Source organism: Strix aluco, chromosome 1, assembly GCF_031877795.1.
Source record: "Strix aluco isolate bStrAlu1 chromosome 1, bStrAlu1.hap1, whole genome shotgun sequence".
In the NCBI taxonomy this organism is placed as follows: domain Eukaryota; kingdom Metazoa; phylum Chordata; class Aves; order Strigiformes; family Strigidae; genus Strix; species Strix aluco.
This window is the reverse complement of record NC_133931.1, coordinates 15872920-15945008: the sequence shown is the minus strand read 5'-3', so window position 1 is coordinate 15945008 and position 72089 is coordinate 15872920. Positions and strand designations below refer to the sequence as shown.

Genomic DNA, 72089 nt, shown 5'->3' with positions numbered 1-72089 from the left:
GCTGATTTACTTCCATATTATCTTAACTTCAAAGAATTATTGTTAATTTAAGATTATCTTTATTTTCAATCTGTCATTTCCTTGGAAAAATTACAAAGAAGCACCTGTATTTTTGGCAGTTCCATGCTATATGAACCACACATAAATCATTCATTCTGAAAGAGGCTCTAACACATCCAGATGTGAACTCAAAGTTATATCCTATCTTGGTAATCCTCAAACTGTGTTCAGTGGTCCACATGTATTTCATAAGGCCACAGTAAATCCTAAACCATTGACCTGCAAAATTACATGAAAAAATATTTTCTATTTTCAGTTGACAATTCAGAGAATACACAAAAACTGCAAAGGACAGTTTACCCAAAGGCGTTTCAGCCCACTGACCTATTTGTTGAAAGATGGAAGGCCAAACTGCAGTTTTTTATGTTGATCTGTGTACATCTAGAAATGTGTATCTAATAATCACAGACATTGGTAAGCTGTATATATGTATAAGGACTGATTCCATTTACAGTTGTGCAATGTCATTAACTCAAATGGATTAGTATAGCTTTAACTGGGGGCAGAATCTGTCCTAGATAATATTATTGAAATGTTTGGAAACATCTTCACATAATGTTTATTTTTATTTTACAAAGAACAATGTGGTTCTCTGTTCCAGTTTCAAATCAAAAGTAGTAGGGTGCAACTCTACAGACATCAATGGAATTGCAATTACTTACAGCAGGTCTGAATTTATCCCTGTGCATCTATATTCATTTAGCCTTTCTCCCCTGGGGAGAGGAAGAGGGAACTAAAATGTGACAGATATTTGTCATATTGCCTAATGCACTACTGGAAGAAGATCAGATGCTATGCTGATGAGTACGGTATAAATGAACCTTTAAAGAAACCAAAACGTTCACCAACAAACATGAAGAGACATGCAGGGACTCTTCAGACTACTTTTTCTTCTTCACTGAAGGACTGTCACTGTCAAAGCTATCAAGAAGCGCATGGTGTTTTATAACCAGACACCTGATCTGTGTTGCGATCTACATGAAGTCAGCAACACAGCTTACCCTGAATGGAGATTTGTATTCCAGAGTGAATAGTAATTAGTTCTTTTTACATGTAGTGTCTTTTTTAAGACAATTCAGTAGGTGTCTTGTTAATTTGCTCGTTACTAGGTGGATGAAAATGTTCATCTCATCTGTGAATACAAATTATTCTTCATCTTAAATGAGGTAATGTCAGTAAGATGGAGACTCATCTTTATTTATATTTGCTTCTGTAGCAAGTTTGGTATATATGATGCAATATTTTCAAATGCATTTCTAAAGTGGGTGCTACTTTTTTTCTACTTCTCCAAATCAGTCTTTATTTCTCTGTTTAGGAAAATTCTAGGAAACAATTTGTGTAAGAAAGTGAAAGAGAAATGAAACACAAAAGTTTGGAGGTTCTTTCTGATCTAATGTCATTTACAATCAGGAAAGAGCTATTGTGAACTGTGGACTGCCTCAGTGCCTACTGCAGCTAGGAAAACTGGTTAAATTATTGATAACAGCTGAAATAAACTACTTGCATTGTTCCTTTCTGTTCTGACTTTATTTTCATTCTCTCATTATTTTTGCAAATAGATCTTGTCTCTGTAAAAGTGAACAAAAGTAGGGTACTGCCTCAGTGTGAGGATGTAAAGATCCTAGGGGATGTGAGGTGACCTTAATCTTCCTGCTTAATCTCAGCATCTAACAGTCACAATGGAAAAAAGGAGATCAACCAGATTATGTTTATTATTTATAATTGTAGTCCAAAAATTTTGATTGTGGGAATTAAATGACACAGATTGAGATAGTCTGAAGCCAGCTCTTCACATCTAAACAGTATTAAATTTGAGAAGAAATTCCAATATATATCTGAGAGGTATTTCATTTACACAATCTCACCAACACAACCAAAACATTTCAAAAGATAACACTTAACATTGTCATCTGACAGAAACAAACTCAAAAACTCTTTATTCTAATTTAAGAGTCATTCTTATACAAGCTAAGTCCTACACCTTTGTCTGATAGGATTCAAAGATATTTAAAGCATTTGATTTTATGAAAACCCATTATCTCTACAATACCGCCTTGTTTACTGCCTTCTTCCATCCCACCCCAAAATGAACAAACAAAAAACTTAAGACTTATGAAATTTTCCATTAACGCATCTTCCCAGCATGGTGTTCCACATGGCCCACTGTTATTAATTGTCTCCATGTGAGTAGACACAATCATTAGAATAACACAGGAATTATAAGGTGGCTTTTATTCTTGTGATCTGTTGAAAATTTGCATCACTGTGTATATCAGTTAGGTGACTAACTAACATGTCAAAAGAAAGAATGTAGTTGAGCAGGCAAAGGACAGACTCTTCTGCAATTATACAGAACACACCAATGATTCTACAGCATTTATCAAATAAATTGTTTTTCTTCAATATTTCATTAATCTTCTGTTTAATTTTAAACCCAGAAGTTTTGTAATAACAGAATTGGCTCATAGTGCTTTATAGGAGGGGAAAAAATACCCAACTGCATTTGACCAAAATTTCAGTATGAACTTAAGTAAATCAAATGCAGTTAGTTACACAGAAGTCCACCTGAATTGGCTTCACTGCATCCCAACTTTTGGTGTTAGTGGTCATGCATACATAAATGGTACAAGTATAAAGATGGTAACACCATATTACCTTAATTGCCTTTGCATGGCAGAAGTTCAATACTCACTTAAAGAGATGATTATTATTGACCAAGACACCAATCTCGCTTTAATACCCAAGCCTCCCTTGAAAATCTTCCTGCCCAAAATTGATCTCTCTAGATAATTCTTATGAACTCTAGCAAGACCACACTGTAATTAAAAATGCAGAAAACTAATTAAGTTCAACTGGAAGGTCTGAAATAGTTGAGAGAAGTAGAGAAGATTCAGCATTCTGTTCAACTGACTGATCTGTGAGTTCTCCCTTCAATATTGTTTGTATTACCTCTCTCAAATAAGTTTTAAAAGATAATGAGCTAGACCATAAATTATCACTCAGCATTAACAGACAGAAAAGAGGACAAATTAGGAATTATTATACAGGTTGTTTCAACTCTGAGTGAATATGCATCCACAAATATTTAACCTCAGATCTAAAGTAAACATGAAGGCATTGAAACATAAGAAACTGGTGATCTGCCTCATGCCTGGACATCAGTTTGCCAATATTCTTGGGTGTGAACATGATCTTTAGCCTAGAAAATGAACATGTCTTTATTCAGGAGTCAAATTGTAGGTTGACTATAATCTTTGATGTCTTATCTTGGGAGGACACTCACCAAAGACATCAATGCAATAAATAAAAGGAAGGATATCAACAGGGAGATTATAGACTGTATAAAGCCATTTGTGGTTATCCCAAGTTAATAGGTGAATTTAAGAGAAGAATAGTCTCTTCCTGATTTATATAGCTGGTAGCTTTGTGGAAACTAGAATTTGGGTTAGGTGGAGACTTCTTTTGCCTTGCATATCAGGTCTGTCTTGTTTCTTCCCATTAGTCAATTTGCTCTTTGGAAGGATCTAATGTTTTACAGTTGCGTCTTTGAAATGTGTTTTGAATAAAGCTCCAGCCAAGAATGTTGTGTATGTCATTTGTGGGGAAAAGCTAAAGACTGCAGGAGACTGCCACGGTTATGTAACTTGCTTATTTTTATATCTGTTAACTACTGCTTTTGTTAATAAAGTTTCTAACAAAAAGTTTTATAGATTTATAAAAAACTAATAATTTTAAAAACATTCACATATTTTGGCATTTTATATGAAGGTTCAATTGTACAAATTTTGCAAATAAAAAACAAAATCCCAGATGATTAACAAAATATGTGTTTATTTAAACATACAAATAAATACATTTTAAGGGGGTTTTACTTAGAAAAATCTGAATTCAATATTTGTATTACAGACTTAGAAATCTGAGCCATGCCTTTGGAACTCTTAATGCACAGCAAAACAAAGAGAATGGAGTTTCCAAAACTGGAAGGCATATAGGATGACACTTGAGACAATAGGGATATTTACCAGAAGAAACATGAAAAGGTATAAACTGAGCTAAGACAGACCGTACCCTTTTTGTTCCATGGCATTAATCTCATACTGTAATCTGTGAAAGTCTAAAGATAGATCAGAAATGATAAATCTAGTCAATGTCCCACACAGTATTTGTATTGACAGAGAAACGTGACTGTATTAAGAAAACATAAAGCCTCATCTACCCAACATGAAGCAAACATTTAGTTATCACTAACTCTACAAGTCTAATTAAAATCAAGGAATTTGCAGGCACCAGTGAACTCATTTTTATTCCTAAAATGTGAGAACCATGACTCAAAATACCATTTCTGGAACATGTTTCTTTATCTCAGCACATTAAGACACTTAGAGCTGCTTCACACCTACTCCAGAAAGGAATATGCACAGTCATGACATAAAAAATACATGCTAAAATAAGAAAAAAGGCAAAACCAGTGTGCCTAAAAGCCAATGTTGTCATTATCACAAGACCACAAGGTTTTCGGTATGTCACTACTTAAATCAGAGACAACCAGGCTTAGTTTATTGGCAGGACACCATGATGAAATCTAAAGAACAATATCTAATTTAGAGAAAATGGAGTACCTCTCAGTTACCATAATTTTTCTTATCTAGACATGACTAACTTGCCCCAGTGTGTGATATTCAGCATGACACAAAAGTCAGCCTGTTTGCATCAGTGCTGGAGGACTCTATACTCAAGAATCCATCATGCTCTAAATTACAAGTCACAGTTACGTTGTAGAGCATTATGGACATTTTTCCAATGGTTGAGTTTTTAATAGCCATATAGATACACTCAAACTATCCTGAATTCATAAATAATCTTAATTTCTTAAAGCACTTTAAGTCCCAAGACATAACTCAATTTTCATTGTTAAAAATATGTCTGGTTTTCTATGAAATAGTTAAAAACTCATGATAAATTTAGATAAGAAGTTAAAGATTTTCTTCAGATTTGCAGTAGCTGTGTGGAAATTCTTTCTAATATAACTTTAGACAGAATAAAAAAAACCCAAAACCTTTAAAAAAGTTTCTGTAAATAGCAAACGTATGATTTGCTTGACTCATTTCTATTTTAAACACCAAAGTATATATTACCCATTTCAAACAAAAGCAGACTACTCTAGAAACTGGGTTTCACAGGCATCTTCAACCTTCCAAAGACTGATCAGAAGTGACCTCAATGTACTCACAGTAGAAAACCAAGCAAAATAAACATCACCACCACCAAAGTCCCAAGTTACTTGAATAACACTAAAATTATCACACAGCTAATAATAAGGAATCATTTATTAAGTATGAAAAATCATTCTTTATTGAGGTAACCTCAACTAAAACCCATCTAAATGTCTCTGTTTTTTCTGTGTTCAGATAAGGGTTTGGATTCAAACTCTGTGGGAAGGAGGAGAGGCACGTTTGTCCCTATGCCAATTATAACCTGAGAAGCTTAGACAGGCAAATCCATGGACGGTTTCTTTTGTCTTCATTTGTATTACCTTTCCATTTTCCTTTCTACTTTGCAGATTATATCAGTCTTGATATTCTATTAATTACCGCCTCCCCAGATCTCTTTCACCTCCAGCCTGTACTGTTAATTCTATTCTCTCAGAATCTGACTTTCTTCAAATCCTTCACCAAAACCCATCTTAGCTGAAACATCAGAAGATCTCTCCCAATTACAATGTTTTATTTACCAAGAAGTATCAACACATGCACATGATTAGAATGAGTCATCATATGATCAGATTCTTGACAACTCCTCTAAAGATTTCCCTATACCCCATCTGTCTAATCCCTTGTCCCATCCAATCATCGTGTATGTCTAATAGTAAGCTGCAAAATCTTCAGGTCAGGTATCTTGTCCTTTTATCCATTTCTGTACAGAGTTAATCAATATTCACTGAATAATGAGGCCTCCTAAGCTTATTTGTGCAGACGTTGTACTGAAATGCAGTACAAGCTTCTTAACACAGAGGTTGAATAATAATCAATGTATATCATCATGTAAACAACACAACCAATGCGTAATTCTACAACTTTGAGAATTTGGATGAACCCTTAGCTTCCTCTATAAAATCTCTTGATAACTTCATTTCAGTTTCAAGTAATATAAATTACATAAACTGCCCTAATGACTCACTTCAAGGTATGATAGAGGATGATGTTCTATAAGCAGCTTGCAAGAGAAGGATCTAGTCTGAGAAGCTTGCAATGTATCTTGGATTTAGCACAGCAAAGAATGACAAAGCGAGGCTGTATTAGAGGCCAATGCCTTTAATTATAAAATGTACCTTGAATTAAGGGGATGTCTTGTTTATTGCCTTAAAGATAATACATAATGGTAGTATATAGAGAATTCACCTAGCCAACATCAACACAGAGAATAGGAGAGGCTAGAGTTGAATGAATATGAGTGGATGTTTTTGAGATATTAAGGGAGATGTTTCTTAAATGTACCATTTATGACCTACCTAGACAAGTTCTTACTGTCCACCTTCCTTCAAATAATTTCTACCTAATACTCACCTATCTGTGACTAATTTAGATGGTGAATTCCTTAGGAGACAGACCATGGTAAATAAATGGTAAATAATAATTATATATACACATAGAAACAGAATAAACCTTCAGTAGAGAGAATTAGATGTTTGAGGCTGCTCCTAGCACAGCCACAGGGTAACATTTCCAGTAATATGCAATATTTATCATTGTTTTCAATCATAAACATGATATTCATGTAATATCTTCAAGCTTATCTTATTCAAGCTAAACCAGTTATCCACAGTATATGGGTTCATCCTGGCTCCTAGGCCTAATTATCGCATCATATATGTAAATCATACCTGACTTCATACTGCAGCTGTACATCAAAAAGGAAAAATATACAGTAACGTGTTCCCTTGGGATAATATGTATGAACTGGAGTTCTGCCTAATTAACCTGATGTCTGAAAGGTTAAAAGGGGGTGGTGTGATTATTCTCACTATAACTTTAAGGGTGTTTATTCATGGTGTACTGAAATAGCGATTAGGTATAGGTGTCATTGCCCTCTACTGGATCGAATCAAAACAGCTCAGTTGTTTATCTCATGGGGTTCGTAGAATCATTTGTAGAAATTTTCCTCAATTTAAAAAAATTAAGTATCATGTTCATGTTGTTAGACAAAAAAGGATATTAATTTTATTCTTGCAACAAATCCTAATGTCTCAGGTGGACTTACAGGAGCACAAAACCCAGAAAAGAATATAGCTGGAAAAAGCTTAAATGACCATATAATTCAATCTTCATGACTCTCCTTGATGTATATAGTAGCATGTATTCCTTTTTCGCTCTCACTTGACTTATATACAAGCTGTGTTCTTCTGTAACCAGCATTCCAGTTAGGTGTTCTTTCATCATTTGTTGCTCGCTTTATTCCATCACTGTTTCAGTCATCAGGTCACTGAATCCTTATGTCTTATACATAGATTCTCCACAGATTGTTATGTTATTTTCATTCTTTCTCCAGCAGCATTTCTGATTTCTGCTCATCTTCAGATTCCATCCACACATCTAGATCAATTATGGTTGTTGTTGCTGTTTGGGTTTTAATTTGCCTTTGGACTTTTGCCCTGTAGGCTTTTGAAACAAGTTTAAAGCTCTTTTTGCTATGTTAATGAGCTTGTGCCCCAAAATGACCTCATTGTGTGAGGGACACCATCTATCTTCCATGCCTTTGACATGAAACACTTTAGAAAAGAAGGAAGCTGAAAACTTTACAGGCAATATATTCAGCTACAATCAAATTCCACAGGTTTAAAAACAGTAAGTTTTGGGCAGAAGATAAGAAAAACTCTTTCTCACTTCTTTCTTGATTTGTTAAAGAAAACGTGAGGTTTATTTAATTTGCATAACCTTTAATTTGCTGTAGTGGGTTGACCCTGGCTGGACTCCAGGTGTCCACCAAACGCTATCACTCCCCTTCTCAGCTGGACAGGGGAGAGAAAATATAATGAAAGGCTTGCGGGTCAAGATAAGGACAGGAGATCATTCTGCAATTACAGTCACGGACAAAACAGACTCAACTTCGGGAAATTAGTATAATTTATTATGAATTAAATCAGAGTATGAATTAAATCAGAGTTTTATAATTAGAAATAGAACCAAATCTAAAAACAACTTCCCCTCACTTCTCCCTTCTTCCTGGGATTAACCTTACCCCTGAGTTCTCTATCTCCTCCCTCTGAGTGACAGGAGGGATGGGGAATGGGGGTTGCAGTCTGTTCATCACATGTTGTCTCTGCTTCTCCTTCCTTCACAGGTGGAGGACTCTTCACACTCTTCTGCTCCAGTATGGGGTCCCTCTTACAGGAGACAGTTGTGCACAAATTTCTCCCATGTGAATCCTTCCCACAGGAGAGAGTCCTTCATGAATTACTCCAGCATGAGTCCCTTCCACAAGGTGCAGTCCTTCAGGAACAGGCTGCACCCCCACGGGGTGACAAGTCCTGCCAGAAGACCTGCTTCACTGCAGGCTCCCCATGGGGTCACAGCCTGGTTTCAGTGCATCCACCTGGTCCTACATGGGGTCCTCCATGGGTTGCAGGTGGATATCTGCTCCACCATTAACCTCCAGCGCCTAGACCACCTTCTGTCCTTCCACCTTCATTGACTTTGGTGTCTGAGGGATTGCTTCTCTCACATATTATCACTTCTCTCTCCAGCTGCAGTTTCCCTTGCACAGTTCTTTTTCCTGCTTCTTAAATATGTTGTCACAGAGGTGTTACCACCATTGCTGATGTGCTCAGCCTTGCCCAGTGGAGGGTCCATCTCAGAGCCAGCTGGCATTGGCTCTACTGGAGGTGGGGAAAGCTTCTAGCAGCTTCTCACAGAAGCCACCCCTGTAGTCCCCCACTACTAGAACCTTGTCATGCAAACCCAGTACATTTGGCCAAGGCATAAAAATTATAAAATTTAAAAAAAACAAACAAACAGAATTTGGGTCAGCATGGAGGAGGTATAGTCACTTCACTAAATGACCATTACTTACAATTTCAAAAAGAAACAAGTCATGTCGGACATGAGTTTTCAGATCCCTTTAAAGTTACAAGAGTATTTTAGAGCTCACATAGTTGAACAGTTAGGTAATAAATACCAGTAGATAGCCCTCAAAAATACATCACATAATTCCTAATTTTTGTAGGATAGTTGTACAGTGAAAATGGTTTCTTCTGACTGTTCTTTATATCAGTATCTATTTGTGAGCTACAAAAGCATAGCTGCGTTCCAGGGTTTTCCTCCTTTTTCTTAATAGGGAAAGTTTATAGACAAATGTGAAGGGCAATCTTGTGTATACTGGTGGCCAGATCCAATAGAATCCTGTGGAAATAGTATGTGTATGTTTTCACACTGAACTGGAAAACCTCTTTGTTTTCTGCATCTGACCTTGATTTCCAGCTTCTGATTAACCTCTTGAAAACTGACTCAAATATTTAGTTATACAGTTACAATAAGGGAGCAATTGTACCTGTATCACTTCCAATATTTTATCATTTATTTGTTGCTGAGTATGATGAAAAGGAATCTTTATCTTCTCAGAAAATATAAGGGTGACAATGAGAAAATCCTCAGTACTTTTCACCCACTTCAGCTCTTTTAGAAACCCTTGTAATTAATTCAGATATGGCACTACCTACTTAGCAGCTCTCTCCAAGTGATAAATTCATGATCAAAATTTTAATATGAAATATTTACAAAAAAATCATGTTCATTTTTCAGGGGGAAATACCAGAAATTGTCTGTCTTATTTCTACTGATAGGAATTACGCTGTCAGTCATCACTTTAAAAAGTAGGGGTGGACGATTTACACAGTAAAGTTCACCCAGATTCAACACAGTTTCCAAAAAAGAGAGAGTTCCAGACTTTTGCCCTGATATAAGTTTCCTCAAAATTTAGAAGTGTTGAGATCCAGAAGTTTGATCCCTGTTTATCCCTAATTGAAAACAGAATGAAAATTTCCCAATATTTCTATTGGGCAAATACGTTTAATCATGAGCATTAAAAAGAATCACAAAATCAGGAAGATGACACACAATAACAGAAAATTAAACTGAAATGGATTAAAAGTTCACTTTGGATAAACATTCGGAGTTTATGAAAACTATACAAACTATTCAGATCAGCAAAATAGGAACTGATGTCTCATGAGCTCAGGCTTTCTGTTTGTTTCTGCCTAATCTGGACTTAGTATGAGAAAGAAAAAAATCAAAACATAGCTAAAGAAATCTAGAAGGAACCTCACAGCTTTATTACTATCCCTATGATGAGATTTATAAAGTTAATATTATTGAGTAATTACTTATTCACTTATGGTTAAGAATTCAGAGAGTAACTTAATGAAGTAGTAGAAGCTACACGGAAAAGTCTGTGAAGCATAGCAGTTTGGAGTTGCCATAAAGATGCTCAGCTTCCCCTTTCCTTCAAAAGATTGACTTCAAGGTCATGCCCTTCTTTATGTTATAGTGGATCAGCAACTTTTCAGCATCAAATTATCAATGTTTTCTTGTATCACATCCTTTCTGCAGTCCCATCATTGTCATGAGTCTAATACAATCATATGGTTATCTTCTGCATTCAGTGGACAGATCACATGTTAGGTGGCAGACATGCATTTTTTCCAAGGGGGAAACTAAAATGTTTACATCAAGATAAAAAGGTGAATCAAGATAGCATGCATACAAACAAGACACAAGTCTACTCTTCCCTACTTTTGTGGACTATCTAAGAAATTGTCCTGTTTACTTTTTTCTCAAGTCATATACATCCCAGTGTGTATCACATAGAAATCTCTGATGGAAATACAAAGACTGGTATGAATGAAGTGTGAATGGAAATATCTGTGGGAAAGCACCAGAAGAAAGCATACTGAATGGCATATATTGATATCCAAGGCTGTGACTGAGATCAGTCAGACCAATAAACCTAGAAGAACATGGTATTTCCATGAAGATCTGAAGGCCTGTACTCCAATGAGGCCATAGTAGAAAAGAGCTACCACCAGTAGACCTGCACAGTGGTAACAAGAGGGAGGACACAAGCTTACAACCCTTTGTCTGTGCCATTTCTTTTCCTGCTGTCCCAGGAAGAAGTCAGGCAGCCATAAATGTACCCAAAACTAGGGAACAAAATAGCAATTTTGATTAAGACATGAACAAACTGAAGTGACTTCAATGAAGGGCCACTAAGATGCTCAGGGTGGGAGCACTTGCCCTGTGGGGAGGAGCTGAGGGAGCTGCTTCAGCCTGGAGAAGGGATGGCTTTGGGATGGGCCTAACAGCAGCCCCCAGTGCTTATGGGGACATTATCAAGAAGATGGAACCAGACTCTTCACAGGGGTGAACAGCTGGATGATGAGACAGCAGGCATAAACTGAAACAAAACAGGTTCAGGCTGGATATAAGGAAAAGCTTTTCCCCCATGAGGACAGCTGGGCATTGCAGCAGGCTGCCCAGGCAACTGCATCCAGAAGGATTTCAAACCATGACTGGACAAAGTCCTGAGCAACCTGGTCTAACTTCAGATCTGTCCCTGCTTGATCAGGAGATTGTGTTTGAGACCTCATGAAGTCTCTTCCAGCCTGAATTATCCTGTGATCCTACGATCTTGTAAGACTTTGGAAGATGGAACAAGTGAGATTCTAAGGCAACATCACCTTAAGGGTGTAGACCTATCCAAAAACCAGTTTGTCACTACCAGTCAAGAGGAACCCAAGAAACAAAGTGAGGAGTGGGTAGCTGATGTTTCTTGTACTCTGTGTCTCTCACAAGAGATCCTTGTCAGACCACTCTGTCTTGGTTCTTCTAAGTATGTAGGTGTGAGAATGTGGGTGAATTAAATCGATGAGAACATGAGGGTGAGTGAATTAAATCAGTTTTGTTATAAATGTTACCTTCCCCTTTCAGAAGCTTACTCACTAACTTCCCACAGATGTCCTGTTCCTAAGAGACATGATGGATCTACAAGTGATAAGGTTTTACAGGGTACAACACTTATGGCAGAATCTCTGTATTCTAAGACCAGTAATTTCAGAGGAAGGTGCATCAGACTCAGGTCTGAGACCTGTTTTCTTTCAAGAGAAACAGGAAGAGAAAAATTTTCTTATTGTGTGACCATTTTCACTCTATATTCTACAGTGGGAAGCACACCTAACTGTCACGTGGGCCTCTGGTACCTTTTGTAGGAGTCATGGCAGTCTTTTGACCAGATCTGTGAGAAGTGACCAACAGACATGCAGAACCCAAACAGGAGCACCTTGGACTATGGCCAGTTTCCTTACCATGTGTAATCCACAGACAGAAGGATAAGGAAATCTTTCTTAAAGATAGTGCTGGATGTAGAGTGTGGATTTCACAAAATATTTATGTTATTTTAAAAACAGCAAAGGTTTGTGAAGGAAAACAGAGGTACCAAACAAAGAGGTTGATTACTTTTCTTGGAATGTCTAAATGAGTCTTCGCAAAAGCTAAGTTAATTTGGTATACCTCTGTAGCCTGCCGTTGTGGTCAGCAGAGAGAGATAAACTCCCTAAGCAAGCCTAAGCCTTGGCCTTTATCTTGATTTTAGCAAAAACCTAGGAAGACAGGTGTTTTATTAACAACCTCTTAGATGGCCTGTTAGTAGCAGTCAGCATGCAGTTAAGGCAGAAGGTCATGATGAACAGAAGAGTTGGAAGCTCTGCCACTGTCTGGGAAAGAAATATCACTATGAAACAAGCTTGAGGAAAGAATCAGGAGGGGGTGTAAGATGGGAAAAGTATCAACAAACATAGGCCAGAAAAATGACTAGCGCTGGTAGAAAACTGACCTGAACTTTTTGATACTCGGTACCTGAATTAACATAAAGATGAAGGTAAGCATATTCTCACATGGTATGTTCCACCTTCTGCCACAATATTGCAAAGTCAAAAACTCGTATTCAGAGGACTGAAGGTTAGGTTCAAGTCTTGTTTGGGTTGGTATGGGTGCTTTGCTACTGCCTGTTAGACCACAGGGAAAATAATGACCACACCACACTAGAGGCCAGGTTCAGGTCTCAGCTCAGACAATTACCTGTCAATATTTAACTGTCTAAACTACCATTAAAGACCGAGCTAATTAACACAGCTACTGAAATCTAGAGCTAGACTTAACAATTTGTAGGTGTATGTAAACATAACCTGCAAGATGAATTCCACCCTGTATATCAGTGAACTGGATGCTACAAGTATTCAGTGAGTCTGTAGTCCATAAAGGATGAATCAAACGTAAAGACATTCAAATTCTTATATAACTTTATCCCATCTGGAAAATTAGCAAACAATACATATGTGCAGTTTTAAAACAAGAGTACTGGATCAAAGAGGAAAAGAATCATCACAGCTTTTCTGAGAAACTGTAAAGGAACATACAAAACAGCCATCCTGTTCCAAACACCTTCTATCTGAAACCAGACGTGAAGAAAAATAAAAGATAAAAGTCAAAATAATTTGCCCAAACATGCCTATGCTTCAATTTACTGAAAACATCTCCATATTTTGGAATTGAGGAGTATGTAAGAACTGTGATGGAACAGAGGTTTGAGAAGATAATGGCTTGGTGAATTGGTTCTGGAAGCATAAGAATACACATGGACCTGATCTGGGAGTGTGAGAAGCATGTAAGACACTATAGCAGGTAACAAACACCAGAGTGCTCATTAGCAAAATTCTTTAAAATGCACTTGCAGACACACCTAACTTTTGAACATGTTTAAACTACCACTGACTAAGGAAACCAAACTTGGGCTTAAACATTTTATGAAATCAAGTCAGTGAAAGATTTGATACCTACATAACTTGAAAATTACATGAATGGACAGAACATAAACGTGCTGGAGGAAAAGTGGGTAAATATCAGAGATGGGCTGAGCTTGGCAGACCAGGTCCTTAAAAAGGGGAGTTGTATTGACAAGATCCTTAACTTCCAAAGTGCCTATATTTTAACATCCTGTGCCTTTCAGTAATATATTCAAGATTCACAACATGAATATCAAACATAAAGTCTACTGATGTTTGATACCTTGGATTGTGAATAAGCATTGTTTTCTGTACTGGTCTAGAAACTCTTAGTAGGTGTTATTTTCTAAAATAAACAGGAAACTAAAAAATATCTCTCTCTACTGAATGATCCTTTTAAAGAGCAGATGAGATTCATAGCAGTGATTTTATCTCCAGTGTAACTTAGTTTATTTCTATTTTTATTTGATTGCATTAACTAAGAGAATGACTTAACCAGAAAAAATGGTGCAAAGAAAATTAAAGCCAAGTTCTAGAAGTGTAATAGCTTGTTTTCCAACAGTCTGTTTTTAAAACAGATCAATTTAGTAAAAGATTTAATATTCTTTGAGAACATAACTGAATATGTTGTCAACACCTTCCATTTCTAGCTGATGGATTTGAGACTGGTGAGAAGTAAAGACCATTCAAATACTGGTGGCAAGAGATAGGAAATATGATGACAAGCTGGAGAACTATATTAAGCAACGCAGGGGAAGTAGACTGTGATAAGACAGCTAATAAAATATAGCTATCTCCACAACAGGTGAGTGAGCTTATCAGAACACATGAACTAGAAATAAAGGAGTAAAAGTGTTGAACTACTGCTGTAAAATAGTGGTAAACCAATCCAGCTATGAAGCAATATCTTTTTGAGTTCTAAAATGCTATGAAAACAGGTAAAATTAATAATATAGAGAAAATAAAGCCTCATCATCAATAACCTATGGGCCTCTTCCTGAGCTGTTTATTCAAGGCTTTACTGCCCCTGCCTATAAAAGGAATTTAAAAAAGGACAGGGGAAAAAAAAAAAACAACCTTATCAAGTCTTTCTGTCTCTGCACAGGCTGCCAGAGAGTTGTATGGGCTTCCAGTTAAAGAGAAGCTGCAATGCTAAAACCCCTGAGAGCCACACAGTCCCTGGGACTGGCAGCAGCACAAGGTCTAGCACAGACAGGGGCTTTTTTCACACTGGGTCTGCAATGCAATTGCTCTTTTCTTATATAGGAGTGGAAGGGTGATCCCTTTTGCCCTCCCAAAATGTGTGCCAGAGTTGAAGATTTGCCCTTTGAACAGAATAATCGTTAGTTTGGTTACCTGCCACTATTTAGTTCTGAGACCAAAAAAATTTATTCACTTTTTCCTGTAATACAGTTGTGATTAAATATGGTCTGCTATAATCCCAATTCTTCAGTAAGGTCTACAAGTGGGTAGATGCAGTAGCCCAGTCAAGAAGGTAAAACTTAAAGGTGAATCACAAAAATGCAGGTGACTGAAGTCAAAGTTCTGGGAGGAAGTGAGGTTTGAAGGTTAAGATGAAGACAGAAGAAGATGAAGAAGAAAAGCAGATGAAGCTTAGAAGAATGGTTCTTTAACAGGGGAACCTAATGTTTCGTTTATTTAAAATTTTAGTTTAAAGGGCTGGCGAAAGAATTATATCAAAAATTTATAGAACTTTTTTATTAGCTGAGACTAATTTTATGTTGCATTTGCATATGTTTGGATATTTGCAAATAAGTGCAGCTATATATAAAAATACATAATAAATATAATTAAAGTGTAAATGTAAATAAAGCACAAACATTAAGAGTCATCTTCAGGAAACAAAAAGTCTATCTGTATGTGTTTTATTGTGATATAGCATAAAATTTGTTGTAAAATAATTGGAAATAAGAATTTATATCTTAGAATCATATTTTTGTACAATAGAATTATAGAACCTTTGAGTCTGTCAAGCACCTCTGGAGATCACCTAGTCTAACACCCCTGCTCAGAGCAGTGTCAGCTAAAGCAGGGTGTTCATGGACCATGTCCAGATGGCTTCTGAATACTTCCACAATCTCTCTGGGCAACCTGTTCCTGTGTTCAACCACTCTCACAGCAAAAAGTTTTTTCTTACATTTAAATGGAATTTCTTGTTTTTTCAGCTGTGCCCAATTACCTCTTGTCCTGTCACTGAGCACCACTGAAAAGTGCTTGGCTCTGTCTTTACCCCACCTCCCACCTCCATCAGTTATTTATACACATTGGTAAGATGCCCTGAGATTTCTTTTCTCAAGGCTGTACAGTCCCAGCTCTCTCAGCTTCTCATGAGACAGATGTTCCCATCCCTTAATTACCCTTGTGTTCCTTTGCTGCACTCGCAATGTCACCTAACAGCACCACAAAGTATAAGTCTTTGACTTTAGCTGGAGAAAAGTTAAACCAAGGTCCCATGCTCTTAAAATCCAGCATCTCTTCCTCAAAGCATGTAAAGAGTATGGCCTTACATTGTCATCAATCACATCTTTTCTGGGAATGAGCCAAAGTTCTTCCCAGTGGAGTGTTTTACTTCAGAGACCACAATCGTATTCTGCTGTCTTCCATCACCTTGTTTCAGATGGCAATGACTAATTTCTAAAAGGAAAATTTTAGTGACGTGAATTGGTTGATGAAATGGAAGGGATCCCTCCATTGTTCAATGCAGATACAACTGGGTTTTTCAGTTTTGATTTTTGTTTTTTTTAATTAATAGTAAAGCAAAAGAATTCAGAGGTAAAGGGACATCTGGGAAGGTTTCCTGATATCTTCGTCATTTGTTTTGTGAAAGCTCATGTTTAATGCATTCTTATGTGGTGGCCCATGTTCAACGGGAAGTGTGAGCTCTACCCCACCCCCACTGAGGGCAGCCTTGCTAGGGGTAGGTAGGTCCATGAGTGGTGTGTCTGGAGGCCTCTTCAGGCCAACCAGACTCCGGGGAACTGCAAGCTCCACAGAGGACTAAAATACAAAGATTTTTTCTTTTCTGAATTTCAAAAAGCCTCTGTCAGGAGGTAAGCAATTACTGCAGTAAAGGTAAGGACCTGACCCAACATGACCAGGAGCAAAGTTTTAGACTCATTATAGCATTTCTACCTGAAACTTTATATGCCAAAGATGTTTGAGATGTTTCCACACATTAAACAGGGTTTCCTAAAAAACACTACTGAATTTAGGCTCCTGAAATGTTGCTTAACAGAACTCTAGGAATGCAAATATTTTATTGAATGCTGGTTCTTAGGGCCCAAAATCCATCTGTAAAACGGGGATAACAGTACATTACCTCCCAGCAACTAAATACAAAATCATTCAATAAATCCTGCTCTCAGAACAAGAATGAATGTCTTTCACAGTGACAGTACAAGGCACAAGCTGCTTCCTAAGTGGAAGTCTACTTAAAGCATTCACAAAACCCTGGCCTGGAACTAAGATCAGCTAATGCCCAAGAGAATTTCTTGGGCCAATCTCTAAATGCTGCAACACTGACCACTTAAATATGTATGGGGAAAACAGCAAATAGACAGCCAAAACAGTGCTCCCAGTCTTCCTCTCCCTTCTCTCCCCAAGACTCTGAGAGACATTTCTCTAAGAAATGTCAACCGTGACACAAAATTTCTTTAATTAAAGATGACAATTCAAGTGAGGCAGGGGGATGTTATATCTCCCAGCTTGCCATTTATAATTGTGAGTAGGTCAGTCACAGAGCTGTGTACTCTAGAATCCTGTTTTCCTTTTCAATATTTAGTATTGAATTGGAGAGTGGGTTTAAAATAATGTTTTCTGTATTAGATTTTGTCTTTCATATTAATTCCCATCAGACGCACTGACACTTGCATGCGAGAGCACATTTGATCAGCTACAGACTTCCTCATTGCTGAGCTAAGCCAGAAAAACCTTCCTGACTGCAGCAGAAATGTTAGCAATAATCCTAGAGAAATCATGTGTTGCCAGCACTTAATGGCTAGCTCTCTGATTAACAACCTGAGGTAAACAGAGGGCAGTTAATAACATAAACCACAGTGGTTTATAATACCAATAATGCCACAAAATGACCAAGTTTCGGAGGACTATTGCTGATATAAAGCATATTCAACAACTTATACCAGCAATGTTATATATTTAAAAGAAGAAGGATGGGCTGGATACAACATCAGTTGTTCCACACCATTAACAACCCTATTTTTCCTTTCAGAATACAGCTCTTTTGGCTATGTTTACAGTTTTACTTTTGTATTGGAACAAACTTTATAGGACAGGATTTTTTCTCTGCTTCTTTCACAACAGTAAGAAATGCCAGCACAGTCAATATACAGAATTGCCTGGCTCAGCACCAGAGGAGATAGTGCTAATCAAACTAACAGCAGCAAAACTTGAACCAGCCCTTAGAAGGAGAAGGTATTACAGACTAATTCATTAATCTGTTAAGCCCCCGTGTCAGCAAGAAGTATTCTCTTTAGTCAAGTGTCCTTAATAGGATATATCAAGCTCTGAACCTGAGGCAGTTCATTTTTAAGTCCAGCAAAAACTACCAGGAGAGGGATCTGAAATGTAATAAAAACATTTGCTATATATATGCATCTGGGCATCATCTAAATGATCTCTACTGCTGAATGAGTTATAATCAAGTTATGTCTGAGCAACTACAAAATATGCCAATTTTTTGCATTTAAATAAACGATCGCTAGAAAAATAACAATTATAAAACAGCAATTGCCTACTATTATTAGCCACACACTAATCCATCGTGCAGTCTCTCCTAATAATTGTGAAGACCGTCTCTCCATATCCATAGCAGGAGTGATGACGGCAAGAAGCAGCATGTTCTCAGAAGTACACTCGGTGGTGGGACACTCCACAAGGTGCGAGTCAGTTAACCCATTCACCAGTGTTCCCAGTTTTATGATAAGATAATATTAAGTAAGCCTCTTCAAACACTAAAAAATTCAAACTAGGTGAAAACAATCAGGTTTCCCTGGGGAGCCAAGAAGGAATAGGTATTTTGTCTCCCAGTCATTGCACTCTGAGATGAAACACAATACAGACTGTATTCTGTAAAGCCAAAGCTTTGCCTCAGTGTCGCATAAAATATGCCTGATGAGAATTTAAAGGAAAAGCTGGGGTAGTTTATTATTTTATTTTTATTCTGCTTGTAAACTCTGAAAGCTTCTACAAAGATAGACAAAATTTTGCTCATGCTTTTAATACAAACCAAAAAAACTGCCTCTGGCTGACACCAGTGATGGAAAGTTTACACAAAAGGATTTTGTTACAGAAAGTTTTCAATTTCCAAAAAAAACCCAAGAATTATCTATTGGAACCTGAAAAACAAACTTGCATATGGCTGAAAGAGGAGAATAACAACTAAAATTCCACACTGCATTCAGTAACTAGAATTACATTGTTTTCCAAAATTTGCTATAGCAGAAAATGGAGAAATTACTTGGGTGGCAGCAACAGGGACAGAGACAGGGAACCATTTTTACAAATAAAAGCTACCATTGATTGATTATTTCATTTCTTTATCTTTTTTTTTTTTTTTTTTTTTTTTTTGCCAAGGCATCTGTATTGAAAAGTGAGGTGAAAGAAAAGAAAAATATTTTTCACTTTGGGACTTTCAAAGAGAAAACTGAACATTTAGGTATTCAGTGAAAACTCTTTTTTAACAAAATTTAAACAAAACATTTCCTTTCATACTGAATTATTCTGAAAGAGGAGGACCTTAATTTCTCAAGCAGCTCTACTGACAATGAAACTCTTCAGGATTTCACAACATTGCTTCCTACTGTGTTTCCTCCAACTCCAGAGAAAAACAAATGCAAAGATTTGCAAAGCATTAAAATAATGGCAGGCGTATGATTTATTGTACTACGCATGATTTAGAGCACCATGTTTACTCCAAGCTGGTAGCACATCTGCAATGGCATTACATGACTTTTCTCAATAAAAGAAAACAGTGGCAGGAAGCAATTATATAGAAAGGCCTACTAATATAAGGCATGTAGCCTTTAAAAATAAGAGGCATTAATTCCTATATAAGAGTTAAATCAAATCATGCAGATCACACTGTAATTATTCTTTTTTCAAATCTTGTTACGTATAAAGATTATTGATACTTCAGAGGCAAACACAGGGACATTAACAGTAGTGGCAGCTTCTCAATGTTTGTCAGACTCAGAAATGAGCCAAATATTAGCCCTGTCCTTTCATTGCAGTTTACCTGATTAATCTGAACCTAACCAGCCCCTCACTCCTTGATGACTACATGAGAACGGCTAAAAGGAAAACAAAAAACCTCCCTCAAAAATGTGCCTTACTGAGCTTCTTGTGGCTCCTGTTGCCAAGGAAACCTAGGCAAATTCCTCTCAGAGAATACCCTGAACTGCTTAAGCCAGCCAGGCTTCAACCTGGTATCGGGAAAGGAAACAAAGACTGAAAACAAACAGGACAACATGGTTGTAAAGCCTATTGGGAAGAGAGAGAAAAATAAACTACAGGATAAAGCATCTGCTAGCAAAGAATATATTTCATTTAGGTCAAATCAAGGCTTTTCAATCTCTGTCTATTGTTCCTTCTCTGAAGTAACCCGTTACTTCAGACAAATGGGAGAGAGAATAGGTCTCTTGTTTCAGTTATTGAGTTGATGGTGTTACAAATCATCTGTCTTTCAGAAAACCATCTATTAGTGTTCTCTGATCCTTCATGAAAAGGAAGCTGATTAAAATTATTAACAAAATTATCTTCCACTTTTTATTTTGAAGTGTGATCCTGGCTCAGAGAAGAACAATATCAGTAATTATCACTGGTTTAATCAGATGTCTTTTGTACAGTTTTCTCTCTTCCTCTTCCCTCCTCCCTTTCATATTTTCTTTTCTGCTTTTTCTGATTATAAATCTCAATGGTTTCATTAAATGTTTAGGGCCAAATTCTGGCACTCTGCAGAGCTGGCACGAAAACAGGCATATGTTAATGTTGCAAAAGCATCTGTATTAGGAGCCCATGTCCTGGCCAGCCCAGACCCTGCACACTTCATATCCCTTCTCTACTGTGTTATTCCCTGAAGGGGTCATTCATTCCAGGAGCAAGAGTCGATGCACGGGTTGGGGTACTTAGAGCCTTGTGTGCATGGCATATAGACTGCGATGATCTTCTGGGCCCACCCTTTCTATCCTCATCATTACTGTATGGGAGCTCTCCACCACCCTGCAATGCACCTCGGTGGACCTGCCGCAGCCATGTGAGACACCACACTTGGGCTGAGCTTTCTCTGCTGCCTCAGTCTGAGGAGCAGGAAGGCCGAAGTGGACAAACACCTGAGATCAGACCACTGGCACTTGAAAGGGGCAGGAGGAAGAGCTCTGACCATCAGAAGTGACTCTCAAGATCTCTCACACCTGGTTAAATAAGGTTTACACTTCAGGTTTCAAAGGACTTTTTCTGACATAAGAGGAAACCACATAAAAGCAATCAAGTTTCAAATCAATAGAAGAAACCTTCTGAACAGATGCTTTTTTCTGCCAGGCTCACAGCAACAGTCCATAAAGCGTGGGGTGATCATAAGATGGAAAGCAGTCAAGGATAATTCACTGCTACTTGGAATAATAATTAAAAATAAATTAACAACTCTATAAAAATATGTTTAAAATATACAGTTAATTAGACCTCTCTCTGATCCTCTGATACTGTGGCAGAGGACTTCTGAGGAGCTAGAAAAAGAGGGGTAAATCACAGTGAGTTTGGGAGGGACACCATAAGAGAGCTGGGAAAAAAATTGAACTGCTGAGTCTTTCCTGGTGGCCTTAAATAGTCATTTGCCTTGCTTATGCTGCAGTCCAGACTTGGCATTTTCCATCCTTGCTTTAATGTTATTTAAATAAATATAGAGGGTTTTTTCCCCTCTGTAAGTTTCCGTAAGGTTTTTTAGATAGCAGATAAGAGGAAAATGAGCAAGAATGTGAAAGAAGCTGTGTCAGAGAAGAGTGTGAGAGTTGGCAAGAAATCTCTGGCACTGTTGTGATTGACCAGCTAAGAATGCAGCAAGAGCCAAACAGCTCTCTCTGTGGATTATTTCTGCACAGGGTATTTGTGAGTTTGTGCTTATGGAATTTCTGCCTGATCCTTCCATTGGGAAGATGGGATTTGCTCTCCACGTGGATTGGGAGGAAAGTTCAACCGCCCAAACCTTCAGTTTCTGGCAAATTTCTGTACAGTCAAAGCCATCTATGCAGCCTGTCTGATACTGGCGGAAAAGCACATTTTTAAATACACGCTAGCTAATGTGAAACTCCATCTGTATGTATGAGAAAGATACATTTTAAACACCCAATAGTCAGGCAGTTTTGAAGTACTGGCAGCAAACTGTACATTTGGCTTATTTTAAAGATTGAGGTGGAAGTGTCCTGTCTATGCAAAAATATCTATTAGGTGCTGGTTAAATACATCTATAACTAAATGTACTCTCTTTTTTAACACAATTTTCTGCATGCAAAACTAAAGTAAAATCCATAAGGGAAAAGTTAGAGTCAAAAAGCTCTGTTTCTAATCCCGCCCATTCAGAACCATATGATAGCTATTCTGATACTCTGGCTGCTGTAGCTTATGAGACATGCCATGGTGTGTTTCATAAGAATGCTCAGAAACCATTCACCATGATATAAACTCATCCTATGTGCTCTGACATTTCTGGAAGCTTTCACTTCTCCAAGCCCTGTGGAAGCTCTAAGTAACCAAAAATCTCCCATGATATCTCTGCCTCCTGTGGCTTTTAGAAAATCCTCCTGGAGAAGGAAAGTAAAAATAGTATTGAAGAAATCATTCTGATCTGAGGGAGAAAGGGGATCAGGGAGACATTGTCCTGGTTTCAGTCAGGATAGAGTTAATGTTCCTTGGGCTGAGAGGGAGCACAGCTGGAGGGCCGGGCCCGGATTGGTCATTGGAGTATTCCATATCATGTGACGTCATGATCAGTATATAAAGGAGGTAGATGCTCTCTCATTTCTGCTTCCAGTTGGCATGGTGGGATCTTTCGGGCTGTCGGGATCGCTGCTGGGGGCGGGCTGTGTACCAGTCACCAGGTGGTGAGAAATCACATTGTGTAGTACCTGTTTGGACTTCCTGTTGTTACTGTTGTTTTGCTGCCATCACTAAACCGTTTTTTTTTTTTTTATTCAGCCTATGAATTCTCCCTTTTCTTTGTCCCTCCCATATTTTACCGGGGAGGGGGGAAATAGTAAGGGACTGGCCACGTGGTGATTGGCTACCGGCTGAGTTCAAACCATGACAGACATACAGCAGCATTAACCTTTGCCATCTACAGTCCTTCATGCCCACAGGATGGGGAGGGCAGAACTGTGCCCCACTGTCTGCCCAAATCCTCTGCTTTTCATTTTCTTTCACTTGTGGACAATGTCACGACCTGCTCAGACAAGAGAGACACTGACTTAGATTTGTAATTCCCCAACAGAATGGACAATGGTGAGACAAGTCTCAAAGTCCAGACATTTCCCACAATATACTAATTAGATACACGAAAATTGGCTAAGTATATAACGAGTTATGGCTAGCAATATAGCATGCCTTGTGTTACTTAATGTTAGTGAGGGAAAAGGGGAAAAAGAAAATGAGGGAGATACAGAGAGAGAACAGAGAAACAAAGATCACAGGTCTGAGTTCCTGCGTTGGTCCCATCCAAGTTCGTCAGGGATGCATCCATCTTCACTTCTTTATGTCTTCTTTTTTCTTTTTCTATATCACTCCTCACACCACCACCACCCCTCAATTTATACCCACTTTCCTTGGGTCCGTCCCCTAGGTCAACCCACATACCTACGTATACCATGTATGGGGAGGGTAAGGTGCTTCATGGGATGATGCAATTAGCATGATCTTGTTAATCTTTATTAGCATATGCAAGGGTGTCAACTTTAATATGCATTTTATGGATAATGAAGCAAAGGTCATTCACTGGACAGATGGCCCTTGAAACTTTACAAGATGCACCAGAGCAGAACCGTCCTGCCTTCACAAGGCTCCCTCCTCCAGCTGCATCCTGTGCTATTCAGGCATCCTTATCAGCTCCAAACTCCACAATATCCACCCCATGACTGTACTTTTGTTACTTGTGAGTGTTTGAGACATTCCTCATCTCAGAGGGCCTCCGCTCCCCTCCATCTCTTATCTCTATCAGGCTGGTTTTTCTCTCAAGCTTGTTTCTCTCAGACCCTGTTTCAGGGAGTTACAAGTTGTCTCTTACAGACAACTCTTCCACTTTTTAACCCCTTGTCTGTTGTTTATCTGATGCTTTGAATAATGTCTCGTACCATTACGTAAGTTTTCCATTTGGAAACAGTCAATTTCTTCCCTAGTGATTATGAAAAAGAATCTTTCTACAACTTGCAATCTTTAGTTTGATAACCTCTGAAATTCTAATCTGCAGCCTGAAGAGGATTCAAGCTACCCAGTTTAAAAAGTAAACTACTCCTTAATGGATTTCACTGGGTGGAAATAGGATGTACTGTACCTGAAGCCACCACTGAATTTCTCATTTAATAACACCTAGAAGGAGAACTCTCAGTAGTTCTCTCCAGCTCTTCTCTCCAGCTCACTTATCTCTACCACACTTTGCTAGTATCAGCAGCTCTTCACAACTCCTTGGCTGCCTTAGAGGCAAGTGGTGCTACTGTATCTGGCCATCACATAGGTCATAATATCTCTCTTCTACCTAATGGGGTCATGTATGGGAAGCTGGAAGCATTGTTGAGGCAGATACTAAAACATTCCTTGTGCATGGTTCAGGGCAGCTAGGGTAGCTCTCCTTTTTGTGACTGTATTTCCCCAGGAGAACTGTTCTAAATTCAGTTTTAGAGGAACAGAAGGAATACCCTGAGTGCTGGAGATGGTCACAGACAAAGGGCCTACTTCCTGTAAGACATGACTGGAGATGCAGTCACTGTGGGATCAAAATGTCAAACTTCTTTTGATGACATGAACTTTTCTGACATGTTTGAGACACACAGCATTTCCACTCCCTCACACGCAGAGTGAAACAGGAACAGAAACAACAAGGGAGTTCTTTGTTGAAAATGAAAGAGGATATGAAGGAAAGGAAACATGAGATCCATTTTAAATCATTGGAAGTGTTCAGCTGTCAAGGGAAAGATACTGTAAAAGGACCACGTAAAACAAACATTATTATCCTACTTACAAAAGCTCACTTAAACCTTCTTATTACTGGTGAACCTCAGAAGCGTGGTTTCTACATGCTTTTAGTATGAGTTGCTTAAAACTTATTTAAAGCTTAAACCCACAAGTCTTTTGGAAAAAAGAACTGATGCACCTTATTCGGTCCAGGTCCTGGACATGTATAGCCTGGAGCAGAGAGCGGAGGTGTCACAGAGCAGGGTGGGCAGTGGCAGGTTTCCTAACCTCCCCAGCAAGTTCTCAAAGCAGCAGGTCTGAAACATTATCTGACATCAGCACATCTCTAGTATCTGCAGTTTTAATATGCTGTTTATATGTATTTATTATTCCAATTGGAAGTCGGAAGCACTGTTATTTAAGTGTTGTTTGTCTTCCTTTTTATTTATTGCTGCAATCAGTAAGATTGATCTTAATTAAAAGTCTAAAGTTCAATGATAGTTTAAAAAGGAGTACCTATGGCTTTGATGGCCTCTTGAAAAGGCTACCTGGATTTTGTTCAAAAACTGAGAATGCTGTATTTTTTGTTTTATTTTGCTTATTAAGTTCTATTTCCATGCCTGGCTTTAAGGGTTACCTTCTTAGTGAAAACAGTTGTGCATGTCTCTGATAGGCTAATGCTGTACTGAAGTCCCAAGTGTATTCTCCTTGGACCCTGTAATGCATTACAATCCAACACCTAATAATAATGATCATTTTTAACTGTATGTGCCAACATGAAATAAAACTGGTACTTTTTAAGTTTACAGCTGTATTGTATGACTACAGATTTATGTAGGATTTTAATGTAGCTTAATGCAGAAAAAAAAAATGTTCCCAAGGTGTTAAGCACAACAGCAAATATAACAAAGGTCTTCATTCCAGGTATGTCTCCATTTTAATTTGCTCCTAAATAATAAAAATTTCACAATGTGTAGAAATGTAGCATTTATTTCAGTCATATTTTCCATTTCTAATACTTATATGTTATATACCCAGTAAATTAAGGAAAATGCACCAAAGATATCAGCCTTACAATGGCTGGACTCAGGCCATTGTATGAATGGCCTGTCCTCATCTCAGAAATTAACCATTTTATAATAAAGGCTAAAATTAATGGAATTCCATGGTACAGATCAGGGAGCTATATTTGTGCACATTTTTCCATAGCTTCCCATCTTTACAAAACACACCAAAGGCAAATTTTAGTAGTCTCATGTGGTCAAGATCCAAGCCTCCACAGCAAGGGATTACCCATTAGCACTACCCATAAATAGTTCTTTAGAGCAGATTGCTCTTGCAATGGCAACGCAGACCCTGGGAAGGCTGGAAACCCAGGTCCCGTTGCTCTTCCAGTCACTGCCTCTCTCTGTGCTGAAGAACCACCTACCCTGTCTGGTCTTTTGAAACACTGATATCTTTAAATAATCTGGAGGCTATCATCTTTGTTCAGCTTCATGGCAGCCTTTCTTAGCTTTTGTATCTAAGAGAATTTCACCTGTGTTTACGATGGTGCAGGCCTCACATTTTCTGTTGCATATTTTGGATGTAGAAAGTATTTTAATTATTAATTAGGGTAACAATTCCTTTGTAATTTGAATTTTGAGAAGCACTTACTTTTATATCTTATTCAAGACATCAGTATGAAAAGAAAATGCAAATTAGCAACTTATTTGTACATTCGTTATTTATTCTTCCTTTAAATGATAAAGTGGGCAAAACATCTCATTCTGCACAGGGCTTTCATTTGCTTTCTGTATTCGTCAGTCATTTCATGTTTGGCTGAAATCAGCTACAGGAGAAAAAGCTGTATCGTGCATTTACGAGGATCCAAGCCCATTTCGAGTCATATATACACCCTTTTGGGAAACAATTTCCATATTACTAACAGAAAAGACAATGTGTTTACAGAATTTTCACTCTCTTGTTTGGGGAATTTATACCCTTTTTGCATGGTGTTGCAACCTTTGTTGCTGACACTTGAATAATTCATGTACAAATCAAGATGTGCAGGATACTTTTGTAGGGCACAGCATAATCCTGTGTCATTCATTATGGATTTGTCTGGTCACATGTGTTCAAAGCAAAGATACACGTAACTTTCATGATAAGTGAATACTGACTCCAAAATATTAACACAGTAAAATGTTTATGAGCAGATATTCTGTTTACTCTAATTGAACACTGATGCAGTGGCTTGGTGTTCTTTCCTACTGAAATATATCAATATTCAAAATACATTTTCTGGCATTTCAGAGCTGCAAATCAAGAGAGAATTACTGCAAAACACAATGCCATCCACTTGAAGCTCTCAGGAACTTTAGCATCAAAATGAAAGATACGTCTATGAAACTAGAGGTATACACTGATTGCTTAACAAAACAAATAGATTAGAAATGCAATCCAGCCAGAAGAGGGTTCCACCATTCATCCAATAATGAAAAAGTCTGCATGTTGCATTATACTAGAAATAAACATCAAAGGTCTTCTAGAACAGGTGTAATACACAGTAAGTAAAATGGAAATGTACTTTTCCCCAGGAGGTCTATCTAATCTGAGAGACAAACATGCCTATGTCATCCATAGTCGAACCAGCCAAACAATTACACCAGGGATATATTTTCTCAGGAGAGAAATTGTACAAAAGGGTATAATGTGCACTCTATATACATGGATCATATTCCAAACTGCATATCCTGGGGCATGCTCATGCAAGAAGGTCCCAGTGGGCATCAGTAAGGTGGGCAGCCTCCTTCGTCTGATGGTGTAGGAAGTAAGAGGAGAAAAGATGAGAGAAAAAGGGTAGCCAGCAAAGATTCCTAATCCACCTGGTCCCAGCTTTACCACCTCTGCTCCCAGCATAGCCACATAGCATATGGGTGATGGTGGTTTGGGCTGCCAGGAAGTGATGCCTGATGCTGATGCCCAAGGGCTCTGCTGGGCAGTGAGCTTTGCAGGCAGCAGCCCTAGGCTGCCTGCTCAGAGCTCTGACCAGCAAAGGTGAGTCTCCAACTCGAGCCCTTTTTTCAGTTTCACTTAGCCTACCATACCAGTTTTATCACAGGGCAGTATCACTAGTGTCGTGGCAAGTATGTTTTGGTATCTGTAGTAGACGCCGCTGTATGTTTTCCCAGTAACAGGCAAGTAGGGACAAAGGTTCATCAGTGAGTAATGAATCAAATGCTAAGGTGGAGACAAGATTTAATTGTTTAAACATAGTCATTGCAGGCATGTATCAGCCTTCCCTTTGAAACGTACTGAGCTACAGACGATGGGCAAGAAAATTTTGGATTTTTTCAATTTAAAGCTTGATCATATCAGCTGCTCCCAGTCTGAGCAGTTACAGGTTCTTTATTTTACTAATTATAAGAGTAATTATGCCATTAGTTCTCAGAAAGTAATTTTAATAATTAGGTCAAACACAAAACGACTCCAATCTCATGACATACTAATTTAAATTGTTTGGATATTGTAATTTAGTAGGAGGAGTCAGCGCTAGAGTCATTTTGGGGATTGTAAGAAGGAAAATACAGCTGGAGAAATAACAGAAAATGAATTCTCTGTCGGAGACATTAGTTAAGTTGTTTCTTGAATGATGTTAAGTGAATAGCATTAAAGCTATTTGATAGTGATGACAGATAAAATTATCATGTATTGAAAAATATATTAAAGATTTGATTCAGAGGCCATAATTTTGAATGAACATACCAACCCCCTTTCTCTATTACTGTAGCAGCAGAAGAAAACATTTTCAATTCACCCATCTAATTTTCTTGAGAAATGAATCCATTCATATCTCTGCATGATATATGCTATTCTCGAATACAGTTTCTAATCTTAGTTGCAACCTCATAAATCTTGAACAAAATTTACAGACACCAAGGGGCTTAGGCCACCAAAGCCAATTACACTGATGTAAAATCCATGTACGTGAGATATTTGGGACAAAAGAAGAAGAGAAAGAAAAGGGAGAGACTGTTCAGCTCAGGACAGGAAATTAAAGCAATGTCAAAATCACTCCAGACCTGGCTTCTAGCAGTCTGCCTTTATCAATACCTCTATCCATTCACATCCAGACTTTTTTCTTAGAAAGAGATTTCATTCAGGTGCATTTTTATAGACTGCTTGCTCAACAGAGTATTTTTCAGTGAAAGTAAGTATGAGTGAGATTGGTCCTTGGTACTGCATGGCCCTGCACTCTTTTTTTACTAGAAGTTAGAAACATGCCTGCAAAAGTCTAAGAATGAAGGAAAGTTATTTTCGGCCAACCGTGCCTAATACGACCTGAGAGCCATCTGGTCTTGTGCTTTTGGCAGGGTGAACAGCCCAGTAGATACCTCAAGTCCCAGCAAATCCTGTATAAATCCAATCAATAAGACAACAGACCTTTCCGATCATGATGAAGCAGAAGGTCGCGCTTGACATCTCTGTACCCTGTCAAATTATTCAGAATTCTCCTCTCAAATCTTTAAAAGACAGAGAACAGCCACATAGAGATCACACATCAAACAATTCTTAAAGACAGTATCCCACTGCCTGTATCTACCAAAAAAATAGAATACAACAGCTGTCTCCTCTAAAGCTTTGCTGATATTCAAAGTTTTCTTGATTATTTACCCCTACTGAGGGTGCAGTGGAATGGAAAATCAGGCATACAGGCTTTTTGCTTCACACGCAAGGAATAGAGAAGAAACTTTGAAATTCCATTTTGTGAAGTGTTTTTGCATTATTTTATTTAAGCAGTAAACATTGTGGTATAAAAATAATCTTTGCATGGAAAACATATTCTTCCCAGCTCACAATACCCTCTTAATTTGACATTTTAAGTTAAAAATGAATGGGGCTGGTGGCTTGGTCAAAGAACACATATTTTACTGACATAACAGAAGGTTGCTGGCAAGTTTCATTACATTTATTACAACTACAATTGTCTTTAAAAGCATATCAGTGAACACTGTGATTTTAGACATTAGAAGAGGCATTCCTGTGGAAGTATGAGAAATTTCTGTATTTCCAATTTGTTAAATAAAACAAGTGACTTCACTCGTTGCATTAACCACTACATAACACTATTCAGAGCTTGGCTAGTATTTTCTGAAAATTCTAATTCTTTATAATTTGATAGGAAAACTAAAAAAAATATTACTCTTAGATCAGAATGAAAGATTTCAAATCCTCACCAATATTGTTTCACATTTTATGACAGATTTTTTTTCAAAAATACTTGAAATTCAATAAAGTCTTTGAGTGATTAGTTACAGAAATTTAGAAATTTATCTCTGAAAAAATGTTCCTAGAAACAGTTTTTCTACTTCCTGTACAGAGTCCTGAATTTTAAACTAGCACTGATGAGACAACTGTGGTTGGAATTGTTTGGGATTTTTACTGTCTAGAAGGAATGTTAGTACTGGTGAATTTTTAAACATGTCTACACACAACAGTTATGCCAACTGCAAATCATATGCAAAAGAAACCCATTTGCATGCAGTATGCAACGTGATATTTAGACCAACTATGAATTCCACAAAAATCCCATGTCTCATTCCACAAAAATAAAGATGTTTGGGCACTGCTTTCATTGAATTAATTACTTATGTTCACAGAAACACTGCCCATATTTTCAAAAACTAGTGAAAGGTTCCATCTAACTGGGTCAGTGTATCTCCTCTAAAATAGTTTTGCGGAATTGCTCCCATAACTACCTCAAAGGCTGCTATATTTTTGGAACAAGTGTTGTGGTCTTTATACAACAGAATCCAGATTTGTTGTACATAGTACAGGGACATGTAAAAAAGGACCTTCCAGCTCATTCCATGGAGTGGAAATCTCCCAGGGCAAAGTGGGTGGTGTTGACATCACAGCAATTTTAGTTTCCACTCAAAGGTTCTATAGGAATTTTGCTGAAGTATTTTTTTTTTCCCTCAAAATGAGTACCTCACTTCTTGGACAACCTTCATCACACTTGTGCAGTATTTGCACTTCTCACTTCTCAAAGAAGAAAAGACAGTTTGCTGTGATAATTTTCTAATGTTGCAGCCTTCTCTTTTTGTCTCTTTCATCTGCTGCAATTTACACTGTATCAGCAGCTAGACTAAATTCTAGAGAATCCATCTTCTGTCTTCTTCTGGAGTCCTGTCTGCAGAGGTTATGTTGCTGACCAAGATATGAATATTCTGAAATTCAACTTGCCACATCTCTCGTGGCATAAGCTATTTTTTTTTTTTTAAATTTTGCCTTCAAAATGTTCTATTCTCTCTCATAGTTGGAGCTAAATCAACATGGATTCAGGACTTTCGATTGGCAGCAGATAGCAGCAGGAAAAATTTGGAGGAATGGGGATTTCTATTAACTTTAGAGATCATTTAGTCATGAAACTCTTTACCACAAAGTATATAAGGAAGCAATCAATTATAATCAAGCAGTTCAGAGGTCTTCTTAAAAGAATCTGGAAGTAGAACAGAAAAATATATTCAAAACCCCCAAGTGTATTTTGGATAGAGTCAGAAGGCATGAAAGTTATTTTGCTTTTTTTGTTGTAATTAATAGCTACTGAATTTTGCAAATATATTTGTGAGATACCTTTTTCACAGCTAGTCATGCTTATCTTGCAAGACTTAAGGCAGATATTCCCTAAAGTGAGGGTTATGAGGGACTAGCTCTGTCAGGAGCCTCATGCATGTTCCAAAATGCCCTCCCAGTTCTGCCGGCCACAAATTCCTTGCTGACAGCAATTGATGGTGGAGATCTCAAGAGGTTACTGTATCCAGCTCTTTCTTACTGCACATCCTAATTCAGTCTGAGTTGCCTTCACCTATTCAGCACAGCCCCTGCAGTTTCCATCATCACATCCTTCTCCTGTGTCTTCTATCTTCTGGGTCATCATTTAAACTAACACCTGTTTAATACTTTTTGGAGTGCTTCTCCTCAGTGGTCAGTGTCAGTGACATACACAGGCAGTGTGTCCTGAGGCATGATCTTTTGCCCTACATCAGTTTCCTCTCTCCATCATTCCCTCTCTCTTCTCTGATGGTTCATGGTCCCAACAGTAGGGAAGAAAACTCTGTTCACTGCCTTCACCTATTTTGCTCTCCTTTCTTATCATATTAGTTGTGGTGAGGAACAGACTACAAGGCCGTTCCAGAAGAGGTTTCAACTTAAGTTTCCATGGTTTTCCTAGAGGTCCTCAGCCTCATTTCATGCCTTTCAAGAAGAATCATGACCGTCTCAGTTTCAGGTCCCATACACTTTTGATCTCAAGAACATCTGGTCTATCCTGATGCCTACTGTAACCTCAAAGTAAAGTAGGCAAGTAAAGTCTTGAGCATGCTAGAGGCATGCTAACAGGCTGTATGAGTCTGCATTGCACAAAACCAAATAGTTGCATACTGAAACTTTTCTGGCCGAATGGACCCACTCGTCTACACTGGTAAGATGCATCAAAGCACTGCTTTCTGTTATACTTTTAAGTAAGGTCTTCTCTGACTGAAGTCTTGAAGATTTCCATGTTAACAAACACATCTAACATTCTAGGGGGAAAAAATCAGTTCATTTTGATCATCTGATAATTTCCTCTAGTCCAGAAGAAACAAAGTCATTGTTTATTGATGCAGCTTTGAAATACAACAGTTCCAAGTGTCAACAAGTGACTGCTTTCAGAACATTTAATGCAAGAACATAACTGTGTACTTCAGAGCTGCAGTCAGTATCCAATTCCTTCACCATTCAATGCAGCTGCCCCTGGCCTTGAGGCTGCAGACAGTCCTGGCCTCACTGGAATAGAGGTCTGTTTGCTCTGGCAGTTTGGGTGGGTTTATTGCATTTTCACAGTTTTGCAACAGTTTTACTTTAGACTATTGTCTGCATGGGACAAAGAGAAAGTTCAAGAGAGAGGTAACCAGGACTTCTGCTGGGCTGGAGATGCTTCCTGCAGCAGTTCTCCTTTAGGTGGGGTACAACATACTTAATTCTGCCATGAATGGTTCAAGATTTATTAGAAGCAGGCAAATGTCATTCTTTTCACAAAGCAAAAAGTACTTTAGTACTGCTATAATAGTCATCACCATTTTTGTGTGGCATCTATGGGCTCTCTTAGCAACTAAAATACGAATAGAAAAAGGCAGCTACCCTGCCCCAAGGAGCTCATGATCTAGCCTTGCAGTGTGCTGAAGGTAGTAATGGCCCAGAGAGAAAGCAGAAGAGACATCAACAGATGAAGCAGTTATACACTGGGAACAAGTTCATATCCCAGCAAAAAGACCAGGTAGAACAGTTTTTGCTACTTTTTACATTTTGGAAATGACAGAAACTAAGGGTTCTGGTAACTAGATTCTTGTGCGGTTTCACAGAAGCATATTTCTTAGTTAGGACCTTAATGTCCCAGGATCAAGAGTGAAGGCCATCTAAACCCTTAAAAGCCCAACCATGATAAGAATGTGTTTCTCAGGTGTTCTGGTAATGGTCACACTATTATACTTCTATTTCCCCTACTTTGCCCTGGTGCAAAGGAGATTAACATTTACTGTTTTAAATGTGCACAGAGGGCCAGAGCAACGTTGCATGAACTGTTTGCATGCTTTTTGCCAGGCAGTTTTACAGAAGCTGGCAATAGTGCAGCAATGACTTGAATCTATTTCTTTGGGAATGAATTCATTACAGTTCATTCACATCATATTTTCAGCAATGGAGGGAGTGTTTTTCAAATTTTTAAATGTACTTAAGAAGTGCCTCAACTCAGCCTAAAAAATATATGAAGAGCTAATTCCTAGGCTGTCTCATATTCTGATCTATAAGAACAATATACAAAATCAAAAACTGAAAGCAGTTTTTAGCTTAAATGGAGTTAATCTTAGCAATTAATTTGATTTTACTGTGCCAAAGTGTTTTTTTGGATTTTGGGGTGAAATTTTCTTTTGCTTTACTAATTATTCCCTGGTAATCCTTTAGAAAAATTGGACATTTTCCATTACTCTGAATTACTTACAGTATGATAAAATACTGGTTCATCTCACCATCTTGCCTAGCTATGTGGGATTTATTCCTCCAGATAAATGAAATGGAGATCATCCTATCCTTTTATTTTGTTGTTATCCATCATTGCATCTTATTTAAGAATGTAAATCCAAGTTGCTATGGTTCCTCATTCTTTATTGCAGCCTTGCAGGTCATACAGATCTCTCAAAATTACAATCTCTTAGTTCTGCACTTCACAGAAAGCTGAAAGTCACTCTATCTTTCTAAAAATAAGAACAAGCCTTTCTTAAATGAAAAAAGAATGCATCTGACTGCTGGCGCTGTGACTGATGTACCATATCGCATCCTATATCACATGATGTATCACATAAATATTAAGTGTAATTCCTTAGCCCGTTCTCTTTCACATAATAGGATTCAATAGAGGACATTTCAGAGCAGAGGGGACTTCAGCTGAATGGATGGCTCCCTAAGAAACTCACAGCAGGACCTCTGTAGCAAAAGATTTTGGTGATAAAGTTTCTTCAAGATGGTACCTCATTTAAGGGCCACAAATACTTACAGCAAGACTCTGCAATTGAATAGGTCTATCAAAGAAAACAGTAGAATCACACAGATAATCACAGCAACTTTTATCTGAGAATCCGCTCATTTGAGCCCATTTATTCTGACACTGATCATTCTGTTCTGCATTGGTCTTTATGGTGACTTCACCACTAAAGTGTCTGCCAGTCTCAATGGTGGTGAAGAAGATGGTAGAAGTACCATGAAGACTAATGTATTAAACACCACTTGTTTACTACTACTAAGAAAATGCGAAGGTAGTGGTTTTTAAGGTGAGGAAGCTGTAAAACACTAAGTCTATTACAGAGCTCCCCCTAATGGTGTTCCTATAAATACAGCCCTACACTGATGGAGGTTCCCAGGTGCTGCTTTTCCTATTTCTGCAGTAACAAAGACTATTCAGACCGTCTCTGTTTGTAAATGCCCTGTGCTGCATCCCCCCCTAAAACAGCTTATGGACACTACAGAGCAAGGCCCATATTTTTGTCATTAAACTTCAGAGATGTCTCTCATCCCTGAAGATAAATAGGCTAGTTCTGGTGGTGGTACTGAACCATGGCATTGTTGAAGGCCTCATAGAGAGGAGTCAACGGAATAAATATTAAGAGCATTTGCTGGGTTGTTGTTGTTGTTGTATTTTCTCTCACTAATCGCTTTGCCATGTAGAATAAACTAGCTCATAATTTTTGAATCCTTGAGCTTGGCAAGGCTGTTAACATGTAACAGAATTCGTATCTCATGATCCTCCAAAATAAACTTACCGTATGTGAAGTGACAGGGGAACTTGGTCATCAGATGCAAATTCTTCACTGCAGGCTAACAATACTGCCAAGGCCAAGTACTGAAAAATCATGAGTTGGATCCCTAAAATCGCGAAAATCTCTTTAAAATCATGACTGTTACATAAACAAGAACATTTTGGTTTTGATTGTTTTTTACATTGTCTAGTGGTCCTTGGAGCCTTCAGGCTACATATGAGTGATACTTTTTATTTCCAGATTTTTCCCACAATATATGGCCTCAGAACTTTTTTCTTTAATATATGAATACTGACATTTTAACAAAAATCATATGATCTCTCAAACTAGGCCTTTAATGAAGACACCAAGACCCTTGCAATAAAATTGAGCTAGGGAGAATTGCATGGTCTGAGCATAGGACTACTAAATAAAAACTTTGCATTATAATCCTGGCTGAGACAAAAATCTTTACCTCAGTTCTCAGACAAAAATCTTTGCCTAAGTTCAACTTGTGTATCTGTGCAACAGAATTAATAGTACTTTATCCCAGAGCTTAATGCATATGGTGATTTTACCGTTTATCTTGCTCAAATATCTTGAATGCAAAAAGTCTTTGTAAATTCTATATACTATTATTCTATTCAGGTTTATCCTCTAAGAAAAACCACAGTCACAGCATACATTCAGGTTTTTAATTTTCCTAACCAACATGCCTAGGAACAGTTTCTTTTTGTACAGCTGGGAGTGTGGAAAACAGCAGTTAGGGGGCACTGAACCCAGCGTTAGTGGAATGCCTGCACCCTGTTCTGCAGTCACCCTGGCCAATAGAGCTCCTGGGGCTGGCTGGCTGGCATGGCGCAGCTCTGCCTGTCAATGCTAGTGGAATATTCCATTATACATTAAACAATATTTTCCAAAACAGATGAGTTATTTCTTACTGAAAACAACAACTACCCAGTCCCCTGGAAGAAAACTTAAATCATTTGTATTACTCAAACAGTAGGACACAGATTATCAATGCAGTTTCATTCACAGTCCTGTTGCCAGGGCCACACCTAATGACCTCCTGAGGTGATTTTTGTGGCCTAAGATGGACCCATAAGCATAGGCACTAATTGAGCACGACTAGCTATAGTGCCTAACTTCAAATGACTAGCTAAAATAATGCTGTAAGATACTTCTGAGTCTGTGTCAGAACAAAAGACTATCCAAGAAACACTAGCTATCATAGTTTGCATTTAGATCACTCCCGTCTTCCAAAGCACGTTATAAATATCAGAGGTTTTTTGCCTCACCCTTCACAGACAGATAAAACGTCATTTAAGAAGCTCCAGAGGGAGTGAAGTCAGGCATCTGCATTTGCTATTAACGACCCAAGTGAGTTGTTCAAGGTCCAGTGATTCTGTCACCCACATTTCCCCAAATAACCAAGCACTGCAATATTGCTTCAGTTTAAGCACCCGAGTTAGCAACTGCAGTGAAAGTCACTTGCGCAAGATCATTAGCGAATGATTCCCTTAGTCTGTTAATGCCCCGGTTTCATACCCTAACCACTAATTCCTATAGGAAATGTATTACTCGTTATCATAGAAGTCAAGTACACGATTCACACTTTCTGGAAGGTTTCATTTTATTCCTGAACAACATAACTTTCATTTTTCAGATTTTCTGATGTGAACCAATATAAATCACTCTTTAGAGCTAGGGACACGTTTTAGGGGGGCAACTTCCCCTTTATTTTGACTTGCACTTCTCCCAGGGGCATATCTGAAGGAAGTTACTGTACACATGGTGGATGTGGGATTTAGTAAATAGGAAAGACATGAAATTTAAGTGATTTTTGGCAGTTATCCCTTTGTAAATGTTAGTTTTTTCCCTGCAAAGGGTGTGTAACCCTTAGTGAATCAGCCTTTTAGTGTTTTATTTGGTAACAGACTTAATAGTATGTTGTACAGTGTCTAAAGGCTTAAGATTAAAATGATACGTATCCGGTAAAAGGACTGAACTAATCCCCACCAGCTGGAATACAGCGCTGAGGGGCCCTCCTTTCTGGATGGATTTTGCATTGGAATTAAGACCTCTTCTTAAAACAAACGAAAGAAAGTTTGCAGAAGTGAAGACATACAGTAGTACAGCAAAATGAAGTTGCAGCAATAAAGCTACAGAAACCCTTCTTTTGACTGGCTCAAATCTTCCAGACTAGCTCAGACAGAGCACCAGTCCCTGCTTGCTGCAACGCTGGGACAGGCAACCCTCTCTCTGCTGTGTGCAGGCATCAGTCTAATAAAAAGCCTTCTTCCTGATTTGGAAGACGTATTACTTTTGGATTCAAATGCTTCCAAAATTATACAAGATGTAGAAAACTCTCCTCATTTGCCAGAAACACATTGGAGTTTTGCTTACATTACATTCTTTCCTCGTATATGTTTGACAAAAAGAAAAAGAGAGAAAGAAAAAAAATAGTACTGTAATACACTGAACTAAAAACTTTCATCACAGTGATAAGATATAACATTGGGTAAAGAGACTGGGAGACAGCTCAGTCAATACTGTCTTGAAATCATCTTTTACACCTCTTTCCGAAGTATAAATATGGACCTCATCCAGTTTTCCCAATCTGAACGACTTTGGCTGGGGGAGGTTGGTATGGAAGTCATTTCCTTTTTAGGTGCAGTAGCTGCTTTCCACAGACTCAACAAAGACATGAAATATCATTAACATCTGATTCTGAAAGGCTGACAACCACTTCTTTGTTTTACACAGCCGTCCAGGGAAAGCTGCTGTGTATTACCATATCACTAGCAAAATTATACCTATTAAGCTCAGATAGGAGCTCTGGAATATTTCTCTCATTTGTTCTGGGGTACAGTGATTGAATATATCTCTTGTTTTCACAATAGGCATTTCGCAATTTAAACAGATATTATATGTAAACATTACTTCAGTTAAGGGTAAGTATTGCTGGGCCAGACTCCTAAGCGTGGATGACCTGTTTGGGACACAGTTTCAAAGGCAAGGGCTAAAAAAAACATATTAAAAAGCCAGAAGGAGGTGAGATAGTTTGTCTGATGGGTGCTGAATCATACCAGATAATAGTCTCCTCCTTCTTCAAACAAGCTGGAAGGCTCTGCAGGCCTCAGCAACGCTTCTCTGCTTCACGATGGAAGGAAGCAAGTTGAAAGTCTTGCCTGGGGGATTTCTCAGCTCCAGAACTCATTGGAAGAGCAATAGGGAAATGCCACTTTTTATGTGTGCTTATTTCTAAAAAAACAATCAAAGCATTCCTCTAAGTTATTTTAGAAGGTGCAAAAAGCATCTTTGTTTTCCTCTAATTCTCTCTAACAGCCCATCAGGATCACACTATTAATGTTGAAATCTTCTATCAGAAATTAAACTTCTTGGTCATATACAGGATAGAAGAGTTATTACTCCATTTTTTTTTCCTTTTTTTTTTTTTTTCGTTGACTTCAGGAACAGAAAATAGGCTTTTCAAGCAATGGAGTTAGCTAATTATTTTCAGGAGTGAGCAAATAATCATTTTTTAAAATAAACATAATTAGTGTAAAATAAACCTAGTACTATAAATGAAGTATTGTATTTGAAGGAAAGACTTAAATCTGCAGGTCCAAACTGATCCAGTTTTAATTTCTCTCAGGTTCTGAAAGCTTGTAACAAGTATAAATAAAAACTTCCCACTTCCTCTGTCAGGAAGGGTAGTTAAGCACTGTTATCACCCCCATTTTGCAAAGAAACTGATCCCAAAGCAAGGAAATGTTTTGGTGCAAGGTCAAAAAGAGCATTTGTGTCAGATCTGGGAACAGAACTGTTATCTGCTGCCTTCTAGGCATTTGTTTTAACCACATCCTTCCTTCTAATACACTGCAACTTTTTTTCACCCCCAAACCCAAACATTTCTTTGTTGCTTATTTTTCCCTATAAGGCACCTGAATTCTAAACTGGAAAAAATAATGCAAAAACTCTGCATAGGGCATTTATGTCCCTCTTTCATTTTTCTTTAATATGCTGGTGAAAATGTTTCCTGGAAATTCGCAGGAATGATGCAGGCTGAAGTGCAGCATGAAGATACCTACCACTAGTATCTCCAAGCGGCATGTTCTTTTAGGAATACAAGCAAATATTGTTGCACTTTCCTATTTAAAATTCAGTCCTTGGTGGTATTTGCAGGGAAGGCAATGAAAGTAGTGGTGGGAAAGACTGGGCTCTTAAGATGTCTTGTACTCATTCTAGCAGTAGTCCTGGAAGAGGCATTTGCCCCCATACAGTGTAGCTTCCCTTCTCCCAGAACTGCCATGTGTATAAGATAAATTACATTTGGAATGTAATGTTCCTGCATCACTTTCTTCCTTCGTTTACAGGAAGGTGTCCTTCCAAGGGCTGGTTTTCCTTGGAAGGAAGGTAAGCCTGCTGTCAGAGCATGTCAGGAGATGTTAGTTTAAATTCATACTCATGCTGCCCTCATCTGAAATATAATTCCAAGATCAAATATGAAGTATTTGATCATATTGGGCATATTTCAGTGAAAAATAACCAAAGCTGTATTTTTATTTTGAACTTTCTGTTAATTTATCTTAATGAACTGTCTCTACTTATTTTAATAGATATGTTTATGTCTTTCTCAATCACGAAAAAAAAAAAGTAAGAGTAAGATGTGCTTTTCATACTCTTACTCCACCACTGGTTTCACTCACTTCACTAAACAGACCATTTGCAATCACTTTATTAGCCTCCTTGCTGCCGTTATGTTCCAAAAGCCCTTCCACTCCAGTGTCTGTCTTTTCCTGGTGTCAGGCAACTGGCTGCAACTGCTCCAAAGTCTCAAAAATTGCTGCTAGTAATTCAGTCACACTAAAATTTTCAGACAGTGTATTAGGCTGAAGTGTGCACAGATGCAGTGCTGTTGGGGTTTTCCACCTGTTTATAGTGGCTTTTAATTTGCTGCATTAAATTAATAGCTAATTTAATAGAGATTTTAATGCAAGGGATTTCCATGTGAAATTTCTCACTTGCACTACAAATCACATTGAGGTATGTGTACCAATATGGTGACTCTCACCCAATTTGGTAGCACAAAATCTAAAAAACAGGTCTGTTTTTTGCTTAATTTTAAAAATCTTATGAAAATTTTCTGCATTTTGTACTAGATTTAAAGAAAAAACTCACTAAACAGTACAGTTTATTTTGATGCCATATTTCACACACCCAAATAGGCTGATAACAGCCTCTCTGTTAGGACTTCTAACCTTAATTGCATGATATCTTGTTGTGCAAATAATAAATATTTTTCCCTTATTTTTAGATCCCTTGTTTTATTTGACTTAGCAATTTGGCCTGTTAATATATAAAAAAAAATAAAATCATGTTTAAATCTTTTTTAAAGCCGCTGCCACTTGTAATTTTTTCAATTCAATTAACTTCTCTGAAAAGTCTATCTAAATTCCATTAATGCTTTGGCCTATCTCATTAGTTTAAGTTCTTCTCCATTTGTCTCAAACAGCTCTGGAGTTTTAACCTTTTTTCTGACATGTGTATTCCTTTAAGTCTCTTTCCTGGGCACAGCTGTGCATCCATGTTGGTGGTACCTGGGCAGAGAAGAACAATATGGGAGGGAGGATTGAAGTGAACAGACAAGCAAAGCACCTACCAAGGAGTTCAGCACCTAAATACTTCTGCAGATGCAAGTCCAACTTCAGACTAGACAACAGCATTTTGTTTAAAGTATAATGCAAATAGTAGCTCACATAAATATTAAGGGCCTTTTTAGTCTAAAAGACTGTATATGCAAGGCAGGATTTTCTGGATGAGATCTCTGCCATATTAGGGGTTGTTTTATTTCAGCACAGAAGTTCTTTGCAGGTAAGAGATTGGCCTGATCTGTCATTGCCAGCACAGGGAATGACAGGGAAGAAGGCAGCTCAGCGATATCTCTGTTACTTTTCAGTGGACCAGACCTCACTCTTTCATTAGGCTGAAAGTAAAAGACCAGGTGCATGGCATTGTCCTCCTTAGCTAAATAATTTCTTTTCTTCAGCAGGCTGTGGTGCAGGGAAGGTAACATGCATCCTCAAAGGAGCAAGGAAAAAACAGAGATTTCTTTTGGTCTGGAATACCAGCTCTCCAACAGCAGAGAAGAAGAAAAGTGGTGTGACCTGTTCAGCTGGCACTGCTATGCTGGAAACGCTTCCTAACATGAACTGATCAGTAAAGCTTTGAGAGGTGCCTGAATCTCTTCATACATAAGTAGGAAGTCTCTTAAAACATGGGAGTTTCATGACATAGTGTAAAGCCTGTGAAAGTGATAGGCAAGAAAGGAAATTGCCGCAGAATTAAAATTTTACCTCTTTCATCCCTTTGCTAGCAAAGCTTCACTATGCTGCCAGAGGAAATGAATTGACAGACACAATTTATAAACACACAAGATCAGACAAAACTGACATTAAACATTTACCAAGCTTTCAGAATAGAAGCAGCACTTAACATATCAATACTTAACAGGAAAATATACTTTTAAACCTTTTTTTTTTTTTTAATGAGCAGCTCCACAGAGTAAAATATTTGGGGTATTTTAGCAGTAAATTGCAACCTAGGTGAATCTGATAGGGTTTCTTTTAGCTGGAACCAGGTAGGAGCTTTATAGAAAGGAAGCTATAACAGAAAGGAAGCTATAACAGAAGGTCCTGTCATATGGATGGAGCATACATCGAGTGTTTATTTTTTCAGATTGAATATCCAGTCCCCAAGGTGAAACAATAATGAATGACATCTTACTGACTACCCAGGCAGATCTTATGTTGCATTTTTAGATAATATATAGTAATTCGATATCAGTACTCATAAAATCTTATGTTCATAGAAACCAAAGAAAAAGAAACTGCTTTGCCCAAGTTAAGTTTCAAGTTAACAAGATAAATGTTTATTTTTTTTAATTTATGATTTGTATTTTAATTATTTTTGGATATATTTAATTTTATTTATGATGTGTTGGGTTTTCACATTTATATTTTTGTTTCAATGCACTTGCACAACATACTATATAGTTTGCTTTCATTTTAAACCCTTAAGTTACTGCTTGTGTGAGAGGCAGAAACCACATAGGCCTTGATTTTCAGAGCCTGGGTAGGGAAATAGTTGTACTTGCACGGACACTATTAGTCTGCTAGACACATGCTCTAGTTTTTGGTCTCCTAAAACTAGACATTAATCTTAGTACTAATATTGATCAAAAAAGGAGGATTCTGCCCATGAAAATATTTTGAAAAAAATTAATAGTTTTTCAAAAAGTTTTTCATAGGGTTATTTTTCCTTAATTCTGACGAAAAGTCAATGTTTTCATGGAAAGGAAACATGACTGATTAAAAAAATGGTTTCCTTGGAAAAAAAACCAAACGAATTTTATTTCATGAAGCAGACCATCAGAATGTCCAAACCATACCTCTGGACAAGTGTATGTGTACACTGAATAGCAGCCTACCAGGAAATACCCTTACTCTATAGTCTGCAGATACGTAGGTATATTTGTCACACGAAAGGTATAAGGTTGGTAGTAAAAAGAGAAATAATATTTGTTTAGATTATATAATGTCCATTACTGAGATGGAACCAATCCAAGCCTCAAAGCAGCTTCAGAGGGATTAGAATGACCACTTCGATTTCCTTCTTCTAAATAAATGGGTCATATCATTATAACAGTCTGACCTCCATCACAATAAAAGCAACTTATACATCTCCAAAGAGCCATAGAAATTCCTAAACTTACCCAAGATATTAACAATTGAAAATCCATAGGCAGGTACAGTCTACTGCTAGCTGTTGTTGGTAAATCTGCAAATGACGTGGAAAAGGTAAATACTTTTAACAGAGTTTCCATCTGTAATTAACCTGTAAGGCATATCAATGTCATATAATATTATTTTGGAACAGAAAATTACTGTCTGTAATGTTGAGGATACTGGGCTGCCCAAAAAACCCAATTTTTTTCCAAAATGCAGACCTTAGTGATTCACATTAAGAGTCTTCAAAGAGTTAGTTAATTAGTACACAGAAGTATTTAGACAAGGGAAGTAACAAGGTAAATTTAACTTTACTTCTGAAAATGCGATGTTCAGAACTTGAGCTTACACAAAACGAAGGTGCAACTTCCAAGCAATGACAATAATCAAATTGCTGATCATCTTATTAGAAGGAGAACTTGATATTTTTGAAACTTAATTAAACATATTTTTCTAAAACAAACTAATTTATTTTCAGGTTAGATGTCTGCAATACTCTTCACTGGGCTTGGGGATCCGTGTATATCCCTTTCAGTCATGGGTCATGGTAAGAATGTTCTCCTCTCAATGTTTGTTTCTTTGCATTTTATGTCACTCTCTTTTTACAGTGAGGGAGGGAAAGGAATTCAAGCTGTAGTGAATTCAAATAATTATATGTACTATCTATATATAGCACCAAACAAAGTTTATGTATTAATGCATGATAAAAGAAACTGAAGATGAAACCCCCATCTTATTATAATGTTGTCTCACATAATATTAGTAATACTTGGCACTTACTTCATGTTCAAAGCAATTCAGAAACATTAAGTAATTAACCTACATACAATTTAATGCCTACTGCCAAAATTGCTGTACACAAGCAAGTAACTAGAAGAAAAAGGAACTAAAGCCAAATTTAATCTGAGAATACAAATAGCAGTTATAATAATCTTTCTTTTCATTTTTCATCTACGGTTTTGCCAAACACATTTTACATTTTTTTTAACGAACAGGAGACCAAAACGTCTGATTCTTAATTGCTCAGGAGTCACACTGAACTCATGAGTAGAACTATAAAGCCTGACTACCCATGACTGACAACTGGAAGACTGGACCAACTGGATTAGGTATTGTATATAGCATTTACCCTCTAGAATTCTGTCACCCCTGCCAGCTGTTGAACAGCACACAAAAAATTGTAACACGCAGTATAAACGAAGAACACAAAGCCATATAAAGGGAATTTTTACTATGTAAGGAAGCACAAAGGATAAGGAAGGCTTTCTTACTGCAACAAACTCATTGTTCTGAGCAAAAATCAGAACTTCTGAGTAGCACAGACATAGTCTGGGATCATGTTTTTTTGGCTTTGATTTCCTCTCTTTTTTTTTTTCCACTGTTATTTTCTGAATTAACCACAGTCTCTGCCTCCATGGTGGAAAGACATTCTTCTGCTCCCTCTGTACAGCAAACAATTTGCTCTTTCTTCCATATGTTATCACGTTTCTTCTCCTCTTCACACCTCACCTTTTGTCAAGAAGGTGGACAACAAGCCGAAGTCTACTGAAAAAGAGATAGCGATCCATTTAGTTCAGCAGCAGATCATAACAATTAACTGTAAAAAGCAAGCATCCACAGCAGCATAATAGAGCCCATGGCCATGCCTCTGCACAAACCTGAAACACCTTGGAAAAGCTGCATCAGAGTTTCCTCCACTCCTTAAGCCTTGCAACTATGGGTGCATTTTTATTCCTGATGTAGATATATATCCACTTCTCTAAACAAAAAATCCTTTTGAATATTATTATCTCCAGCTTCTAAACATGTGTCATGGTTTTATGAGGTCTTTGGTGAGTGTAGGGTCAGCGGGAGTTGGGATGAGACAGGTGAACATTTTTGGTGTTACAAGAGAGAAGACAAAGATGGAGTTGTACCAGACAGTAGGCAGGTGGGGTCAAGATGCCTTAATTTTAATATGGATAAAAAAAAATATATGACTACAATGAAGTATGAAACCACTCGGGGAAAAACAAGCAAAAGCAATGGGAAAAGGTGGCAGAAGACAAGCTAAGGAATGAGGCCAGGAGGATGAATTATGAAATATAAGTCTTGGAAATAAAGTTACCTTCGATATTTTTTGTTGGACAAGCATTAGAAAGAAGGAGCTTGGTGACAAGTGCAAGTGAGGAGGAGATACTAAAGATCACTTGAAGTAACACAAGAAGTAGATAAGCACGGACTAAGAGCAGCATGCTGCAGAACCATGTATCCCTTGCACACTGTCATAGCTCTTCAGATGCCACGGCCAAGCTCAACCAGCTGGCAGAGACCTGTCAACACAATCACTGTGAAGAGCTGCAAGGCCAAAGCTGGCTCCACCAGTTCAGTCTCCCGCTGCTAGAAGGGGCTGGGAGGATCCCACGGGAAGATCCCTTCCCCTCTCCTCCTCCCCAGCACCACTGGCACTACTTTTTCTCTCCACTCACTCTTTTTATGAAAGGGAGATGGGGGGGCAAGGAGAAAGGAGAAGGGGAGGTGGCAGGTGCTGGTGCCCCAGCATGGCAGTGGGGTGGGCTGTGGGGTCTCAGGGAGCTGTGGGAGCCATGCAGAACCATGCTGCTTGCACGTCCATCAGCATGTCTCTGTGCTTGTGAAGCAGGGAGGGAAATATTGGATATCGCTTTGGTCAGAGCTGAATCTATAATTGAGAAGATGAGAGTTCATTACAGATTTTGGCCTTGGAGTGCTTGTCTTGGCAGGAGACTTGGCTGAGTGTTAAAATCATTACCGAGTGGCCTAAATCTAAACAAACACCCACCTTTTCCATTTATTACCAGGATGAAATAACTTGCCTTGTAGAACTGAAATACCTATAGTTGTCAGCTTCTCATTTCCTAGTGGTGCGTAAAATTCCCTGTCTTGTGCCTGGCTTTCCCTCTGGTCTAGCTTTACCTTATGGTGTTCTACTGACAAAAATTATGTATTAAATTACAAGTTATCTGTCGCAGAACGAGAATTTCACTTCACACCAGACAGAGGTCTGTTATACAGTGTTAAGAGTTCCTGTTTCTCTGGTGCAGTGTTCTAAAGCAAGGCATAGGTTAAATAAAAAAAGGTAGGATGACTTTAACATGATGGTAGATGAAAATTCAGGCGTATGCAGCAAGGGAGCCATTTTTCATTGTTATGAATAGGTAGCTGGACAGAACCAAACAATACTCATACAGCTGTATTTTTGTCACTGTAAGTAAACCAACCGGTGAGACTGTATATGTGGAGGAACCATTGTAGTTATTTTAGAGATTTTTTCCCTATTTTTTTCCCAAAGAAGTCTGTCTATATTGTTCCAAACCCAATGAATGCTTCAGTAAATGTGACCCATTTCACAATTAATTTGCACAGAGTACAGCATTAACATGCAGAAACCATAGCACTCTGCCTAAGAGAACAACTTTTTATTATTACAAAGGAGATAAAAATGATGTATTATATATTATATTCCATCACTGAAACCCATAACACATGAAATATGCTTCTGTCTCTACCTGCTTGTCTAAAGATAGATTGAACAGTGGAGAAATAGAAATACTGATTGGGGGACTTTCCCCCCAGTTTTACTTGTGTGTGCAGAAAATACACGTGAAGAAACGTGTAAAGCAAATCACTGAAAAGAATGATTGGAAACAAATTTAAATGAGTAGTGTTTAAATAATTAACACCTGCCAAAGTAGGAACAGAGGCCTTATTGCTGATATTAAATCATATCCTTTAACGTCTGAAACAGATGACAGTAAGTAATTCCAAAACAGTCAAGACAGGAAACCAATTTTTAGTTCTTGGAAAGTTGAATGAGTTTCAATAAAGTTGATAAAAAGCCTATTTTGATTCTGTTAATTCTACTATGGAAAGCTGGTTTTACATTAAACTTTTTTTTCTAATTTAATATACTGTAACTGAGCATTTTTGAATCATGATTTAAAGTATATTCATTATTCAGTAAACTAATGATGTATGTTCCACCTGGTTGCTGCAGAGCCCGGTAAGTAAAAACTGTGGGTAGTATCTTGTTACCAAGAACAAATATTGGACTTGCCAAGTTTCCAGTCAGTAAATATAACTCACAATAGCTATGCCAGATAGGCAAACAAGGATGTTCCCTACCAGAAAAAAAAAAAAAAAAAACCACAACACCCCCCCACCCCCCCCCAAAAAAGAGATACTGTGCAGCAGTTCTGTCCTAAAATTCAAGTTCTGTAAAAGCACCCATTGCAGAAATTGGCAATTTTACCCCAGTGAAGACTGTGGCGTAATGGTTTGGAGCAATGCCTAGATTTTTTTATTCAGAAAGAGTAAGTTAGAGAATGTGTGTATGTGTGTGTGTGTGTGTGTGTGTGTGTGTGTTAAAATAACATTAATGTTGAAACACATATGAGTAAAAGCAAAGCTATTCTGGCTGTCACCTCACTCCTAATTCACCTCTGTCTCTTGGTACTTCATCAAACTTGTGCTGCATGGTTAGATCACAGGTTGCTTGTATTTGGAGACTCCCTTCAAGTAAAAAATATATCTGTCCATCTTAGATATTATTTTTCAGTCTCTGAGCCTCCTACAGTCCTTAATGGATGTTATCAATGCAGCATCACCTCGAGGTGGGCCTGGGCCTGCAATAGGCTGAGCTCAGCAGACCTGAATGACTGTCCAAACCTCTGAGATGTAAAACATGGTCAAGACCTTCACTGCCCTGGAGCAAGGCAGTTCTCTGCTAGAATGACAACACGTTGCTCTCTGCAAGAGAGGACTTTCTGGGGATAGAAATGGTGAATTCATTCACAAGCCTCAGTTCTTTGCTCTGCCTTCTCTAACACAAATATAAAGAGATGTCTATCTGAAATAAAACACATCTTAAAAACCTGACTAAACCCAGGTGACCGGACCATCTCCAAACACACACCAGATGCCCAGAGCAATAGCTTCTTCACGTTGCAGATCTGTCTGAGCAGGCCTGGCAGTGCTGATAGCAATAGCAAGACCAAAATCGGCCAGGCCAACTGGAAATGCAGGCAAATGTCAACCCCAAACCCCCCAAACTGTGTGCACGTGTTCTATAAGAAAAGGATGAAAGAACCAACATCATTTGAATGATGCATAGTCATATAGCTTAATGTATGGTTGGCAGACGTTCAGCTCCAGTAGCAATGGCTGTGGTATAAAAGTTAATATAAAAGAGTACTTTACAGATGAGGTAACTACGTTACAGACAGATCAAGTTGTCACTTGTTCCTGTAGGATTTGAACCTCCCTTCTCAGTTAAAACATCCTTTTGCTGTATGCCTCATTTCCAAAGTACAGCAAAGGATGCTTGAGTGGCTACGGCATTCCTGAATGAGAGCTACAGAGCGGGGAAAAGTCAGAGAGGAAAGGGAATATTTCACCCCTTTGGTGGCCACAGCTGGAATAAACCCAAAATACTGACATCAGACACAGCCTTCCTTTGATTTTACAGTGATCAGAATTGAAACCCTTCTTCCTATTTACAAACAGCTGCATAAGCTTTCTTTATCAACAACTGCAACTTTTTGGGGGAAAAAAAAGATATTTTACTTCTTACTGCCTTTCCCCCTTCTGTTTTCACCTTTTTCTAGTAAGCAGCATCTTTTAACAACAGAGAAAGAAATTCCAAAAACTCCGTTATTTGTATTTGAAGAATATAGACACAGAAACAAGACTCAGAGGTTTTGAAGTGGAAGGAATAAAAGTGAGCTCTACTGCTTTTGCTTTTTCCCTACAGTGGAAAAGTGTACTCTGTATTCACTTCTTCCCCCACCAGAAGCTGCTCATTTGGAGAGTACAGACATGTATTACAGAAAAAAATATAAAGTACCTTCAGAGACAAATTTAAAAGTAGATATCTCAGAAGCTGTATCTACTTTTGTAGTTATGGCAGGGCATTTTCTGTATTAGAAACTAAGTATTGGTAAAATCAACGAAGTTCACTTTATGTCCTTACATTCCTCACTTTATTTTTTTTATTTTAATTAAGAAACCACTTCCCAATTGCAGGTCAGTAAAATATTTGGGGGCTAAAATTAACAACTTGAAACCATTTTTTTTAATATAAAAAATGCATTTAGTTAAAATGTAAGAAGAGGTTTTCCAGGTTGCCTGAGCAGCCGTGTACCCACGCAGTCCCCAGGTCTGCTTGCAGCTGGCGGAGCTGAGCCTTCCCTCTGCAGCAAGCATGTCTCCTTGCTCCCCAAGAGAGGCAAGGGCTCTTCAGCAGCCAGGCCAGCAGCACGGCCATCGCATTGTGCCCGTGTAAGATGTATGCATTCCCTCCAGCTCTGTCAAGATGCAGTACCACCAACCTTTACAGATCTGCAATATGGTATTGTTTTAACTCTTCCTGAGAAACTAGATGCTTAAATAGTCCAATATATTCAAAGTCTAAGTGCAGTGCTGTTACCTAGGAAATATACTACAATCTTGACAGTGATGTTCTTTTAACAAATCCACTTTTAATGGAATACATGGATAAAAAATTAAGCCTATAAATTAACCTAGGACCTGGATGTGACTAGGTTATTGCTGGAGAAAAGCACCACATTTAACAGTACTTGTACAAAGAGGAACTGACAAGGCTTTTACAGCTCATATAATATTATTTTATTCAGTTATAAGCTAATGACAAGAATAGAAATAGACAGTTTTTAATGAAATAGTACTTCCCAACTTTCTTTGGTTGGGCACAGATTTGCCAGGTCATCTCTATACCCTGAATAGCTGCATCCCCTCCAGTAAAAATGGTTCTTAACTCCTGTTCATATCGTCTATGCAATTCCCCCTCTGCTATCTTGTCCTTCTTTCTCTACATTTTCAGTTTGAGTATAGCTTATGTCCCTCACTCTTTTTTTACTTTTCTGGAAACATGAAGTCAAAAATGTCAGTCTGTAATGAAGTGCCATTAACTTCCTTATAGATCTTTACTTCCTCTTTTCCTATCTCTCTTTTCCAATTCTTTTGCTTTTGTTTTAAAAAAGACATATTTTGGATCCAACACAGTTCCTTCAGTGGAGCAAGTGAACAGAACAGAGTCCCAAAGTGCATTCACTGAGCCCATCAAAAATGCAAAGGTAGGCTTAAGATATATTTACAAGGCTTTGCTCCTCCTCTACTTATGTGAGGGGGATGATACCAGATGATTCACTTTATGTTACTCACCAATCATAGTTTGTTGATCTATGCTTTGACAATGCTTTGCATGACTACAAGCATTCAGTTAGAGAACAACATCACATGATGTGGCGGCCCATTTAACACCAAAAATAATGGACAGTTAATATCCTAAATTAAAATCATCGAAAGCCACATGTTGCACACTGATCATCCACATGCTTCGTTGCATACTTACCATTAATAAAAGCAGTTAATTCAGCTCAGCACACAGACTTTGAGAACAGAGAAAATGAAATACATCAGTGAGGTATTTGACTAGTTTTAGTAGTTTTCTTGTCTGAAATAATAAATTCAGTTTTCCTGCAAAATTGTTGTAGAGAGTGCTTCTCACCTTTTCTAATCCAAGATGCCTATGACCTTTCTGAAGAAATCTCATAGGCTGTCTTTTGCAAGAGACAAAATGGCACACAAAACCAAACAAAAATTATACTAAGCTTTGCATGTTTACTTACTACCCATGTAGATGTTTTACAGATTGCCTTTATGTGGATTAAAGTGACCACAGGACCAAAATTTTTGAAAAATTCAGCAAAAATATTATGCTAAAAATAAAACAAAAAACCACTACCTTGTCCCCAGAATACTCTCTGCTCTGTCATAACTTTTTACAGTGAAGGAGAAAAAAAAAGGGCTTAAGGCATGTCGCCCACTAATATGATATAAAGTCGGTGAATCTTCAGCCTTAAGTTCTTTGTCCCTGTGGCTGCAAATGGAAAGCTATTAGCAAAGAGCTGACAATGGGAGAGTAACACTTCCCACTGAACCCTGGAGGTCAAAGGCAGTCAATGCTGTTCTTATTGAGGCAAAAATATTTAAAGCGGAACCTTATATAGCAAATTACATGTTCTGAAAGTGCACATAAGATACTGTGCTTTAGTTCTGTGAAGAATGTAGACTTCAGCATCATTAACTAATCTGATTTATAATGAAAATTAATTATTATGGTCATTAGACTAAATGGCTTCTGTCATCTGCAAAGACATAATTGGTACAGAAAATTGTTTCATAGCTAAGGAACAATCAATCAACACAGGCTGAACAAGCACATATATATTTTTCCTCTCTGTTCTCTCCCACAATGAAAACCCAAACACAGAGCGGGGGACTGGGATGCAAGTCAGCTTCTCCCACAGCGAGTTATGTGCTGAGGCAAACGTGTCCCAGGCTAAATGAGAAGCTCAGAAATGGGTAGGAAGGTAGAGACAGGACTTATATGGCTAAAACCATATTACATACTCCTGCGGTCAGTACCACCTTGGTCAATGCCAGCAAGGGAGCGACAACTCAGCAGTTGTCTCAGTAAATCTGCATCAGATATGTACAGCATAAGATTTATACTTATCTCTTTATTTCCAGCTGCACTGGTATGTAGTGGAATGAGAGCAAATATTACAGAGCTCAAGTGCAAAGAAACATGTTTCTCCTTTCATTCCTCCCTTTGGAATCAAAATACTTGAAAGGACAATGACAGATGTGGCACTAAAAGCAAATTTTTTTTTTTCTTCCAATCTCCAGCAGTCTCTCAGAAGCATGAAATTAACATTGTTAGTTAATTTGAATTTCCTGTGTTGTTTGGTTGGTTGCCTCTGGTTCAGAAATACTTCATAAGCAAAGGTGGGAATTTTCCAAACCACATCTGACAATAGACCAAAGCTTGAATGAATCATTTGAAAAACTTATGATTAACCAGTCTTTCAATTAAAATCTTCCAAGGATATAATATCTTTATTCAGCAAAGTTTGCTGTAAAAAATGCACCTTCCACATTTAAGATACTGTAAAAAGCAGACACATAGAAAAGCAGCGTGGAGCAAGCTAAAGGATCCTGGATATTTTTTAAATAGTTTGGGCACTGTTTTAAGAGGTATATCTGACCTATTTTAAAACTTGCTTACCTAAATATTTGAGCTGATTTATGCAGAATGTTATTTTATTTTAGACAATTTAGCAAAAAGTGGTAAAAATTTCAAAGTAGACACACACACACACACTGTGTGCTTGATTTCCTTTTTCTTAGTAGGATATGCAAAACCAACCAAATTTTATACAGATATAAACCATTACTAGAACTCTTAAAATCTACCTACCAAGGGCTTCACAACAATACAGCTGTGTTAGTTTGAAAATAGTTAAACTGATGCAATTCTTTGTGTGTCGAACTGTTTTAGAATGTTGTGAGGTTGCTCTGTGGGATAAGAGATTGCTTGTCTTAATCTGCTCCATTCCCCAATCTGTTCTTTAAACACGTTCCAGATGATCTGGAATATTCAGAACCAAAAATGTATTGAGTCTGGAAATTTGGAAAGAGAAAGTATTGAAACCAGAAGATCTGATTTCCTTAAGGAAGAACACAAGGACATCTGAGCTCTCGCCAAAAGGCTTGTTCTGGGTTCTGTATTCAGCTTCCGGGAGGTCATTTGATATAAAAGTTGTTCTTTCCATCAGAAGAAATGCTATTGCTCTTTGTATAGTCTCATACCAGAATGAACAATTAGCATTTTAAAGAAGGGATTGGCTCCACGGGACACTGTAGTATAGTCACAGTATTTTCATATCTATGTGGATCTCATTTCAGTTTGTCAATTAAGATAACCAAACCTAAATCTATCAAAGATGTTTATTTTTGAACACAGAGACATATTTACACGGTATTTACAGCAGCAATAATGAAATGTTGAATGTGAATATGTCCTTGAGACGACCATATATTTCAAAGATATACAGGCAATAGTTGTTGTTCTTGCTTTGCCAATGGGAAACAAATTTTCAGAGAAGACAGACTGGCTAATTTTTTAAGAGTACAGACTGAAGGACAACAAATAAGACCAACAGGGGGAAACTGTAAAGTATCCAAACCTGGTTTTAAGCCAGTGTAATGCCCTGAAAATTAATCTTTGCCTCTTATTTAAGGCCACAAAGCACCATTTTTCTACATGGCTGAAAAGTCATGAGCCAGCCCAGCAGACAGACAACATGATTCACCCACTATCCCCGCCCAGAGAGCTCCTCGGTGGCAAGAGCTGGAAACTGAAATGATGGACACCTAAGTTCCCAGCTCATCTCCTTCTTCTTCTGAGCCTATAAACACAATTTCTTCAACCACAGAAATCAAATTCCTAACTGGTATTGGTGTCTTTTACAATATGTAAAGTTGAAATGGATCAATACTAAACAGTACTTATCTCAACTGTTATGACCTATAGAAACATAGCTGCCTGCATTGAGGTTCAAACAGTCATGAGCAACACAGACGTTTTGGTGTTGTTTTTTTTCTTTTAACCATTAGAGTAATGAGGTTTTGATTTTAAAATGTTTGTGATCTATAGAAAATCACAGGTTTGGGCTAGGTGATGTCAGGTTTTGAGTGAAACACAATGTTAGTGAGGAACTGGGAACTGTGTTTTGTAAGTTAATGCCAATCAAAAAAAAAGAAAAAAAAAAAAGAAAAAGAAAAAAAAAAAAAAAGAAAAAAATGAGTTCCAGATTGTTTCAAGAAAAAAAGAAAATACATGTTTTGGGCTGCTCTGACCTATGCATGTCAAAATGTATTCCAATAGCACTGGGTCCTTCCCTTGACTGAAATATTCTGCAGTTTATAGTATAAATTATCACAGAGCTAATAATATTGAAGAAGTGGGTAGGTGGCCAAGAAAATGTGCCATGTGGCAGAGGACAAGGTTAACTATTTGAAGAATAACACAGACAAGCAGCTGTCACCCAGTTCTAGTGTGTTCTATGCTCATGATCACTGAAGAGGTGGAATGTATTGAGAAAGAAACAGTTGTATACTCTCTCCCTCTCCCAGGCTACAGCATTCTTACGTGCATAGATTCTCCAGACCTGTCGTGTTTTCCACTCCTTATGCTGTTTTTATAGATTCATGCACATAGGGGAGAAAGGTTTTATGTATCCAATAAAAAATCTGAATGTGTAGGTATATAAACATGTAGAGTCGCTTATAATCATTTCCAAACTGTACAAATAAGAAGAAAAAAAAAAAAGAAAAAGCAATAAGAGAATTATTTTAATAGCTTTTATGAATGTGCCCTTCCACTGTTGTTGCCTACAGCTAACAGTAGCTGAACAATGAAAACACATTAGAAGACTGACTGAAACTCAGTATTTCCCTGACGCAGGTGCATCTAGTCCTTTTTTGGGGGGCAAAATCTCTAGGAGGGATTATGAATTACAAGCAGTGAAAACACAAAGGCGGCAGCCCTGCAGATGAACGGGGCAAAATTCAGATAAAATTGAACTGAATAGAAAAAAGCAGGAGAAAGACACTTTCATTAAACTTGCAGGGTGAAGTGCATAACAATAAAAATGACATATTTCTGTTGTAAAAGAAAAGGCAGGATCCTATGGTTTCCGTTTGGTCTGACCAGAAACGAGCATTTTTAACACAACTTCCATTTATGTCTCATCCACACAACTGCTCACTATGCTATGTTCATTTACCCTTGCGCAGATCCAGTGAAGGTGGTCAGAAGAAGAACTGTATTTGAAGACAGGTAAGGAGAAAAGCTCTGTGAAAGGAATTAATCTGAATATCAGAACATTTACTGCTGCTGTCAATGCACAGAATAGGCTCATCTTGAGTTTGGGGTATCAGGACAAGCTGACATAGCTGACATTTGGGCAGCCCCGTTTTATTTGCCAGCTGAGCAAATCTCATGCAGAAATCATGGAGAGGCAATAAACATCAAACATTGCAAATTCTGTTTCTACAGAATAAAATGCAGCATCCAACGGCTTTAATGCTCCAGATAGGTATTGCCTCAGCTTGCCAATTTCAGAGTGGAACCACACTTTAAATATTCTGCAGACTGTAGTTAAGTGCTGTAGTGTGTTAAACTTTCCAGTCTTACATATTTCAATTGATTCTTTGTTCTACTCTTTCAGAACAGGTTAATGAAGCTAAAGGGAAGGAGAGGAGGATTGGTCGTTCAATCAGACTGCAACATATGGAAAATCCAACATTTCAGTGAATTCTAGGAGTAAGCTAACACACCTATTCTGGTGAGACTGGTATTAATAGTTACTTATTATTCCATTCCATTCTTAATTTAAGGATTTATAAGCACTTTACAAACACAAATTAAGCATCACATCAGTTGCCTGAAGAAGACATTGCAATTACTTATTTTTCCAGAAAGAGAAACTAAGGCAGATGATAGAGGTAAAATGACTTACCCAAGATCACAGTAGAGTCAGAGCTAGACTCTACGTCCCTTGAATTCCAGTCCCATCCATGAAATCCTGATCCCACACTCCCTTCCTTTGCAAAGAAAAAGGGGGAAAGTGAGTAAGGTTACTGTAAATTAATCCTGCTACATTTTCAGGATCCTTATGTTAGAGTGTCTCAGCTGATGTGCACACAGACAGACAGGAAATCAAAATACTTCCCTTTTCATTTTAACTATTACAAAGTTTCCCAGATCTACACATACATAAAAAGTGCATTTTGAGCAGAAGCATTTAAAGCGATAACATAAAAGTCAGGAAGCAAAAAACAGAACCTCAAAGTCACAGTAATTAGCTCCACATGCCTAGCTGATAATTAATGATGTCTTTTTTCTTTTTTTTAATGGAGAAAATGAAGACACCAGTGTGGATGCTACTTGATTAAATAAGCTATGTAGTTGTTATGGCCACATAATCACAAAGACAGGGCACATCCCTTAGCTGAGACCACATGTGCATACGTGTCACACACAGATTTTCTTCATTGTGCCAGTCCCCACTTTGCTCAAGTCCTGTACACAAAGGAACGAAGTGTTCATAAATAACCCTGCTCCATGAGTGCGTCAGGGAGAAAATTACTTGTAAATGTCAAGAATGGCTGATAAGAAGGGAGCAGGCAAGTACAGAGGAGAAAACTGTTCTCTGCATGCATTTACAAGCTGTTTTGTCCAGAGCATGATCAGTAGGTCACAGTTTGGCACAGCAGTTTCTTTTTAACTAGCAGTCCTTCCAAAATATGCAAAGCAAGAGCTTAAGAGCTGCAGGAGGTCAGCCTCTATCAGAGAAAGCCCTGCAACATTCTCTCAAAGAAAGTAAAATTAAACATTCTCATGTATATGCCTTCAAAACAACTGCCAGTGTCTGAAATGGTTTAAAAAAACAACAACAAGCTAGGAAGTTACTATAAAATATATCAGAAGGTACCTATGGTAGTTGGGACTCTTACACATCTCTTCTAATTAGAAGTACCCCTTTTGCAAATAAAACTATTCTCATTATCCCAGCTCTACCACTTCTGCCTAATCCTGTACTTTCCTCTCCACATTTACCTGCACAATCCCTCACCCACCACCACTGCTCGCACACTCCCTAATACAGCAGTTACTTTAGGTTCGGCTGTAAATAATGCATGCCCATGCCTGCCACCTAAATCCTCTTAAGTTAGAAGTTATTTCCAGTCATAAAATCATAGAAATTAGAGGCAGAAAAGACCTATTAGGTCATTTAGACCAAAACCCCATGCCAGTGCAGGACTGTTCCCTGCAGTACACTTTCTACTGCTTTGTCCAGTGTAGTTTTAAATGTCTCCAGGGACCTCTTTAAATGTCTCCAAAGCGGTGTTTCTACTACTTCCCTCAGAATTATTTTCCACAGGCTGAGAGCCATGCTTGACAAGTGAGTCATGCTTGTTTGAAAGCACTGGTCTTGGTAAAGCTCTATGGTTTTGGCTTGTGCCTTTTAATGCCCGATTAACATTGTCTATGGCATGTCAACTGAGGTCTTTGAGAAGAAGAAGTGTATGAGAAGTCCACTGTTACTGCTGCAGTCCTGTAGAATTATTTAGAAGTAATTTAGAGCTGGCAGACTGGTCACCTTTACAGGGGTTACATTGCTTTGGGGTGTCACAAGACCACACATGTTTCATCCTGCAGCTTCTTCTGCATGTATCTTTACCCATATAGGTGCTATTTGCTACAGGGGGAGTGTACCACAGATGAAAGGGCTCTGCTACACGTGCACTGTACCATGAGGAAAAAGACCTGACAAGGAATGGCAAAAAGGGTGATGGACCATGTACCAACTCATTCATAGTTTGGAACAGGAAATTTTAGAAGGATAAAAGTAATAAGCTTTCATGAGAAGCTTCTGGTACTGACATTTAGATGGGAACTGCATAAGAATGGTCTTGTACTCAATCTGCTACAGCTTCTGGCCAGTTTTCTGAAGGTGCAGTCTGTTGGCAGCTGAAGCCAGATGAAGTGTGTGTGAAGTGCTCTGTCACCTGTCTAGTGTACAGAAGAAGCTTAAAAAAAATCCAGTATCTGAATCTACTCTATGACCTCTCTGACTACTCTGCCACATGAGCACTCTCACTCTCATCATGTGAGGGATGGGATGGGATTGGGATGGGATTGGGATGGGAATGTGCTGTGGGAGAAGTGGAGGAAGATCACTTTTCAACAGAACCCTCACTCTGACCTGGTCATGCCCACTGTGAAAGAGCTTTCAAACACTGCTCCTTCATTCAAAATCTAAATCCAGAGAAAGTGGGGCTCACCAATGTAGTGACAGAGCAGACCAGTGGGAAAAGGACACATACCATTTAATTCAAATAAATGCAGTTCAGTTTTGAAGTAAAGAATTGTTTTGGATGTTGCCCAGAATTAGTTGAACTTCAAAACCTGTGACAAGTACAACTGATAAACTGTGTTATGCCTAACCTAATTAACTCTTAAAAACATCTGGTCTTTTATGTGTATCTTAGAGCTGGATAGCTTTGCCCAGAAGGTAAACAGAAAGCCAGGTAGGAAACCCAGAATTGGTTTTCCACAGTCAGGTGATGGAAGCAAAACAGAAGACCGTATGAACAAGCAAAGAAAAAAAAGACAGCGTTTATTCCAGTGAAAATTCAGGCAAAACCAAATCTGCTTGCAAGCTTACTCCAGCAATCACAAAGAAATGCCAGGTGAACTGTTCAGCTACCTATTAACACCAACGCAGACCCCAAGGCATTCACACTGTCCCACTCCCTCTCCAGAGCCAAGCCTCCCTCCAGCCTTCTGTTTCCACAGAAACCAACAACCTTCAGACAGAAATACACAGAGAAATTACTTTCCAAGTGAAGTTTGGAGGATTTATTATGGAAGAATTTGTCTGTGCATGTGCATGCATGTGCACTTTGTGGGAAGGGGAGGAGAGCATGAGGGGGTGATTACATGGCTGGCGATCACTCTTCTCAGAGATGCTTGTACAAGATGGGTGAGCTGTCAGTGCTTCCTTGGCCCTTTGCCACACTGTCCCTCAGTTCTTGTCCCAGACAAGAAACAAACATACTTGTAAAACGGCATATGACTCCTTTAAAGCTTTACCTGTACATTTGTATTCTGTAAAATTGCTTATGGGCACAAAGAGAAAATACCGTTAGTCAAAAAAATCACAAAGGCCCACTATATCTTGAGCAATGATGCAAAATGTGATGAGGGAAAATTTAACTAGTAAACAGTTCCTCTACAGGATCTGCTGAGGAAGGAAATGTTCCTCCAGCCCATATTCTTCTACAGAAGCATTCATATCATCTACTATAACATGGTTCATGCCCCACTTCACCTAAAAAATCCAGTTGGTGGGTTGTCCCACTGTAAAGAAACAAATAAATGAAAGCTAAGCCAGCATATTTAAGCAAGCACTGATGCACTTCAGCTACTCTGCTCCTGGCTCTGTTTCACTCCACATACACAGTCTGGAAGAAAGGAGCTGCAGATTGCTCATAGGATGCAGAGCTTTTTGTGCCAAATGGATCTACAAGCTTCAACATCGGCTCAGACAGATGTCTCCAGGTGGTGAAGTGGCAGGGATAGCAACAGAGGATTGGCAAAGTAACAGGATGACAGGCTTTGCCACAGGTAAAGAAAGGCTGGGACAGTCAAAGCAATGAATAGAGGATGGATAGAGGTAGGGTGCGAAAGCTGTTAACAATCTGGCCCTGAGTTTCCTCTGAATTCTCTCCTCACAAGAGCAAGCTGTTGTGATGATGGCTGTGACTGCAGCAGCTAGCAGATGCTTTAGTCAGCATTGGCAATACAAAAAGCCTGGAGGAGAAGACAGTGAGACATCTACGCTGGAAATGCACCTCCAAGCTGTGCAGGGATGCAGCAGCATCCATTACTTCTTACTAAACCTTTATGTTCACCTGGAAGGAGTTCTTGCATCAAGAAGTTAAGCTTTGCACACAATCTCTCACACAAACAGAAGGTCAGTACGTCACAAGCTCTTCCACCACTTACGAACTGAACAAAGGCAATGTATCTCAGTGACAGCTAAGGAGGCACAGAACAAACTGCAAGTTAGATTGCCTCACATGACGCATTTGTGCCTGTCCTGCAGCACCATTGGCCAGCAGTCGGTTGAGCAATGAGAGGAATATGGGTGACACTCCATGGCAAAAACCACAGAAGGAAAGTAGAGAAGGGAGTAGGTCTTCCTTATGGTCTCTTTAGTTGAGCACACCAAGCAGATAAGGGATTCTTGAAAGCTTCCTGCTCATGGGTCTTTTCCTCCTAGGCTTTAATATAGATTTACTTTATTCAGCCTTCTCTTTAGTTAATGGGAATAAAACTGATGGATAAAAATCTCCTCCAGGAATATGCATTCAAAAATATGGTTTCAGAGATGCCCTCAGTGCAGCCACCCATGCTGTGACTGGCAGCTGCTCAAAAAACATCATTTCTTGAATACAGAATAGTAAGTAACACCATATTTCTTAGCTCATGTCCCACCACAGTTTCATTTCAGCACAGCGAAACCTCATTAATTCGCACTTCGCTTATTCACACACCTTATAATTCACACGTAAAAACAGCAGTCAGCAAAGATTTAACAACAATGTGCTTTATTGAGGTCTCATGTTGCTGAGATTTCATTATTTCTACAAAATACGCTACCGTTCATTCACCAGTACAGTAAGATTTCAACATCACCATAAATATCTCAAACTAGAGATAGGTTCACACTAGCAGTTTGGCTCTAAAGTCCACGTCTAGGAAATGACAAAATTTGAAGCTGGAGGAAAAATAGTTTTGAATAAAGTCAAAATGAAACTAGATTATGATCACAGCTTGTGGTGTTTTCTGCACTATTGTATTCCCTTACCTTCTTAAAGTGCCTTTTGTTAGGTTATACACTAAGAAATGGATTCTTTCATCCAAAGAAGCTTTTATCACAAAGGAGGCTTTAACACACATTTGTACTTCAGCTCTGGAAAAATCTTCAGGAATTCTGGACAAAGGGTCTTTACTGGTCCCAATGCAGTTTACAGATACTTTTATGGCAGTTGCTGACCCATCCCAAGCATGCTTTCCCCCGGCTCCCCAGCAGTTACTGATTATCAGGAAGTGAATGAGAACCTTGAGCTTGCAGAGGAGGTGCAATGACTGGCAAACACATGATGGACAGGAGCCGTGTGTGGCTGGTTCACCCCAGGCCCAATGAAGCAAGGCAATCCACAGAGGTCAAGATACTCGCAGCCCAATTTGTGTGGTAGGCACATAAAGCTGAGTTTTTGGAGACTGTGTGAAGTTTAGACTTATGAATTAGGTTCAAAGAGTCTGGAGATACTGTAGCAACAAGGAGAATGAAGCATGTGCTGGTCATCACATTTGGTATTTGGAGGCCCCAAAGATAAGTTAAGATATGGGTCTCCCTCTCTTCTACATACTGAAAGTCTTCCCAGTACTACAACTCAGTGCCTTGGGCATTAGTACTGCTAGTTGTTTCTTAAAACTTCCTTTAGGAAGACCGTATTTTCTTGAAGTCTAAGTGTTCAGCTCTTCAGGGATGAGCCTGCCTTCTTGCTCTGTCTCTAGGTACAAACACACATTATTGCCTCAGGGCTGCCACTGCAAAATAAGCAACAGCATGGCCACAGCCTTCACTGCTACACCTCTCTTCAGACTCACCTTCTCCCTCTGCTGAAGCCAAGGAGCACCAACAACCCATTTCCATTCCCTTCACCTCCCAGACCTCCACCCCACTCATTATAATATTCTCAGGTTATAATACTGTATATGTTTCTTTGCCTGTTTAAAGTCTATTGAGCAATAATGTTTGGTAAAATATTAAGCATATGAATGTCTAAAGGTCAAGGGGTATCCTTTCATAGTGCATGAAGGATTACATCATTCAAGCAGTGTTTTTCTTTCACTGTTCTGTAACACAATTAGACTTACAGTTTTGTCCCAACTGCCGTGTGCATTCCTACATCCTGCTTATTTCCAGAAGAGATGTAGCCATTTTCATGCTACTTATATCAGAAATTATGGGAGCCTTTACTATTGCTATACACTGCTTGTCTGTGATTTCAAGAACACAAAGGCTAAGTCCCTAATATGTAGGTAACTTTTCATGGACAAGAGCGACAAAGTTTTTACCATTTTACCAGATTTACCATTTGATTTTCACATCAGCAATTTTCTTTAGCAGAAAAGCTGTTAAACTGCTCTCAGGAATAACATTTTTGTTACACAACTGTTGCTCCAAACCTTCTTCTGCCCACTCTTCCCCCAACCCTGTACCAGATTGCAACAGTTATCTGACTCCTACTGTAAATTTCAAGTACACAATTTAAGTCACATATATGCCATGTCTACACAAGACTAGTATCTGAGTTTTTTTGGATGCCTGTAAAACTTCCTTCTTCAACACCCAAAGCTTAAAGGTATGAAAGCATAGAAGCAACTGTCAGACTAGGGTTTATATTATCAAATGCAATGATGCAAAACAGCAGTCAACACTCTATGTTTTGCAAGAAGATGCAAGAAAATCCCTGGCACACACAGAAAACTCCATTCCCACAACCTTAACACCATTATAAATTGCTTTATCTTGTGAATTATCTCCAGCCTGTGTTCTTTTCATGCTGATTCTATTGTAGTTCAGGATGACATTCCCATCCACATAAATGTCCAGGCTTTCCTGACATTGTTAAACCTTTGGCCTGAAAAATATCCCAGGAAAGTGTGTTGTACAGTCCAGCTTGACATGTGTAAGATGTATTTCTGCTTGTTCAAAATCGGTTTGCCAATACTTCAAGCCACAATCTTACTTCTCTAGACATTTCCTCATAAGGCCCTATCACCATGCTTGCATCTGCCAGGAGTGAGATACATCTTGAGACAGCTTTTGAGATGTCGTTTTGTATCAGTGTGGTAACACGATGAGGAATGCAGGCTTTGTCACAGAAAAGATGGTGCATGTCCTTGCAGAGCTGATTCATTTCTGTCCTTTGGGGAGAGCAGCGAGAGCTGCACAGCAGTAGCAGCGCAAGTCAAGTCGAGAGTCTGAGGTGTTTACTCAGCTGCCATTAGTTCTTTGCATTTCCCATACAAATGTAGATCAAAACACCTTGCAACATTGTAATCTACACTTCAATATTATAATCCACATTTTTTAATAAGAAAATGAGACATAAAAGGTTGTGCCCTAACCATAATAGAATCCGTCAACAAACTGGTGCCCGTTTCAGCTTGGGTATTCCTCAGAGTATTAGCTGCAAGCAGATTTCAGCAATGCATTCTCCTTAGGACACTGTACTAATTTTTTTATTATTCTCTGTGTCAATGGAGGCAAACCATATGTGCTTTTAGCAAAAAAGGAAAAAAAATATGCAAATGAGTAGGCAAAGACAGTTGCACCACTTGTAGCTAAGAGAGCCTGGGTAACACTTGCATTTACAAATTCTCAAAAACTACAATTAGGATGTGCTATTAAAGACTGATTCTTCCAACTGGAAGATCAAATTACCTAAATAAAAAAAGAAAATGCCAGCATAGAGTTGAGAGACAAGATTTTAATGTTTCAATAGAGATAAAGGTGATATCACTCTTCTCTTTACATTTTTAATATTTTCACAGTTTATAATAGTAATAATGACATCCAGATTAGGTGTTTCCTGGCAGTTAATGACTGTCTGGGTTAAAGGCTCTGTTTTACTCCAGGACCTCAGCTATGCCATCCAGCTGCTGAGGTTCAAAGCGAGCCCCACCATGTTCAAAACAAGCCCTACCTCAGCTGAAAAATAGAGATTTTCTAAGGGATAAAAAATCTGTCTCCCAGTGTAGAAAAGCATTGGCTCTTTCTGATTATCTTAGCCTCCAGTGTACTTTAGACCACTATGGGAAGATAAAGATAGAAAACCCATGTCCTGCTGCTCTTATGTCTCCCCAGCCTATTCACATACAATATTTCCAGACAAAAGTACGTGACCACATGCTGTGAGATCAGTGAATGTCAGATCCACCATGAAAGATTTTCATGGGCAAAAAGTGCCCAAGAAAATGACAGATACATATCCAGAATTCTCAAGCTCTTGCCAGACAAGATTTCTGTACTTGGAAATATCAGGAAAAGGCAGAACTAAACACTTATGACTGGAAGCCAAACAAGGCCATCAGTAAGGGTAGAAGAATTGTGAAGAATTGACTGGTTTTTGTTAACCTTCTTGTCATTGGAGCCTGTTCTGCATCCCTCAGAAACATACAGAAACTAGACTCAAAATTAAGTTAGCACTGAGAATTTCAGTGCTTTTTTTTTTCCTGTGGGGTCAATTCAGAAAACCTAACAGGAAAGAAGAGGTGCAAACTCAGGATCTCATCTTTCCATGTGTGTCCCATAAAATGACAGAATATCTATTTAGCTGCTTTTGGAGTGCACCAGGTACAGGGAGAAGAATTTTCCCCGCCTTGGAGCACCCCAGAGAAGCTGGAGAGGCTCTAAATTAAAGCCTACAGGTGTTTTGTACCAGTTATACCCATTTAGAGACTTTGCCCTGATGCTCTTTTTACAACATTCTCCTCTAGGATCTTTTTCTGTCTCATATTCTTTTACCGCAGTACCAATTAGCTGAAACAACGATATGAACCTTTCACCCTGCTGTGAATATTAAAGATTGCTGTGGAATGAAATAGAGAACACTACCAGAGAAATCAAGTGGATTTTATTGGCCAGAATTACAGAATGATAGAAGTCTTTTTGGGCTGTCTTGATTAACTGCATTTCAGTAAGATTAAGGAAGCTTATTTAAGGAGTGCTATAAATGTATGCACTTGTATATTTGTTAAGTCGCCTCATTATGTGCACAGCTCCTGGCACATCAGGACTTTCTATTCACTGGCACTCTCAAGCTCACATAATAAACAATACTAAAAAAACCTCTTACCTGCAATGAAATACTTAACTACCTCTTTGGTATCATCATCCACCTGAAAGCAGTCAAAAAAAATTTTTTAAACTCACTTGACAGAATGGTGTCTTAAGGTACATGGATGCTCCAAGAAAAGCGTGTAGCATTATCCATGTACTCCAGAAATTAAGAACAAACAACTGATTAAGCTGCCCTGAGAGAACTGAGGAGCTTCTGGTACAGTCCTTCTTCTGCTTGAGCATCACATAATCTCTACTGTGATGTGCAACTTGTAAATTGTCGATAGCACTGTTCTGCCTCTCCATGCCATGGAAAGAGAATTACATACACTATGATACTCTGTTGATGCAGATACCCACAAGATGTCATTGTCCTTTCTTCCCCATTGCCCCTCTGCTCTACAATTCCCCATCTCCTGGCCATGATCTAATCACCATCTTATTCTTCAATCAACTTTTTGAGTAGATTTCCCTCAAAACTCTTTGCACTACTTCCAGCACTGAGACAAGCCCAGACTTTTGCCTCCTTTCAAAACTATCGAGAGTCAGAGCAACTGTGAGAGGGACCCCATACTTCTATAACCAGTTAGAAAGCAGTCAAGCCATGCAGGCCTGTGTGGTTCCTGGGACAGCATGGACAGGAGAAGCTCAGTACTGAACATAGACCTGGCCTCAGCCCTGATAGCATGTGTTAAGTCTGAGCTTACACTGATTTGGAGTTAGATAGTGATCTTTCAAGTCATCCTGCACCTCAACAGAGCCTGCTCATTTTGGGATGGGAGCAGCAATCTCACTGGAGGTCACTGGAGACATCAGGTATACACATCCTGGAGCAGGTACTATGTTCTTTCACAAGTACCAGGGTGTTAACTTTGACTCCTTAATCTCACAGGCATCCAAATATGTTGCTCTTTAAGCAACAGCAGCTAGTGATCAATGAATGATACAAATGACCAGACATTATTTGCTCCTATTTTGTAGTAGATGAATTCACAGTATTAAAACCAGGATATAAATGAAAACCTCACAATTTGGATAGAGTGGTTTGTTATTAAATGTCATCATTTTTTGCCACATCTGGGAGGTTGATTTGCAACATACTCGTCCTCCTGATAATAGAAAACCAGAGTGATGTTAAAAAGCTTCCTCCCCTGCAAACTAGAAGAGAGCAGTTTCCAGAAATGCTGCTTCTTCCCCAGAGACAAAAAGCCCACCCTGTAATGATTGTAGAAGGTCTTATTTAAATGGTTTTAAAACAATGGGAAGGAGAAAAAGGGAGTGAAAAAGGGACATTTAAGTGTTCCAAAACTTTGAACAGATTTGTTCTTCTCATGTTGATGCACACTGTGCAGCATTAGATCACATGCTGCTAATATCATGTTGATTTATGGTCTGCATAAATGGAAATAAATGGTATTTTCTGTTACCCAGAGAATAATAGATGGCCCTGGAATGAACACAACACCACATTCACACAACAGGCTCTGTTCATGTCACAAGCAAGGGGAGGGCAACTTCGTAAGGGCCCTCTCTGCCATTCCCACCAAATCTCTTTGATACCCACTGATTTTAATGAGTAGGAATAGACATTTAGTACAGCATTTTCCAAAGTGTCTGAATGATTTAGGAACCAAAGCTGTGGTATAATAAAGCAGGGGAAATGTTGGGTGAATTTCTTCCTTGAAGAAGAAACTGGAGACTCCCCAGATATTTCCACAAAGTTCACCAACTGCACAAGTTGGTCAGGATCCTCTGCGTCATTTCCTTCACTTCTTTCCTTCCCTGCAAGCAACCTCAGGGCTTTTTCTCATCACTTTCCTCCTGGCCTGAGTGACTTGAGCTCCCTCTTGAGAAAGATGAGGTCTCCTCTTCAAATGTGGTATAGGCACTTAGACATGGGAGAGCTAAACCTCTCAGCCAATGAAACCTCCACCCCACCTTTGAAATCGTAGCTTTGGACACTAAATCACTATGAAATGTTTTGAAAACTTACCTATAGTGCCTAGCAGTTAAAACTTGAGCTCCAGTGCAGTCTGTGATTATGGGCATACAAGCAAAAGAAACGAGTTACTTTGGTTTAATGACTCATTATTTAAGCTAATAGGTTTTACTTTACAACCAGGGAGGGTAAGTTTGTGCAACTAGCCAGTTACCATCACTCAGCTGATGAGCAATACCCTGGTAAGATGTGGCAACCTTGTTGCTCTTGAACATCTGCCCACACGCTCCTCCATTATAATGGGGCCTAATAGAGCTCCAAATAGCTTGAGTTCCAAAACAATCTCAAACAAAACTTCTCCTTTAATAGACTTACAGCACTGCCAAAACATTCACATTTCAGGCTGAAAGACTGAGTATTTAACCTCAGGACACAGATGATTTTCTGTTATTGTTGCTGTTGGCAGAGAAGGGAAGGTTAAATAAGTTTGAGACAATTTCATTTTTGATTCTGTATAAATATAGTCATGTCCATAGTGTTTTCTATTTCTCTGGTTAGATGATTAAAACCTTACCATTAATGTGTGTGAAATTCCATATTGTAATTACAGGAACAGCTGGTAAAGCCACATACTATTAAGGTTGCCTGATGCTTCACATATTAAGATTTTGCTTCCTTATGGACAAGTTTGCACTACAGCTCAATTCTTATCTTTATTTTTGCTTCCTGACATGCTTACATCTTAATTATACAGTCTTTGGGGGGTAGGGGGTTGTGTTCTGAATGTATAATTAATTCCCAAATATATTAATAGAATGCTGGAATTATTGACACCTACTCATAGTTCCATGAACAGGTGTTATTATACACTATGTTCACACACTGATGGCAATTAAAAGATCTAACAGTTCAACTCAGTCCAATAAAGATTGGTATGCCATCACTGTACAACAATATTCATTTTACTTGGCCACCATATCCCAGTAGGGATAACTAAGAGGAATTTAAGAAGATAAAACTTCTATAGACATTGCCCTATCATACCCAGTGTCTTATGGGGCACAGTACTTGATAGTCCAGAGGAAGGTGAAAACTGACAACAGCATAACTGGATAGTTGGGCTTGCAGAGTAGTGAGGAAAATGTCCTTATACCTCCTATGCTCTTTGTCTTCTGCAGATGACAGGGGCAGGAGAAGGAATTAGTATCAAATAGTTAACTTTGTTTTCTCTGGTGTTCTGTGCTCTCTGAGACACATAGGGGTGTAAGCACAGAAAAAATACCTGCTCCCTCCCCCATTGCTTGCAATAAAACTAGAATCCTAAGACAAATCCTTCCAAAAGAGGGATTTCTGAAATTCCCCGATAGTAGATCCACACTAATTTAAGCCATCGCCAAAAGGGTCGGATTGCTTGATCTCCAGTGACTTCAGTTTTTATGGCTTAAAAGGCTGAGAACAAACTTCTGCAGGCACGTATGCACAATTCCTCTTCAGTTGCCGCAGCTAAATTTGACAAGGAACATGAGTCACAGCCTGCAGTGACACAAAACCATTCACACAGTCACCAATGAAAGTAAACTTGTGCCTACTTTCCAACAGATATTTGCCAAAGGAAAGTGCAAGAATACACTAATTAGGACTAAGATATATGCTAGATATATGCTGCATGCTGGCAGATATTCTTTACTTGGAGAACTTGGTAAAATAGGTGGAGAGGAAGGGTAGAAAGCAATACAGAGATAAAGTTAAGTGAAATCTTCAGGGTTCTTTAAGAAATAAAAACTAGGGTCCAGGACAGAGGTTTTCTAAATGCTTTCCTGCTGAGAAGTCTATATAGGAATATTCAGTTTCTCAGGGAGGAGGTAAATGAGAAGAAAGTTCATTTCTTCCATGATGACTTTAATAAGGAAATAAGCCTCCATTATCTTATTTCTTTAGCATTTTCATTAAAAAGTGATGCCAAACCTACCAAGGCAGACACAGCTGAAGCAAAGCTAACCTAAATAACCTCTTGGCTGCAGCTTCATTTCATTAAGTCAGCCACTAATACATATATATACCTATATATATATGTGTCTGTATATTATAATATCACAGTTAGTAGCAGAACTGTACAAAAATGAAACAATATTCACAAAGAGAAACACTTCAACTAACCACATCAATTCTTCTAAAAGAAAAATGAAAAAAATATTCTGATTTTGACCAAAAATAATTTTTGATCTTTGAACAGAATCTGCAACACTGGTAAGTTCTACTTATTTCAGGGCAATTACAGTGCAGGAACTAGATTGGAAATAGATTTTCTCCAAATAACTTCTCTATTTTTTGATACCCGGTGAATTTCTTTAAACTAGAATTGTCCAAATACAACTTTACCTTTCTTAATAATAGTTTACTTCTGTTTAGGTAAAGCTAAAACCAGAAAGGCAGAACTGAAGACAGAGCCACCAGAGGATTTTGGAAGCCCAGTCCTGAGTACAGTGCTGATTCACCAAAGCAGATAAAGTGTGCATGTCCAGAACAACTCTCTGCCACATGGATGTCATCCAGGTAGACTCAATACCACTGCAATCTAGAGTGACTCTAAACCTCAACTTTGTGTTTGCACACAGGCAGGTTATCCAAGGAGATATTTCTTCTGATGCAGGGGAAAAGAGGAATCTGATACCAGTTTGTCACAGAGACTCAGGGTTTGACTGAGAAGCCAGAGGTGGGATCTGGCTCCTAGCAGCACACCTCACTGGCTGGGGCAAGCCACCCAGATGATAAACCCTGGAGGTTAGAAGGAAAGTTCAGGACAGTTCTCATTCAAACAAGCATTACATACATCTACCTTTGGGTAACTGAAGTGCTGCCAGCAAAGAGGAGTTGCCTGTTATTTTCTCCTCACCTACACTTTTTGAGAAGAAGACATTCAACACTTGACTGGGGAAAGTCAAGCCTTTCGGGCAGGTGGATCACTCTCCTGGTTAGGAAGAGCCCTTTCTTAACTGTGCTGCAGGTTTAGTCTGCTGGGGAACAGGGACTCTCTTCCAGATGCCAAAGCATTTCCTTTAGCTACCTAAACACAGTTGCTCTTGCAAGTTGGGTGGTACAGTACAATATGACAGCACTTCTTTTTAAGTCACAACTCTCTACATAATACAGATCCCCAGAGAGATCTGAGTGCTACATTTTATTGCACTTTAAAAACACTGTGCTAATAAATTCCAGTCTCATATAAACTACATGGACAGAAGTGCTCTGCTCATGCAATCTGACTGCCCAGTAGAAAACGTGTGTTATTCTGAAAAAGCCCACAGTTTAAGGTTCCTCACTGGACAAGTACAAATGAAAGGGAGAGCTGTGCTACGCTTTCTTCCCTTGGAAAGTAAGGGCATCGCACAATATGTCAGATATAATAACTCATGGACTTATGGCTCCAGTGTTCTTGCATAGTTTCTTTTATTTGAAAATTACTTTGTCTACCTGGTTTATTCTAAAACATTCCCTGCAGATTCTTTTTTATTCTTTCCTCAAAATAACAATGCCTCCAAAAGTCTTCAGAATTTACCTTTTTAGTTTTAAATTAGCATGAAAGCTTCTTTTTGTCTTTGGAAATTTCTGCCATTTCACATTATAACCAACTCATACAATTAGATCAAATCTAAACTGGAAAATTCAATTATCTTATATTTTGCAGTTAAACAGCTTTTCAGAAGGCTAAACTCCTCCTTCACAAGAAAATAACTTACTTGAAAGGCTAGCAGTCCTGAAGTAAAATGGGAAATGGGCTGAGGGTATGGTACTGGCCTTAATGTTTTTAGTTTTGTGTCCCAAATCCTCCTAACTCAGAAAAATATGTCTTATCAGTGAATCTTGCCATAACCTTCCTTCCTTAATCCTTTAGGATAATATTGTGTTTCTTCTCACAGCATTCACCTTTCACTCGTGTCTCCTTCCCAGGCTCAGATTAATCACACTACATTCTGTTCCTCTCCTTTCTTTCTTTCAAGCATCTAAATAGCTCTTTTCAAGCTGGCAACCTGTCACAAGTGGGGTCCCCCAGGGATCGATATTGGGCCTAACACTGTTCAATATCTTTATAAGTGATCTGGATGATGGGATCAAGTGTACCCTGATGAAGTTTGATGACAATACCAAACTGAGTGGGGAAGTGGACACTTTGGAAAGGAGAGCCACCCTGAAAGGAAGACCTGGATAGGCTGGAAGAGTGGGCTAACAAGAACCTTCTGAAGCTCAACAAGGACAAGTGTAAGGTCTTACACCTGGGAAAACATAATCCAGGAGTACAGCACAGGCTGGGATCTACCCAGCTGGAGAGCAGCTCTGTGGAAAGGGACTTGGAGGTCCTGGTGGAGAAGCTCAACATGAATGAACAGTGGAATCATGCTGTGGTAAAGAAAGCCAACAGGATGCTGAGCTACATCAACAAGAGCATCACCAGCAGAGATAAAGAAGTCATCATCCCACTCTACTTGACAATTGTCAGGCCACATGTGGAATACTGTGTTCAGTTTTGGTCTCCACTATACAGAAAAGATGTGGACTGGCTGCAGAGTCCAGAGGAGTACCACGAAGATGATCAAGGGACTGGGAAACCTGCCATATGAGGAAAGGCTGAGAGAACTGGGTTTGTTCAACCTTGAAAAGAGAAGGCTTAGAGGAGACCTTATCACCGTGTTCCAGTATTTAAAGTGTGGCTACAAAGAAGATGAGGACTTCCTTTTTACAAGGAGTTCCATGGAAAAGATGAGGGGTGATGCGTACAAGTTACTCCTGGGGAGATTCTGATTAGACACAAGAGGAAAATTTTTCACAATGAGAACAATCAGCCACTGGAATAATCTCCCCAGGGAAGTGGTGGACACTTTAAAGATTCATCTGGACAGGGTGCTGGGTCATCTGGTCTAGACTGTGATTTTGTCAGAAAAGGTTGAAACAGATGATATTTGAAGTCCCTTCCAACCTGGTGAATATTCTATAATTCTAAATCCCCTTTCTGGTCTTCAAGGGGGTCCTTGAGAATTTCCGGCAGACGGTCCTCAGTGCAATACTACACCTGTCTAGCAGCGATATGGATTTCATCAAGAAGATGTTGATTTCATGGCTCAGCTCTGGCTCAGTGGTGTTTTCTGTGCTCCTGTTTCCCAAGAAAACCTTTCATCATTCAAAAGATTGAGGGGCAGCAGAGAGACTTTGAAAATTGGTTTCCCAACTTCTAGCTAGAACCACATCTCCTCCAACACAGAGGAAAAACAGGAAAGGATTTCTCTAACAATTTCATAAAACTCTATTAAGCAGCCAGCCAGCATTTAGGTCCATTATTATAATTCTCAGCTAGCTTATTTAGCTTCCAGTACTGTATGACTCTCTATAAAACAAAATCATCCTCCCCAGATGAACTGTGCACCAGTAAAGCCCTGGTGGGTAGTTGAGGTTTAATGAGAAAGAAATAAGCCTACCTGAAAGCTAGTATCACCACCTGACCCAAACATTTTCTGTTTGCTGCAGGTGGAATCTGCTCTCAGGAATGGGTCAGATTTATGTGTATTCTGGTTCTCAATTGGAGTATGACCCCTCCGCAAGACTCCC

The 72089-nt window shown here is 38.6% G+C and overlaps 1 long non-coding RNA gene across 1 annotated transcript; it reads right to left on the bottom strand.

The window, feature by feature from the left end:
- Positions 1-29882: 29882 nt before the first annotated feature.
- LOC141916117 (uncharacterized) lies at positions 29883-56087 on the bottom strand. The gene is made up of 5 exons (XR_012621072.1): positions 55912-56087; positions 55586-55670; positions 43166-44723; positions 35413-35515; positions 29883-31562 (listed from the first exon to the last, which is right to left on the bottom strand). It is a non-coding gene; the product is annotated as an uncharacterized LOC141916117 (long non-coding RNA).
- Positions 56088-72089: the final 16002 nt, after the last annotated feature.